Genomic DNA, 72,089 nt, shown 5'->3' with positions numbered 1-72,089 from the left:
TCTTGTCATAAATAACAGTTAATTGATGTTAATTTAACAGTTAATGTAACTCTAACTCAGATGTTCATTGATGCTAATCTATTATTGGTTATCTGATTTGATCAATTGGCTAATTTGATGAGTTGGTTTCATGTCCAACGCTGAATTTTAAGCCATGGATTGATTTTCTGAAAATATTATTTTATCCTAACAATAAAATCTATCAATAATCATATTTAAAAACATGTATATGGAATTGTATTAATTTGTACAATTTTAACTTAATTTTTCTTTCCTTTATGTATATACCCATTTATTTTAAACACACATAAATATTTGTTAGGACATATGAGTTCAATGCTAATTTTGAAAATAGTTATATTTTTATGTTGATTACTTACACATAATAATAACGATACAAATAATAACGCCTAAAATTAATATATTCCCCTTTCATTCTTATTTTCATTTTTTTTTCTACAAAGTTGTTGCCCACACTCTTTAAGGAGTGATTTGCAATTCCTTACAATAATTAAGATAATGTAGAACAAGTAATTATGATATTACTATGAGTAACTATTTGCACAAATGTTTCTTACAATGACCGATTTTTGTTTAAACTTCTAAAAATTAAATCAATAAATTTAATAATTTTTAAAGTCTAAAAAAATATTAATTCAATTACTATTAAAGGTTACAAAAATTAAATTATAAATTTATTGGGAGGTTTTAAATCAAATAGAAATCATTTTATTTATGAGGAGCTTTCAAAATGTTAATTATTTATTATTTCATACATTAATTCATTTCTTAACAATTGTAATACAAATTATTAACACAATTATCATTCATCAATTTAATTATCAATAGTAGAAAAAATGAAATTTAAAATTTAAAGTACAAAAATATTTAAGTTAATTATCGATGGTTATCCAAATTTTACTCATAAGCACTCTGAACATTGGAGTGAAACACAATGTTAAGTGTACTTATAAGTTTATGCATATAAATAGTACTCTATGTTAATAATAATTTTTGTATCAATAAAAATTAAATTGAACATTTGGTAATCTCTTTTAAGTATTTCTATTTTTTTTTTCATATCTTGTTCATTTTGAGATTTCAGATTAAATTTGAATTTATCTTTGAATGTAAACGGTTCGTAAATGGGTTTTTGTTTTTTAATATTACTCAATTCACCTTTTTCATAAGTACTGCCTATCTTAATATCGATTGATTTTTCTAAAAGAGTAATCTAATGATAACTTTTGAGGAGACGGTAGGAAAACATCCTTGTCATCTTGAGAAATCTTTTTGACGAATCTATCGCCGCTGCTAACAGCTGATAAGAGATTGTCTTCAAGCTTTAATATCACTATCAACTTTTGATAAAGAGGAAGGAAATTATTTCTTTCTTGTTGGTGACTTTGGATCTTTTGAACGAGAAGTAACAGTCATTAGGTCAAGATAATGCTCCTTTTCAAGAAGAAATTAGATTTTGTTTTTGTAATAAGTGTTCAAAATCTCTAAATGCTATCTCAAAAGAAAACAAAATTATGCTCGAGATGTTAGAGCATGTTGATAACCCTGAGGTTAAAAATAAATATTTAACGAAATTAAAAGATCAACTAATAAAAGAAGAAAAACCAAAATTTATCATAGAAGACTACAATATTAGGGAAATTATTGATAGATATAAAGGAAAAGAGACTGTTGCAAATAAATCAAATCAACCTACAATACAAGACTTACAATATGAAATTAATCGTACAAAAGAAGAAATTAGGAAAATGAGAAGTTTACAAATAAAAGTTGATTTACTTCATGACAAAGATGAAAAGGAGGAGAAATCTGATAATGAAAAAGAAACAAATGAAGATTTTCAAGTTGATTATGAAAAGGAAGCATTTTTAGGTTATTTATCAAAAGTCAATATTCATAAATGGTATATTGAAGTAAAAATAGTTATTAATAAAAGAATTGTTCTTATTGCTCGTGCTCTATTGGATACAGGAGCAGACATGAATTGTATGCAAGAAGGTTTAATGCCAACTTAATATTATGAAGAAAACAACTACCCAATTGTATGAAGCAAATAGTGCAAGATTATAAATACAATATAAAATTTCAGATGTTCATATTTGCAATAAAGAAATTTGTTTAAAAACAACTTTCATACTTGTTAAAGATACTCAATGGGAAATTATTTTAGGAACTCCATTTTTCGCTTTAATCTACAAGTTTTAAGTAGATGAAGAAGGAATTCATACAAATATTGGAGGTCAAGAAGTTATATTTGAATTTATGGATAAAATGAAAGAAAAAGAAGTCAATACATTAAAAGACTTAGCAGTAAAAAAGATTAATTTAATCAGACATAAGAGAAAGCATATTAAGTAATTATCAAAAGAAATAAATCATAGAAATTTTGAAGAAAGAATTCAGTCTCTTGAGATTAAGACTAAAATTAATCTGTTTAAAGAAAAATTAGAAAAAGAGGTTTGTTCAAATTGACCCAATGCTTTTTGGTCTAGAAAAAAGCATCTTGTCAAATTACCATATACAAAAGAATTTACTGAAGATAAAATACCTACGAAAGCTAGACCAATCCAAATGAATCAAAAATTGTTAGAATATTGTAAAAAATAAATTCAAGATTTGTTAAATAAAAAATTAATAAGAAAGAGCAAATCTCCATGGAGTTGTTTTGCATTTTATGTTAGAAATTAAGTTGAAATAGAAAGAAGAGCCCCAAGATTAGTTATTAATTACAAACCTTTAAACAAAGCATTACAATGGATTAAGTATCCAATCCCAAATAAAAAATACTTACTAAGTAGATTATTTAATGCTTCAATATTTTTAAATTTTGATATGAAATCTGGATTTTGGCAAATTCAAATTGCTGAACAAGATAGACACAAGACTGCCTTCATAGTACTGTTTGGATATTACGAATGGAATGTAATGTCCTTTGGACTCAAAAATGCACCATCATAGTTTCAAAATATTATGAATGATATATGTATTCCTTATACCAAATTTACAATATTCTACATTGATAATGTTCTGATTTTTTTTGAATCAATTGAACAACATTTCCAACATTTAAATATATTTTTTGAAGTGTTAAAATAAATGGTTTAGTTGCGTCTCAGCCAAAGATCAAACTATTTCAAATTAAGGTTAGGTTACTAGGTCACAATATTTACCAAAATACCATGATTCCAATCCAAAGAGCATTAGAATTTGCAGACAAAATTTCAAATGAAATTAAAGATAAAAATCAATTACAAAGATTTTTAGGATGTCTTAATTATGTAATGGACTTCATTCCTAACCTTAGGATTATTCTCAAACCTTTTTTCAAAAGACTTAAGAAAAACCCACTTGCATGATCATACCCAGGTAGTCATAAAGGTCAAATCTTTAGTCAAGACCCTTCCATGCCTTAGTTTACCCGATCCAAAAGCTCTCATGATTGTTGAAACCGATGCCTCTGATATTGGATACAAAGGTATTCTCAAATAGAGGTCTAATTCAAGAGAAGTCCTAGTTAGGTATCACTTCGGTGCATGGTCTGATCCTTAATCCAAGTATTCAACTATCAAAAAAGAAATCTTATCAATTGTTCTTTGTATTAAAAAATTCTAAGATGAACTTTTTAACAAAGAATTTTTACTTCGCATCGATTGCAAAAGTGCAAAACAAGTTTTAGAAAAAGACATTAAAAATTTGGTTTCAAAACAGCTTTTTGCCATATGGCAAGCCATCCTTTTCGTTTTCGATTTTCAAATTGAATTTATTAAAGGATCTTCAAACTCTTTGCCAGATTTCTTAACAAGAGATTTCTTACAGGGGACACATGCCACGACAAAAGTCGAATGACTATTACTCTAAAGAGAGTTCTTCAAAAGAGGTTACCCCTGTGAGACTTTGCCTTCAAAACCGTTTCCAACCCCTCATTAGACCTCCACCTTCATTTAGAGAAGTTTTAGAAGAACAAAGTTCTTCTCCAAAGAAGACTTCAACCAGCTACATTGACAAACCAATTTTTCAAGATCTGTTTCCAGTTGAACCAAAGTGGGATTTTGCCACTCCCTTTGACATAATTCAAAAGTATTTTTTCTAGGGAATGTCACTTTGACACTCCTGACCCTCTAAAGAATAAAAAGTTTTATGAACTTGTTTTGATCGAAACAAATTTTGTTTTCATCGATCATAACTACGATTTAAAAGATGTCTTAAGAATTATTTTTTGAAAAATTAAAATTTTGAAAGTTATTACTCCTTTTGTGTGGGGTCAGCACCCAAGTGTCTTAAAAAGGTTTTGAGCCGTTGTCAGTCCTCAAACCTATGATTACAAAGATTACATCCTTACTTGGTCCAATACTTTATTCATAAGGAATTTCAGTCATTCTTGGTTGATTCATTTTGATCAAAAGATTTTAAAGAATTTCCCAAAAAGGCTTTTATATTGGCTCCAATTCTTTGGACACGAGAAACACATATTTCCCGAAAATATTCAAAATGATTTTGATCTATTTCAAAAGAGTTTTGCTACTCCTCATAATCCGTCCGATCAATCCTCAAAGATGCTACTATTTTGTTCATACTTCATGATCACCTGGATTTTTTGTTGGGATTATTGTATTGTTCCTCCAGAAGCAAGTACCATCTGTTATTCAAAAACTATTAAAAGAATTTACAGAGTACGTTGGTGGGACAAGTTCATTTTGCTAGAAGGAAAAGTGCGAGCATGACTTGCACATAGTTTTGGGCAAAGTCTGCCTGCCTTTCATGAAGGTCCTTATCCAAAATCAAAAGATAAAAAGAAGGTATTTGAAGATGATACTATTTCATGTTCTTCAAGAGTTTCTAAGTCCAAAAGTATGAAGGCCAAGATGCTTCAAATGATCGCTCAACTTGAATCAGATGACCTTGACTATTAACTTTAGATATCTTTTAACTACTCGTTTCAAATAGATGAAGAAGGAATTCATACAAATATTGGAGGTCACGAAGTTATATTTGAATTTATTGATAAAATGAAAGACAAGTGGTAACGGCATATGGGAGTCTGCCTTTGGGTGGATGAACCACTACCACATACTTTAATAATAAATTCGAATAAAATTACAATGTTGGCACCAAATGGTGGACAGTCACAAAACACACACTCACCAATACTCAAATTTGAAATCCAGAAATTAAAACTCAAATTGATTTATTCAAAGAGAAACTTGAAAAAGAAGTTTGTTCAAATCTTCCAAATGCCTTTTGGAATAGGAAGAAACATTTTGTTAAGTTACCTTATATCAAAGACTTTACAGAAGACAAAATACCCACTAAAGCAAGACCTATTCAAATGAACAAAGAATTACCTGACTACTGTAAAAAAGAAATTCAAGAATTACTTGACAAAAAATTAATCCGAAAAAGTAAATCTCCTTGGAGTTGTGCAGCCTTCTATGTTCAAAATCAAGCTGAAATAGAAAAAGGTGCTCCAAGGCTTGTTATAAACTACAAACCATTAAATAAAGCATTACAATAGATTAGGTATCCGATACCTAATAAAAGAGACTTACTCAATAGAATGAATACGACTTCAATATACTCAAAGTTTGACATGAAATCAGGATTCTGGCAAATTCAAATTGCAGAAGAAGATAAATACAAAACAACTTTTACGGTACCGTTCGGACATTACGAATGGAACGTAATGTCATTTGGTATAAAAAATGCACCCTCGGAATTTCAAAATATTATGAATGAAATTTTTAATGATTATACAAAATTCACTATTGTATACATTGATGATGTTCTTGTATACTCTAAATCAATAAGTCAACATTTCAAACATCTCAACATTTTTTACAATATTGTTAAAAGAAATGAGTTGGTAGTCTCTCAACCAAAGATTAAATTATTTCAAATCAATATTTGATTTCTTGGTCATCAAATTTATCAAAATAAAATCACCCTAATTCAAAGGTCATTAGAGTTCGCAGATAAATTTCCAAATGAGATTAGAAATAAAAATCACCTACAAAGATTTTTAGGATGTCTCAATTATGTTGCTGATTTTATTCCAAATATTAGGATTATAATTAAACCATTATTCAAAAGACTTAGAAAAAATTCTCCAAATTGGACAAACGAATGTACTCAAATAGTCATCAAAGTTAAAACCCTTGTTAAAACTCTCCCTTGCCTTAGTCTTCCAGACCCTAAGGCTTTTATAATAGTTGAAACTGATGCCTCTGATGTTGGATTTGGAGGTATTCTCAAACAGAAGGTTGATTCCAAAGAAACCTTAGTAAGGTTTCATTCAGGAGCCTGGTCAGGACCTCAAGTCAACTATTCAACCATTAAAAAGGAATTTTTATCCAATGTGTTATGCATTCAAAAATTTCAAGATGATTTATTCAATAAGGAATTTCTACTTAGAATTGATTGTGCAAGTGCCAAGAACATTATTGAAAAGGATGTAAAGAATTTGGTGTCAAGGCAAATATTTGCAAGATGGCAAGCGATTTTGTCAGTTTTTGATTTTCAAATAGAATTTATCAAAGGAACCTCAAACTCTATTCCAGATTTTCTAACAAGAGACTTTTTGACAGGACAAAATGGCAAGGATTACAGCTAAAGACCTTTATTCAAAACCCCAAGACTCAAAACCTCAAACCCAACCATCAAGCTCAAAGGCCCATCAAACTCAAAAGGAAATCCCTATTCACAATAGGTTTAACCCGCTGTTAAGGCCTCAAACTATTCAAGCTCTTTCGTTCAAAGAAGTTATGGAAAGTTAGACCCAAACATCTGCGGCCCAAAACAAAAGGTTATTATTCAAAGGGCTTCGAAGATCTCTTACCCATTGAACCCGAATGGGAAAATTCCACTCCCTTCGATGAAATAGTTATAGTTGAATTTGTATTGATTATTGAATTTAAAATTTGAATTATTTTAAATATTTGGTATTTAATATCTTAATATATGCTTTTCAATTTCATCCTTCTTAACTTTAAGAACATAAATTATTGATAAAATTATTTAGCAATTAGATAAGTTAAAGTTTTAAATTTAATATAAATAATTTTTCTTGTTATAGATGTAATTAATAACTATAAATATAAAATAATATAATTTATTATTTTTTATTCTAATCCATTAGGTATTTAAATTTTTTGTTATTTTAATTTTTATAAAAATTGAAAAATATTTTTGGAAACTAATTAGATTTTTTTTTTATGTCAAGTACAATTTATCTATTTTTGATGAAATCTTAGATTAAAAGTCATATTGAGTTTGGAAAAGATAAAAAATAAATTTATATTAAAATTTATTCTAATTTATCTAAATTCAAATGTAATATTTGAAATTGATATTTTAGATCCAAAATTTTCAAATTTCAAATCAGTATTTTTTAAAAGCGTACATTACACTCAGTGTGCACTTCAACCTCTAGAATATTCTTATCTGGACCATAAAAATGTCTGGTATAACACATTTTATTTTCGGAATTTCAATCACTCCTGATTTTTTGATTTTAGAAAAAGATTTTTGAAAAACTGCTCCAAAGTGGTTTTTCGAATGGTGGATCTATTTTGGGGCCACTCCCCAAATTCTTCAATAATTTGTTAAAGACAATTTGCAGATTTTTCAGAAAAAAATATTGATTTCATATCCCGATGTGGCTCTTTACAAGTTCGTAGTTCAGTTCAAAGTCCCATGGATTTTATGTTGGGATTAAATTCAAGTGAAAGAGTTCAACTTTGCCTCATCTCTTGCCAGAAAATTCTGCATCAAATGGTGGGTTAAGCTATCCAATCCTGTTCAACTTAGTCCAACCAATACTCAGAAGTGGTTTCAGGAATCAATTGGCGCCTCTTCAAAAGCAAGATTTTAAATCTTGATACAGGATAATTTAAACAAACTTTGAAATGATTTAAACAAATTTTGAATTAATTTAAACAAACAACAATATATATTGAAATACAAAATATAAATTGAACTACAAAATATTACAATAAAATTATAACTTACAATAAAGAGGGAGAATCTGACTTTTCCCAAACAAAATGTTCTCACTTTCTCACTCTCTTATATTTTTCTGTAACTTCGATACCTTCCTTGGATGGAGTGCTAGGCTATTTATAATAGTTTACAATAACTAATAGGAGTCTAAATTATTACAATCCTTTTGAACTTGCGGTTGGGGTTCCATTGTTGGTTGAATGGATGTCTTGTGGCTTTAAACATGAGCTTCCAAAGTATTTGACCAGTAAGATGGAGATATATACATGTGTTTGTTAGATTTTGATGGGAATCTTTTCTTTTATTCATACGGGCAAAAGATTTTCAAAACCATTTCAACCTCAAGAATATTCTTATCTAGACTATAAAAATGTCTGGTATAACACATTTTATTTTTGGAATTTCAATCACTCCTGATTTTTTGATTTCAGAAAAAGATTTTTGAAAAACTGCTCCAAAGTGGTTTTTCGAATGGTGGATCTATTTTGGGGCCTCCCCAAATTCTTCAATAATTTGTTAAAGACAATTTGCAGATTTTTCAGAAAAAAATTATTGATTTCATATCCCGATGCGGCTCTCTACAAGTTCGTAGTTCAATTTAAAGTCCCATGGATTTTGTGTTGGGATTAAATTCAAGTGAAAGAGTTCAACTTTGCCTCATCTCTTGCCAGAAAATTCCGCATCAAATGGTGGGTTAAGCTACCCAATCCCGTTCAACTTAGTCCAACCAATATTCAGAAGTGGTTTTAGGAATCAATTGGCGCCTCTTCAAAAGCAAGATTTTAAATCTTGATACAGGATAATTTAAACAAACTTTGAAATGATTTAAACAAACTTTGAATTAATTTAAACAAACAACAATATATATTGAAATGCAAAATATAAATTGAACTACAAAATATTACAATAAAATTATAACTTACAATAAAGAGGGAGAATCTGACTTTTCCCAAACAAAATGTTCTCACTTTCTCACTCTCTTATATTTCTCTCTGACTTCGATACCTTCCTTGGATGGAGTGCTAGGCTATTTATAATAGTTTACAATAACTAATAGGAGTCTAAATTATTACAATCCTTTTGAACTTTTTTTATTTTATTTTATCGAAGGGTAAATGTATTGATCAAAATGAGTAATTACATGGTACTCTGGGTATACCCAGATATAGGGGGGGAATGAGCCCCATAAAAAATACAAGTAGTAAGTCATCACTCAGGAGCACAGGAGAACCTAAGCAGTCTAGGGGCCTTTTGACAAATTAAAACAATCCAAAACTCATACAACAAGATCCAAAAAGGGATTAAACTCCTCTATCTATGTGTAGCCCAAATCTGTCATAAACCACTGTGTATATATGCTTCTGAATGGTCACAATTAGCTCATTTGGGGAAATGGATTTTCCTTCAAACCTTTTCCTATTTCTGGCGTTCCATATGAGATAAACAGTAGAAGCCAGGTCAACTCTCTTTCCTACCGAATGAATCCTAGTGCCCCTGACCTCCTTTCGAAGCCATTTCATTGCAGCTCTAAGTGTAGTCATAGCCCTGTTGAGCCCCAACCAACTTCTAATAGTGTTCCAAACCTGAGAGGAGAAACTGCAATTAAAAAATATATGATCAACGGATTCATGTTCCTGGCAGCAAAAGGAACAATACAGGTCTCCTTCAAAGCCAATAAGCCTATCACAAGTAGGAAGTTTCCTTATAATTCCCAGCCAAAGAGTGAAAGCATGTTTAGGGGTGCTTCCACTCTTCCATACCACCTTGGACCAAGGAACCGTAGTTCCTTTAGTTCTCCCAAAGTTATAGCAAATGGAGAAGCTAGAATGGTCGAGGTTCCATTCCTCAAAAAGCTGAAGCACTGCATCCAGGTGATTGGCACATCTTGACATAATCTGGTTCTTAATTCCAATGAGCTTTTTGTAGTGGGGAGTCATCATGTTTTATCCCGGCCTCCCAAAGACTTGAACCTTTCAGGTAGATTTGGTTAACCCATTTGGACCAGAGAGAGTCTTTTTTAGAGTGGATATTCCAAAGGGTTTTTGTGAGCAAGGAAAGATTCCAGGCTTTCAGATCCATCACCCCCAGACCCCCTTCTGATTTTGGCAGACACACATCCTTCCAACCAACCAAAGGCTTCTTCCTCCCACCCCAAAGAAAGGCCCTGCATAGTTTGACAACATGCTCCAAAACTTTATTAGGGATTGGGAAAATAGATAACCAAAAGCATTCAACACCCTGAATGACAGACTTAATTAACTCAAGTTTCCCAGCATAGGATAAAGTGAAGCCAGGCTAGCCCTTGAACAAATCAGTAATCCTATTTATCAGAAAGGAGTAATGACTTGAGTTCAATCTAGTTGTAACCAAGGGGATCCCAAGGTATCAAAAGGGAAAGAACCAACTTTGAAGCCTGTAGCCTGTTTGAAGCATTCAAGGTCATATTCTTTTATACCTGCATGAAATAGGTTAGATTTCATACAGTTAGCAATCAAACCAGAGCACTTAGAGAAACCTTCCAGACAGTCCATAAGGGCATTAACCGAAGCAACATCCACTTTAGAAAAGAGAATCAGGTCATCAGCGAAGGCCAGGTGAGTTGTCTTGAGACTCTTACATCTAGGATGGCATTTAAAATCAGGATTAACCTCCAAGGATTTCAACATCCTTGAAAAATATTCAAAACAAATCACAAATAGTAATGGGGACAAAGGATCACCTTGGCGAAGGCCTTTACCCTCTTTGAAGAAACCGAAAATACTCCCATTAATGGAAATAGAGTATGAGGTGGTGGAGACACATTCCATAATCCAATTTACCATGGTAGGAGGGAAGTTAAGATGGACCAGCATTTCTTTAAGGAATCTCCATGAGATAGAGTCGTAAGCCTTTTTAAGATCAATCTTCAACATACACTTTGGAGAGATCCTTTTCCTTGCATATTTCCTTGCAAGTTCCTGAATAATATATATGTTTTCAACCATGCTTCTTTTCTCAATAAATGCAGATTGTGTTGGGTTTATAATTCCTTCCAGTACAGGCTTGATTCTTGAAGCAATGATTTTAGCAGTTACCTTGTAAAAGATGTTGCAGCAAGCAATTGGTCTATAATCACCCACATGATTAGCATGGTTGGATTTAGGGATCAAGGCAATCACAGTGTGATTCACCTGTTTCAAAAGCTTTCCGATGGTAAAAAATTATTTTACTGCACTTGTGAAATCATTCCCCACAATGTTCCAGGCTCTTTTGAAGAAGCAAGCTGTGAAGCCATCAGGGCCAGGGGATTTGCTATCCCTGATACTGAAAAGGGACATCTTAATCTCCTCCTTCGATATTGGAGCCATCATATTAGCATGTTGAGAGTCTTTAATCAGAGGACCCCTTGTAACTGTGTTCCCATCTATAATTTCAAAATCCCTTTCCTTCCCTAGTAGCTGGCTATAAAAATTCAAGAACTCCTCAGCTACCTGAGCTTGGGAACTGGTCTAGTCCCCATTTAGTTTGGTAACCGCTGAGATGTAATTCCTATTCCTTCGACTTCTCATAAGGCTATGGAAGAAAGCAGTGCCTTTGTCACTTTCCTTTAAGTATCTACATTTGGCAATCTGAGTGATGAACAATCTGTTGGCTTCTGCAAGTCTACCAGCTTCAGATTTTTCTTTCTTTCAGCAGTCATGCAATTTCTGTTGTAGCTCGATCACATCATTGTCATCCTTCTCTGCTCTAGCCAAAATGTGGGAGAAATGGGATGCATTAAGAGCCTTTAGAGGTTTTTTCAGGCCCTGAAGTCTCCCACCAATTTGAATTGCTCAAAGCCCTGGACATGCGCTTCCCATCCTTGTTTAATAATGTCCAAAAAAATTATGGTTTAGAGTCCACATGTTGAAAAATTTAAAAGATCGCCCCCCCAGACACCCCTTTTCAAACAGGGAAATGAGGCATACCGAGTGATCAGAGAGAATTCTAGGGAAAAGGAATTCAACCTTAGCACGCAGGCTCTCCAGAATCCATCTCTGATTAGCAATCACCCTGTTCAATTTGCTCCAAACCGTAACATTTGTCCAAGTAAGGAAACACCCTGATGATCTCAGATCAGAAAGACCAGAGTTGAAGAAACAATCGCCCATATCTTTAGTATCATAATCAGAGTCAGGCCGACCATTCTCCTTCTCAGCAGCTGAAAGAACACAATTGAAATCCCCCAGAAGAAGCCAAGGGGAAGGGAATTTACTAAACTGGTGGATGCTATGCCACAGAGCTCGTCTGGCCATGATGGTATTGAAGCCATACACAAAGCTAACATTGAATTTGTTAGAAGTTACTAAACATTCAATGCAACAGTGGATAACTTGGGGATTCATGTCAATCATCTGGAGAATAACTTTCTGAGGGTTCCACATCACAAGAATTCTCATTGCCTTATGGAGATCGAAGTTGTTGATCTGCTTCCAGCACCTGAATCTTTTCCTCATCATTTCTTTTAAGTTTTCAGTAGACATCTTAGTTTCTAGAATGCCTATGACATCCAACTTATTCCTTCTCATGAGGTTGGAAACCCCATTTTGCTTCAGGGGTTTGTTTAGACCCTTGATATTGTAGCTTGCAATATTCATCAGGCTTTAGAAGGGGCACTCAACCCCTTACCAAAAGCAAGTGGATTATAATGTGGACCTTTCCCTTTCTTCTTTCTTTTGATAGGTTGGAAATCATCAACCTTACCTTTTCCTTTTCCATTGACATTTTGGTTCTGTTGATGCCCAGGGGGATTTAAAACATTCACATTACCATTCTTCTCTTCCATTCTAACCTCCTTTATGGATTTGTCATTGTCAGGAACTGGAGGAATCTCCTCTGCTGCATCAACTGCAGCAAGCTCTGAGGAAGCCTTATGATTATTACCAAACACTTTTGAGGGGACTTCAGGGACAGGAATTGACTTGCCATTGTCTGCATTTTTGTCTTCTTCCACCAACCTCGTAGGACTATGAGTAGCAACCTTTTCATTGTCTGACCCTGCAATTATAGAGGCATCAGTCTCATCCACAGTGTTTGGTAGCCTAGCAATCATCTTGGGTCTGTATTGAGCAACCATAGGTTTTTTTCCTCCACCTCTGGGACCACAAAAAGCTTCAGTGTGACCAATGGACTTGCACTTTTGACAAAACCATGGAAGACTTTCATACACTATTTCTTGGGAGATCTCAACTTCATCTGGTAGGAGAATCTTAACTCTGTGCTTAACTTCTTTTGCTATGTCTACCTCTACCATGGCTCGAGCATAGGAAATTATACCCTTGGTAGTGGTTAGTTTATCCATACATAGAGGTCTGCCAATTGCAGAACAGATCCTACCAATAGCTTCAGGAGACCATAATTCAAAAGGGAGATCCTTTAGTTGAACCCAGACAGGAACAACCGTTCTATGCTCCAAGCCAAATTGAAAGAATTTTGGCATTTTCTTGAGGATTAGAGTTCTACCATATATAGAGTAAGGACCATTCTGTAAGACCTCATTAAGATCTTCATCCCTTTCGAACTTGAGAACAATCCAGCCTTTATCATGTTGAGTAAAAACTACATTGACCTTCCAAGACTTTAACAAGGAATTGAGAGCCATCTTACCAGGGAATTTTCCCGTAAAATACCCAACAAGATGTTTGTTTGTTATCCCCTCTAAATTAATCGCAGAATGAGGGATATGAACAGAATCACCAATATGCTCAAAAGCTGGGAGGGGGCCACAGTTTGAGGGATTTCAGTTATTGGCAAAGAGCTCAGCCCAAGCAACCTTCTTATTATGTCTAAGGATTGTTCTCTCACCGTTAGGACCCTTCTGATCTTGTGTACTCTCTGAGGGGCCATTCTCATCAGCCTCCAAATCATGGCCCATCTCACTGCATAGTGCCACACTATTTTCTCTTTCTTTCGAGTCTTGCTTTTCAGAGACTAGGGGGGTCACACCACAAGTTACAAGGGGGGGAACACTGTTATCCTCAGCAATGTGTGGTAGGCAAGGAGCCCTAATCCCCTTCTGGTTGCAGCCAGGGACCCCTTCATTGGAACATCTGTTGAAGCTCATCTCAGGAATCAGGCCATTCTCCTTCTCAAGGGATGGGACAATGGCCCCCTGAGGGTCCGAGACCCCCAACTGATACTTGATGGCAACCTCCTTTAGACATCCTTCACTCACATTACTTGAAGAGGAATAGGGTTCCTCACTTGGTCTTTGAATCTGCTACAAGGGGTTAGGCGATTCCTGAGTCTTATCCTCAGGTTCTTGGGCTTCCTTCAGTTGCTCCCTAGCAAGCCGAGAGAACTCAACCATTATCTCATGTTTTTTCTTTTTCATCCATAGATCCATATTCCCACCTTTTATTACAATGAATTTCAAGGCCTCCTCAACTTCCTTCTTGGATTCATCCTCTTTACTCTCTCTTCGTTGAGCCCTAAGGGCTTCCTTCTGGCCCATCTGGTTTGTATAGACAGGGGAGAAATTCAAATTTGACTTAGGCGGGAAAACCCCAGTTGTCTTCCAGCACTTGATTTCTTCACAGCTCTTCCAGATGGTTGCCTCTCAAGTTGATAGCCCAGCAGGAAATCAACCTCGAGGAATAGAACCAGCACGATTTCAACAGGGATATCACAGAATCGTCCCAAAGCCATGCGCCTCTCTAGAGAGAGGAGAGTGCTTCTCTCTCTAACATGACCATACCTCTCCGTAAGGCAAATGAATCCTTTTGAACTTGTGGTTGGGGTTCCATTGTTGGTTTAATGGATGTCTTGCGGCTTTAACATGAGCTTCCAAAGTATTTGACAATAAGATGGAAATATATACATGTGTTTGTTAGATTTTGATGGGAATCTTTTATTTTATCTTTACCATGAAATTGTAGCATGTGCTTGCAGGGCAAAAAGCCTTTTGAAAATAGGAAATCTTGAATTATTACAAGCCTACCAATTTTGACTTTGTTGCAAACTTCCAAGATGTCGGGTCTACCAAGCCCACTCATTTTGAATTTCTTGAATACTTCCATATTTGAATTATTGTAAAAATTTAAATGGATCAAAATCTTCCGTAAAATCTGCCGGATCTTTGGAATCTTGAAAATTGATCTGATTATCTTCTAAGAAGGATTCGTCATCACTTCCGAAAGAAGACAAGGATTCTTTGATAATTCCCTTATACTTTTTCTTTTGATGATGCCGCAGCAAGTCTGGCTTGGAAACAACTTTTTGAATTAAAAAAACTTGAATTATTTATTGATGTTTTTGAAAAGACACCAATTAATCCTTGAAACCACTTATGAATATTGGTTGGACTAAGAGGATCAGGATTGGGTAGGTTAGCCCACCATTTGATGCGGAACTGTTAGGTAAAAGATAAGACGAAGTTGAACTCTTTCACTTGAATATAATTATTCAGAAGTGGTTTAAGGAATCAATTGGTGCCTCTTCAAAAGCAGAATCTTAAATCTTGATATAGGATAATTTAAACAAACTTTGAAATAATTTAAACAAACAACAATATATATTGAAATACAAGATATAAATTGAACTACAAAATATTACAATAAAATTATAACTTACAATAAAGAGGGAGAATTAGACTTTTCCCAAACAAGATGTTCTCACTTTCTCACTCTCTTCTATTTCTCTCTAACTTCGATACTTTCCTTCAATGGAGTGCTAGGCTATTTATAATAGTTTACAATAACTGATGGAAGTCTAAATTATTACAATCCTTTTGAACTTGTGGTTGGGGTTCCATTGTCAGTTGAATGGACGTCTTGCGGCTTTAAACCCATGCTTCCAAAATATTTGACTGTAAGATGAAAATATATACATGTGTTTGTCAGATTTTGATGGGAATATTTTCTTTTATCTTTATCATGAAATTGTAGCATGTGCTTGCGGGTGAAAAGCCTTTTGAAAGTAGGAAATCTTGAATTACTACAAGTCCACCAATTTTGACTTTGTTGCAAACATCCAAGACGCCAGGTCTACCAAGCCCACTTATTTTGAATTTCTTGACTACCTCCATATTTAAATTATTGTAAAAATTTAAATGGATAAAAATCTTTAGTAAAATGTGTCGAATCTTGGGAATCTTGAAAATTGATCTGATTATCTTTTAAGGAGGATTCGTTATCACTTTTGAAAGAAAACAAGGATTCTTTGAGAGTTCTCTTATACTTTTTCTTTTGATAATGCCACAACAAGTCTTACTCAAAAGAGAGTTCTTCAAAAGAGGTTACCCCTGAGAGACTTTGCCTTCAAAACCGTTTCCAACCCCTTATTAGACCTCCACCTTCATTTAGAGAAGTTTTAGAAGAACAAAGTTCTTCTCCAAAGAAGACTTCAACCAGCTACATTGACAAACCAATTTTTCAAGATCTGTTTCCAATTGAACCAAAGTGGGATTCTACCACTCCCTTTGACACAATTCAAAAGTATTTTTTTAAGGAATGTCACTTTGACACTCCTACCCCTCTAAAGAATAAAAAGTTTTATGAACTTGTTTTGATCGAAACAAATTTTGTTTTCATCGATCATAACTACGATTTAAAAGATGTCTTAAGAATTATTTTTTGAAAAATTAAAATTTTGAAAGTTACTACTCCTTCTGTGTGGGGTCAGCACCCAAGTGTCTTAAAAAGGTTTTGAGTCGTTTTCAGTCCTCAAACCTATGATTACAAAGATTACATCCTTACTTGGTCCAATACTTTATTCATAAGGAATTTCAGTCATTCTTGGTTGATTCATTTTGATCAAAAGATTTTAAAGAATTTCCCAAAAAGGTTTTTATATTGGCTCCAATTCTTTGGACACGAGAAACACATATTTCCCGAAAATATTCAAAATGATTTTGATCTATTTCAAAAGAATTTTGCTACTCCTCATAATCCGTCCGATCAATCCTCAAAGATGCTACTATTTTGTTCATACTTCATGATCACCTGGATTTTTTGTTGGGATTATTGTATTGTTCCTCCAGAAGCAAGTACCATCTGTTATTCAAAAACTATTAGAAGAATTTACAGTGTACGTTGGTGGGACAAGTTCATTTTGCTAGAAGGAAAAGTGCGGGCATGACTTGCACATAGTTTTGGGCAAAGTCTGCCTGCCTTTCATGAAGGTCCTTATCCAAAATCAAAAGATAAAAAGAAGGTATTTGAAGATTATCTGTTTCATGTTCTTCAAAAGTTTCTAAGTCCAAAAGTATGAAGGCCAAGATGCTTCAAATGATCGCTCAACTTGAATCAGATGCCTCTGACTATTAACTTTAGATATCTTTTAACTGCTCGTTTCAAATAAATGAAGAAGGAATTCATACAAATATTGGAGGTCAAGAAGTTATATTTGAATTTATTGATAAAATGAAAGACAAGTGGTAACAGCACATGGGAGGCTGCCTTTGGGTGGATGAACCACTACCACATACTTAAATAATAAATTCGAACAAAATTACAATGTTGGCCCCAAATGGTGCACAGTCACAAAAAACACACTCACCAATACTCAAATAATTATAGAGCTGGGCCAAAGGGCCGACAACTATAAAATAAAGTAATCTAATGATGACTTTTGAGCAGACGGTAGGAAAACATCCTTGTCATCTTGAGAAATCTTTTGGACGTATCTGTCGGCGCTACTGACAGCTGATAAGAGGTCGTCTTCAAGCTTTAATTTCCTTTTGAAAAATGGGAGACAAATACAAAATATCACTATCAATTTTGACAAAAGAGGAAAGAAATTATTTCTTTCTTGCTAGTGACTTTGGATCTTTTGAACGGGAAGTAATAGTCATTGGATCAAGATGATGCTCCTTTGGAAGAAAATTGTACCAATTGCTGATATTTGAACTAAATTGATTGAGATCAAATGATTTTGGAGAGCCTTGATCAAATGAGTCAGAGTCATCTGATTCAAGTTGAGTGATCATTTGAAGCATCTTGGTCTTCATACTTTTGGACTTCGAAACTCTTGAAGAACATGAAACAATATCATCTTCAAATACCTTCTTTTTATCTTTTGATTTTGGATAAGGACCTTCATGAAAGGCAGGCAGGCTTTTCCCAGAACTATGTGCAAGCCATGCGCGCACTTTTCCTCCCGGAAAAATGAACTTGTCCCACCAGCGTACTCTGTAAATTCTTCTAATAGTTTTTGAATAACAGATGGTACTTGCTTCTGGAGGAACAATACAATAATCCCAACAAAAAATCCAGGTGATCATGAAGTATGAACAGAATAGTAGCATCTTTGAGCATTGATCGGACAGATAATGAGAAGTAGCAAAAATATTTTGAAATAGATCAAAATCATTTTGAATATTTTTAGAAAATATGCGTTTCGCGGGTTCAAAGAATTGGAACCAATATAAAAACCATTTTGGGAAATTCTTTAAAATCTTTTGATCGGAATGAATCAACCAAGAATGACTGAAATTCCTTATGAATAAAGTATTGGACCAAGCAAGGATGTAATCTTTGTAATCATAGGTCTGAGGATTGAAAATGCCTCGAAACCATCTTAAGACACGTGGGCGCTAACCAAACTCATAAGGAGTAATAGCTTTCAAAATTTTAATTTTTGAAAAAATAATTCTTGAGACATCTTTTAAATCGTAGTTATGATCGATGAAAACAAAATTTGTTTCGATCAAAACAAGTTCATAAAACTTTTGATTCTTCAGAGGGCGAGGAGTGTCAAAGTGACATCCCCTAAAGAAATACTTTTGAATTATGTCGAAGGGAGTGGCAGAATCCCACTCTGGTTCAATTGGAAATAGATCTTAAAAATTGGTTTGTCAATGTAGCCGGTTGAAGTCTTCTTTGGAGAAGAACTCTGTTCTTCTAAAACTTCTCTAAATGAAGGTTGAGGTCTAATGAGGGGTTTGAAACGGTTTTGAAGGCAAAGTCTCTCAGTGATAATCTCTTTTGAAGAACTCTTTTGAGTAAAAGTCATTTGGCTTTTATCGTGGCATGTTTTCCCTATAAGAAATCTCTTGTTAAGAAATCTGGCAAAGAGTTTGAAGATCCTTTAATAAATGCAATTTGAAAATCGAGAACGGAAAGGATGGCTTGCCATTAGGAAAAAAGCTATTTTGAAACCAAATTTTTAACGTCTTTCTCTAAAACTTCTTTCGCACTTTTGCAATCGATGCGATGTAAAGATTCTTTGTTAAAAAGATCATCTTGGAATTTTTGAATACAAAGAACAATTGATAAAATTTCTTTTTTGATAGTAGAATACTTGGATTAAGGATCAGACCATGCACCAGAGTGATACCTAACTAGGACTTCTTTTGAATCAGACCTCTGTTTGAGAATACACCATATCCAATATCAGAGGCATCAGTTTCAACAATCATGAGAGCTTTTGGATTGGGTAAACTAAGGCATGGAAGGGTCTTGACTAAAGATTTGACCTTTATGATTACCTAGGTATGATCATCAGACCACGCAGGTGGGTTTTTCTTAAGTCTTTTGAAAAGGGCTTTGAGAATAATCCTAAGGTTAGGAATGAAGTCCGCTACATAATTAAGACATCCTAAAAATCTTTGTAATTGATTTTTATCTTTAATGTCATTTGAAAATTTGTCTACAAATTCTAATGCTCTTTGGATTGGAGTTATGATATTTTGGTAAATATTGTGACCTAGGAACCTAACGTTAATTTGAAATAGTTTGATCTTTGGCTGAGGCACAACCAAACCATTCTTTTTAACTACTTCAAAAAATATATTTAAATGTTTGAAATGTTGTTCAATTGATTCGGAAAAGAGATTGTTGCAAATAAATCAAATCAACCTACAATACAAGACTTACAATATGAAATTAATCGTACAAAAGAAGAATTTAGTAATATAAAAAGAGAAATGAGAAGTTTACAAATAAAAGTTGATTTACTTCATGACAAAGATGAAAAGGACGAAAAATCTGAACAAAATATATTGATATTATATTAGCAAAACATGAAAAGTAAAACAATTGTTATTAGATAATATATATTTTTTGTCAATTCTGAAATATTTAATGCATTTATAAGATGATCAATATAATTTTTTTATTCAGTTTTGAATTGATTATATTTATTTAGTTTAATCATATGAGGTTTATACTTGCTATACTTATGAAATATTTTATATATGAACCAAAAAAAAAAAATCAAGTTATAAATGAATGCATATTAATTCTACAAATATTATAAAATAATAAAATATTATCATATAATATTCACAATTTAATTTTAATTACTAAATTTTAAAATTATTAAAATTAATTCCACGCAGAATAATATACATAACACAACACACACACACACACAAATAATATATACGTGTGCGCAACTATGTATAGCGTCTTGGTTATAGCAAGTGGGGTTCACCTTGACATTTCATCAAACACATAACCTACAAATCTGTCCGCCGTTGTTAACCAAAGCAACAATGCTCCATCAAAGCATCTGTGCTTTGGCCCTTCAACCATTCTTTTCCTTCTCTTTTTCTAGCTAGACCTCAAAAACTAAAACCTTTGTTTCATCTGCTGAGAGCTTCAAGCCATAACAACAGTAGCTTTAGCTTCCTAGAAGAATTTCACAACAAAGCTATTGAGTTTTCGTGCCGTCGCTCGCTCGATGACCACGATAAAACGACACTCTTTGAATCTAAAAAGCATAAAAAAAACAAATAGAATATTTCAATGATCAAACATTGAATTAAACATAAATTAACCTTTTAATCCGGAATCCAAACGAAACAATAATGAAAAGGGTTCAGATGCATATCTTTGAAAGCGTTGCAGGATCTTTTGTAAGAAAATTTTCATAAATATATTGCAGCCAATGATCTTCAATTATCATGAACTTCACATCAATTACTTTATGCAGAAAATGAATAAATCATAAACTGTAAACTTTACATACCGGAATCGGCCATATCGAACCTATCGAGAAGAACACTCGGAGAATCCAAAGAAATCGTTTCTCCCACTTCTCATCTTTCTCTTTCCTCCCTTCACCAGATTTATGAGATCTCCTAATGATTAAAGAAGTAGAGGCAGAGAGAGGACAATTGCTTTCTTCCTATCTTTTCTTTATAGCTAACACCACCATGTAGCTAACCCCTTAGAGCTTAACTTGATGTATAGCATGCCCTTATAGCTACACCCATATTAGTAGCTAATATATATTATATATATATATATATATATATATATATATAATATTTATGTATAGGAATCTCTTCAAACTTCCACAATTAATTTCTTATATTAAATAAACTAACATTTTAGTTAACCCATACAACCATTAATTCATATCCTTATCATATGGGACACATTCCCTATATGCGGGACCCACATCATTCATGTGGGACATATCCTTTGGGATATAAATCCTACATTCTCCCATTTGGCCCATATGAATGATATTAATATGGTTTAACAAATATCCATAATGTGCACAAAATATTAGCTTATTTATACTTTTCAATGAGATTAACATAATATCATAATCAAGCAACCCATTAGTACGAGCCATGGCGGTAAATATCATTAGAGCGACATCTTCCCTTCCATGTACCACAAAACTAATAAACCACTTAACTATGATCTATAATAGGAAGTTACCATATTGTCCCTGTAATGTCTTTGTCAAAGACCATTTTTGTTTAACAGTGAACCATCTCCATTATCATGTGATTTATGGTAAACAGAAATAATGTTCAGAAACACTTTTATTGATATCATTATACATATTATAGAACAAAAACATAAAGATCCACTATTATACATCAAGGATTACAACAAAGACCCATGTGATCAGCATGTTCTTTAAATGCCTTTGGTGTCAATCCTTTCGTTAAAGGATTTGTTATCATGAGCTCAGTCCTTATATGTTCTATAAGTACTGCCTGTTTCCAAACTTCCTCATTAACGGCCAAATACTTGCACTCCATATGCTTAGCGCCATTAGAGTATTTCTCGTTTTTGGAGAAAAAGATTGCTGCGGAATTATCATAATAAATTCTCAACGGCCTGGCTATACTGTTGACAATCCCAAGTCCTAAGATAAAGTTCCACAACCACAAAGCCTGAATCATGGCCTCAAAGCACGCCACGAATTCAGCTTCCATAGTAGATGCTGCTATGATAGTCTGTTTGGCAGTCTTCCATGATATTGCTCCTTCAGCTAACGGGAACAAATAGCCATACGTTGACTTATGACTATCAATGCATCCAGCAAAATCTAAGTTATAGTAGCCAACCACCTCCAACTGATCCGTTCTCCTATATGTGAGCATACAATGTCTGGTTCCTTTTAAGTACCTCAAGACTTTCTTTGCAGCTTTCCAATGCTCCATTCCGGGATTACTTTGGTACCTCCCGAGCATCCCAACTGCAAAACTAATATGTGGTCTCGTACAAGTCTGCACATACATCAAACTCCCAACAACAGATGCAAAAGGAATATTTTCCATACTTTTCTTTTCGAATTCATTCTGTGGACAATCTTTTAGATTGAACTTGTCCCCTTTACAAATAGGAGCAGGAGTTGGTTTACAATCAGCCATATGAAATCTTTATAGAACTTTATTAATATATCCTTTCGGAGACAACCCTAACAGTCCAAGTGATCTGTCCTGGAATATTTCAATTCCAATCACATAAGTTGCCTCACCCATATCTTTCATTTCAAAGTTTATAGAAAGAAATCTCTTGGTATCATTCAATAAGCCAAGATCATTACTGGCAAGTAAAATATCATCAACATATAGAATCAGAAAGATAAACTTGCTCCCACTGACCTTTAGATATATACACCGATCAACAGTGTTTTCTTTAAAACCAAAGATCGTGATGGTATCATGAAATTTAAAATACCATTGCCTGGAAGCTTGTTTAAGTCCATACATTGATTTCTTTAATTTGCAAACCATGTGTTCTTTTCCTTTAATCATTAAACCTTCAGGAAGATGCATATATACCTCTTCATCTAAATTCCCATTTAAAAAAGCAGTTTTCACATCCATTTGGTGTAACTCTAAATCAAAATGAGCCACCAAAGCCATAATGATTCTAAGAGAGTCCTTTTTAGACACAGGAGAAAACGTCTCTTTATAATCAACACCTTCCCTTTGAGTGAAACCCTTTGCTACAAGTTTAGCTTTATATCATTCAATGTTGCCATTACAGTCATGTTTGGTCTTAAAGACCCATTTACAGCCAACTGTTTTAAACCCTTCAGGCAAATCAACGATGTCCCAGACTTTATTCTGTTCCATAGATTTCAACTCATCATTTATGACATTGATCCACTTTTCAGAGTCATCACTTTCAATGGCTTGTGAAAACGTAACCGGATCCTTACTAGTTCCTAAATCATAATCAGCCTCTTACAAATATACTGAATAATCATCAGAAATAGCTGGTTTCCTTATTCTTTGAGATCTCTTTAATGCTATTTCTTGTGATTGTTCTGCAATTGGCTCGATGGTGACATTTTCATTACCAAGTGATACATCATTAGACTGTTGTTCAGTGTTATCATACCTTTCAACAACTAAAGGAATAACAATGTCTATTAAAGGTCTAGATATCGGTATAGGAACCTGAATTTCTTTAATGACCACATTTTGTGATATATCACTCCTGTGACGCCCCGACCCGCCAAGTGGGGCCCGAGTGCCACGTGTTCCAATCACCTGTATCTGATACCATAATTAACATACACGTAGCGGCACATGAATAAATAACCTCAAATAAATACCAGAGTTCTATATAACAACCAAAAACCAACACTACAATATCCAAATATCTGTATCCACAACCAGCATTTAAAACGTAATTCTGTACAAATATATCTATACATATATCAATATCTCACAATACCCCAAAAAGAAACTATCACAAACAGTCCCAGCCTAGGCCTTCAAACCCGGTCTCCAGAAGAACCTGAAAAATTGTTAATCCACTAGGGTGAGACACTTCTCAGTAATGGTGGAATAAATTATAACAGTGTGTAACAAATGAGTTTTAATATTTATATCTCAAAATAAACTGCTTCTCATATAACATCAATAACAACTGAGAAAATGTACCATTAATAACATTCCCGACATCCAATATCACACACATATTCAATATGCCCAAGTACATAATTTTTATGCAAGCGAAAGTCCCCAAGGATAGGGAAGATTACCCACCCATACAAGTAGCTTCGCTCTGCTCTGGTACTAAAAACTACCTACCAGAGCACTCACCTTACTCAGTAAGCCCTTAGGTGAAGTATTACCTCGCCACCAGTACACACATCTTTATTATTTTAAAGGCGAAGATTTCTGAGGATCGAGATGTCTACCCGCCCATACAAGTAGCATCCCTTTGCACTGATACCAAGAAACTACCTAACAGAGCACTCGCCTTTCTCAGTAAGCCCCCGGTGGTATGTTTACCTCGCCGCATGCACACACATGCATTCACAATATGCTATACCATTATTTTTATGCTATAATTAAATTCACATGCACACAACACATCCACACAGGAATCATGCATCTCATACTTCATCTTCCAATGTCCTCAGTACGTGGCCCACACAGAGCAACTGCGTACATGTCAGTACGTGGCCCACACAAGCACCTACGTACTTCTTATCTACACGTGGCCCACACAGGTACCACTAACCACACAGGGTACATAACATGGCCCACACAGGCGCCATTATCCACACAAGATATAACGTGGCCCACACAGGCACCACTACCCACACAGGGTATATAACATGGCTCACACAGACGCCATTATCCACACATGATATAACGTGGCCCACACAGGCACCACTACCCACACAGGGTATATAACATGGCCCACACAGGCCCCATTATTCACCAGTATCCAATCCCTATGACCTACCCGTCATACATTAGTAGAACAAGCTCCTCGACCTGCCAATGTCCTACCCCATATAAATAACAATACGACGAGCTCCTTGACTTGCCAACATCACATCATCATTTATATATAGGCAATATAACAACCTCATCATGCCAACATTATATTGAGATGCATACGAATAACCACACCAGTTAGTTCACACAGACGCATCAAATCATTTCCACACAGGAATCCAACAGATTAATATATTTTCACACAGTAATCCAACAGATCAATACATTTCCACACAGGAGTCAAACATAACAACTCATTCATCATGCCATAATCATTTCAAACACCCCCACATGCAAACCCAAATATCACAGTAATTCATATTCAATTTATTAGGAAAAATTACTCCCATGTCACACGAATTTCATATCATAAACAATTATCCAAAATATAACCTTAAACCAAATAATCATTTTTTTTTTCCAGTAATCAGACTATTCTGAAAATCATATAGATAAATAATAAATTTCGTATGCTCGTAAATAATTAGTTCACTTTAATAAAATACTAATATAATTTTATTCCCCCTTACCTGATTCCCTGAATTACACTTGCAAGGCTCCCAAACTTATACCCGCGATGCTCACCCGAACCCTGATTCAAATGAAATCAACCCGAATAAAATATTATTTTAACATTTCCTAATTTATAATAATTAAATAATAATTAATTTCTAAATAACACATTTATCTTAATTTTGGACTATTTCTACAATAACCCCACTAGAATTTCACTCCGTTAGACTTGTAGAGAATCATCCCTAGATTCTCGTGGTGGTATCCGATCACTCATTTAGCTTAAAATTTAGGAAAAATTGAGATAAGAATGAGAATTTGGCTTACCCCACGAGATATGCCCACGTTACTCCTACGACAAATCCACTTTGGTAGATATGTCGGTGGCGAAGAATGGAGTTCGGTGGTATCTTCGGATTTTCAAATGGACGAGAATCGACCGCGAAATCATAGAAAGTAGAGGAGTGGAGAGAGAGAATATATGTAATTTTTCTTTCTCTTTCTCTCTCTTTTTTTCCTTCTTATTCTATTCTGTGCGCGTGAATTTTTTTCTCTTTCTTTCCTTCTATTTTGTTCCGGCAGAAAACTTAAACATTAAGTTTTTTTTTTTTTTTTTCCTTTATCCTTTCTTTAACCTTATCATATACTTATATATATACTTATATATACTTATACATATTACTTACATATATACTTATATATATATATTTATATATATATATATCCACAATCCTCATATTCTTAATTTAATTAATTTTCTTAATAATAATAATTTTTTGAATTAATAATTTTTTATTATTTATTTATTATTATTATTTTTTGGGTCGTTACAATTCCTACTAATTTCACCATTTTCAAGGAACTTTGCATTGCCGGATTCAACTATTCTCATACTATGATTAGGACAGTAAAACCTATACCCTTTAGAATTTTCTAGGTATCCAATAAAATACCCACTCACAGTCCTTGAATCCAATTTCCTTTCATTTGGATTATAAACTCTAATCTGTGCTGGACAACCCCAAACATGAAAGTGCCTTAAACTCGATTTCCTTCCCGTCCACAGTTCAAAAAGAGTTTTCTGAACTACCTTACTAGGAACCCGATAAAGCACATACACTGCTGTTTTAAGGGCGTCCATCCATAATGAAATGGGTACTGAGGAATTACTCAACATACTCCTAACCATTTCTATAAGAGTATGATTCCACCTTTCAGCCACACCATTCTGCTGAGGCGTACTAGACATTATGTATTGAGCACAAATACCATGTTGTTCTAGGAATTTAGCAAATGGTCCTAGACATTTTTTGATGCCATCATACCTACCATAATACTTACCACCTCTGTCAGATCTAATGATTTTCACTTTCCTATCTAATTGTCGCTCCACTTCAGCAACATATGCCTTTAAAACATCTATTGCTTGAGACTTTTCATGCAACAAATAGATATAGCCATATCATGAAAAATCATCAATAAAGGTGATAAAATACTTTTCTCCACCTAAAGATGGTGAGTCAAAAGGCCTACATACATCAGTATAAACAATTTCTAGTAGATTCTTACTTCTTGTGGCTCCTTTCTTTGTATGTTTAGTTTGTTTTCCTTTAATGCAATTAATATATACATCGAAATCAGTAAAATCAAGGTTCGTGAGAACCCCATCCTTTACCAATCTCTTTATTATTTCCCTGGATATATGACCCAATCTTTTAAGCCACAAGAAAGAGGAATTCTCGTTTATTCTACTATGTTTAGTTCCAATATTATGATGTAGAGTGAGGAGTGTTTCAGCAAACTTTTCATTAAGATTAAATTTATACAACCCCTCATACAAAATACTAGAGCCAACGCATAAGTCACCTTTCATAATATGGAAACCTTTATGTTCAAAATACAAACCATAACCGTCATTATCTAATCTAAACGTGGAAATTAAGTTCCTAGAAATATTTGGAACGTACAAAGTATCAAACAGGTCTAAACAATGACCCGATTCAAGATACAACCGAACCGTTCCAACACCCATAACTGGCACTTGATTTCCATTCCCCAAGACTATCATGTCTTCATTTTCCTTTACGCTCTGGATTGTAAGGTATCCCTACATCGAATTGGAAACATGAACAGTAGAACCAGAGTCAATCCACCAAGTGTTAGAAGGAACTTGTGTCATGTTTGATTCGAAACATATATAAGCTAAAGGCTTACTTTTCTTTTCGAACCATGCTTTACGTTTCGGGTAATTTTTCTTTAAATGCCCATAGCCACGACAAAAGTAACACTTGGGACCATAATGTTCCTTCCTACGAGCCTCACCACCATACGAAGTACTCGCCACCTTCAATGGATCTTTCTTTAAACCTTTCTTTATTTTCTTTCCTTTACTTCCAGCTGCGTGACTCATGACATTTACTGAATGTTGTCCCTGTTGTTTGAGTCTTGCCTCTTCTTGAACTAACATGCTTGCTAATTCATTCACATTCCATTTTTCTTTAATTGTGTTATAGTGAATCTGAAAAGGCCCGTACTGAGGAGGCAAAGAGTTCAAAATAAATTGAACAAGGAAGTTTTCATTAACATTCATTCCTAAAGTATTAAGTCTAGCAGCCAGATTAGACATTTATAGAACATGTTCATTCATTCCTTTGCTGCCATCAAATTTCATTGTGGTTTATTTAAGCCATCAACCTTCCTGCAAGGGACTTATCAGCTAAACGAAATCTATCTTCCACTGCCTTAAGATATTCCTTTGCATTGTCTAGTTGAGGGAGTGTTGATTTAATATTATTTGCTATACACATTCGCATAAACATCATACTTAATCAGTTTGACCTTTCTCATGACTTATACAAAGCTTGCTGTTCTGAACTGCTGGTTTCAGTAATAGCAGCCGGTTTATCCATTCGCAGAGCTAAGTCCAGATCCAGAACACCAAGGTGAAACTGAATTTGTTCATTCCATTTAGAGAAATTTGTCCCATTAAAGATTGGAACAGAAGAAGTTAATGAATGTAATGAAATAAAAACAGACACTTCAATAACACAAAATGCTCACTACATTAATACTTTGAGTTTAGAACATTTCATTAGTAAATTGCGTTCAATCTTTGGATCAACTTATGCAATATACTAATCCTAATTAAATCAATGACTATTTGAAAGTTGGTGCACCTTTGGGCCAGCCATAATATTCAAATAATCATTCTGTAATAATTTTTGCAAGATTATATCTTAATACAATGTTTTTAATTTTTCTTAACGAAATCACTTTGGTGATAACAAGCTAATCGTAATATAAACATTGATTGACTCCATACTCAGCAAAATTAATCCAAGTTTAAAGCAAATAATTAATTTCTCACAATGACAATTTTTCTTGGATTAATATTTTATTTTATTTTATTTTATGTAAAATCTGGCAGCTCATGAATTAAAAACACTGCAGCTCATATATTAAAAAAACTAATAGCCACTGACAGCCCATGATTTAAAAAACCGCAGCCCATGTATTAAAAACAGGTAGCCCATGTATTAAAAAAAAAACTACAGCCTGTACATTTAAAAACTGGTAGCCCATATATTCAAAAAATGGCAGCCGATACATTTAAAAACTGGCAGCCCATATATTCAAAAACTTCACGGTACAATGAAAACTGCAATTAGTTTTTTTTTTTTTATCTATGCCATGTTTCATATTCATCTTAGAGTTCATTTCAAAATACCAATCCATAATATACAACTGATAATCAATTCCCCAATATAAGAATTTTACTAACTTACTTTCATGTAAAATTCTCTAACTTATGCATGTATAACATGTGAGTGTTACATTATTAATAAAATTATTCGCATGCATATTATTAGGGGAAAATTGTCAACGATCCACATGTAAGAAAATTTTCAAACCAACAAAAAACCCCATAAATCCATCAAATATCACATATATTTTCAGGAATCATTTATCATATGAATTCTTCAGTTCGATTCCAGAAAATATCATGAACACAAATTTTCACACGAACCCATAATAAGATTGTAAGGGGTTAAAAGAAACGATCTATATCATGAAAGGAAGATCATGATAATTTCAAACTTGGCTCTGATACCACGTGTAAGAAAATTTTCATAAATATATTGCAGCCAAGGATCTTCAATTATCATGAACTTCACATCAATTACTTTATGTGGAAAATGAATAAATCATAAACTGTAAACTTGACATACCGGAATCGGCCATATCGAACCTATCGAAAAGAACACTCGGAGAATCCGAAGAAATTGTTTCTCCCACTTCTCCTCTTTCTCTTTCCTTCCTTTACCAGATCTATGAGATCTCCTGATGATTAGAGAAGTAGAGGCAGAGAGAGGATAATTCCTTTCTTCTTATCTTTTCTTTACAGCTAACACCACCATGTAACTAACCTCTTAAAACTTAACTTGATGTATAACATGCCCTTATAGCTACACCCATAATAGTAGCTAATATATATATATATTATATATATATATATATATATATATTCTATAATATTTATGTATAGGAATTTCTTCATCTTTTGCAATGTAGAACGGCGCTCTATAGACCATCCTGCTGCTGCAACAGCAAATTATCTCTGCTCGACGATGCCACCGTCGCCCGATTTGCCGCCACTGCCGATCGACTCTTCAGTCTTCCCTGGACGACGGCGATCGGCTATTCCCCTTCAACAGCTGCCAGCTGGTTAGTCTTGATGGCCTACGCGAACACGTGTCCATTCATAAATGGTAAAGACCACCAGTAAGGATGCTGACATGGTCCTCTGCCACCCAATATTTTTTAACCCTTCGCGTCTCCATGCTTTAGCTTCCGGCTCCCAGATCGGGTAATTCAGGGGAGGTTTCGAAATTCGATTTGTACTCTCACGCGACAATGGCTAAGCCGTAGAGGCCTCCACGCAACCGCTGCAAAATCTTATTCCGCCTCAACAACCATCGCTACCAAAGCAGCTCCGGCGTCCCGGTCCTGACGTCGGGCCTTCGCTCAAAGCCATTGACTGGTGCTCCCTCCTTTTCTCTATTATTGGGTCCTCTTTAGCATCAACCACCTCCTCGCTCTTTGGTTGTCTCTCTCTATCGTGCTTTTTCCTTCGATTGGTCCATTGGTCTCAGCTTTGGAAATTTCATTACATCTATTACAACCTTATTGCTACAGGGTAATGAAAATTGAAATTTTCAAAAAGCCAACAACTTCATCCTTTTTATTGAAATTTTAAGGGATGAAACTGAACCCACTAGACAAAGGCAACTTTCCAAATCCGTCAAAATATTATAATCGAGGCTTTCCTTTGCTTTCCAATTGGCTCATAACACTTCAGCTGAATAAAATCGTACTTAAAACTTCACCCCCCCTCCCTATATATTGTAGGAGGCAAATCTATAGACACGAATGAAATATAATCCAAAAGGCAGCACTTATTTGACTACTGGATATTTCAGTTTTTTTCTAGAGAGAAAGAGTGAGAAATGAAAGAAAAAAGAAAAGAAAAGAAAAACCAGAGTGTATTTGCATTTAAACACACTGTGATCCATCCCTTATGGGAAACTCATATATTCGTATTTCAGTAACAGTAAGTAAGACTATATCCCTTGTTAGGATGTGTGGCTCGTATGGGTATCAACAGCCGCACCACCTAGCAGGAAATGTTGAACTGGAGATGGACGGCCACCAAATCTGCTCACCTATTGTGACTTTGCAGCAGCCTTTGTTTGACTTCTTCCCCCTCACCTTGTGTATATATATGTAATGTATGTGTGTGTGGATGTAGTAGTGAATTGCAGCAGTGTGTGTGGTGAGTTGCAGAAGTGTAACTGTGTGGTGCTTTGTTGTGAGGTGCAGAGTGCAGAGAGTTGTGTGTGCAGAGGGCTGTGTGTAAGGAAGAGTAAATCCTTGTGAGAGTGAGAGAGGAGTTGAGGGCAGTAGCCTCCTCCTTCTCCTTGTGTAAATCTCCCCATATTTTTAGTGGATTTGAGCTCTCCCGTGGACGTAGGTCACAGTGGACCGAACCACGTAAATCTGGTTTCATTTTTGGTTGCTAAAATTTTGCTTGTATGATTGTTGCTTGGTCGATCATTTCACAACAAATGGTATCAGAGAGAGGTTGGAGCAAAATCGTTGGATCGAAGCAAAATTCCCAGATTTGAGCCTCTGCCCAGTAGCTCAAAACTCGATTTTGAGACCACTACAACATTCCTCTCGTCAAGACGAAGCGAACAGCGGTAACCGCAACTCAAACAGAGCTAGGAAGAAGACGCACGTGCTCCCACGCGCCACCGGCGGAAGGACCGTGTTGCCACACGCACGCACGCGCTCTTACGCACCGGCAACTCATCGGGAAGTAGGTTCACGTGCGCCCACGCGCCGGCGAACATCCGGCGCACATTCGAAGGTAGACGATGCTGACGTCAGTGGCCACGTAACTCTGAGTCAGCGCCGCGTCAGCAAGTGTCAGGCCGAGTCAGCACGCCACGTCAGCGCTGAGTCAGCTGCACAGGCAGCAGCCACGTCAGCGGGGGCCAGTGCCACATCAGCAGTTGGTCCCAGTCCACGTCAGCAAGGGACCGCACAGGAGGTGGGTCCCATCCCACTTCAGCAGGTGGGGACCACGCGCCACGTCAGCAGACGGCGTCAGTAACGGCGTTGGTGGCCGTTAAAGCCGTTACGAATATTCCGTTAATGGAGGAATATTCCGTTAAAGTTAACGGATAGTTGACTTTTTCTTGTCCAATTTGACCTAAAGTTTGACCGGACTTTTCGGAGCCATTTTGGGTCGGTTTTTCGAGCGGCCTGAACCATTTCTAAGGTTTTCGGCCGTTTCGGAGCCATTGGCGGTGTCTGTTTATTGAGATTTGGAGCAAAATGGTAGGTATTGGCACTTCAATGTTTGAGGTGGAGAAGTTCGATGGGCGGAACAACTTCAGTTTATGGCAGAGCACGGTGAAGGACATTTTGGTTCAACAAGGCTTGATCAAGCCGTTGATCGGGAAGAAGCCAGATAATTTCAAAGATGATGATTGGACCGAATTAGAGATGAAGACGGTCAGCACAATCCGATTGTGTTTGGCAAATGAAGTTAAGTATTCGGTGTTAGACGAAACCTCACCAATGGAGCTCTAGAAGAAATTGGAGCAAAGCTATATGGCGAAATCCCTTACCAATAAATTGTTTCTGAAGAAGAAATTGTATCAACTTTGAATGAACGAGGGAAGCAGCCTTTTTGATCACATAAATGATTATAACAAGATTTTGACCCAGTTGTTGAGCCTCGGAGTAAAGATTGATGAAGAAGATAAGGCAATTCTACTTTTGTCGTCTCTACCAGCTTCATTTGATGGACTGGTAACTGCATTGCTCGTAGGGAAGGAAACCTTGAAGTTGGATGATGTAATGGCTTCACTTCAAGATTCTGAGACGTTAAGAAAGCTGATTGTGACGTCTCAAGAGCAAGCTTTGGTAGCTAATAGTGAGAGACAAGGAAGAAGCAAAGATCGAAAGTTTGGAGGTAAGCAATGGCGTTCAAAATCAAGAGGACGAGATACGAGCGAAGTCGTATGTTACTGGTGTGATAAAAAGGGACACTTCAAGAGGGACTGTGAAGATAGAAAACGATACGAAGAAGAAAAGAAGATACGAGACGGTATCAATGTATCGGAGAATGTCTCATGGTATGCCAATGATGAGGCCCTTGTAACGGTGAGCAGCTCACGACAACAAATCAGTCGAAGAAACGTGCAGTGTCGATACTGCAAAAGGCACGGCTATATGAAGAGAGAGTGCCGAAAATTGATGAAGAAGAACATGAATGCTCATGGCAGTCCAAACGATGATGGATGGATTTTGGACTCTGGGAGTTCAGTTCATGTTTGTTTTAAGAAAGAATTTTTCCATTCTTTCAAAGAGGTTCACCGTACGGTATCACTCGGTGATGGGTCTTCATGCGATGTCAGAGGGATTGGATCTGTGAAGCTGAAGACGCCTGTTAGAGCAATCCGTATTTTGGATGATGTAAGCTTTGTACCAATGATGTGAAGAAATTTGATCTCCCTTAGTCGATTGGATTCTAAGGGCTGTCAAATCTCTGTCGCAGGTGGAGCTATGGAGGTGACACGATACGACTCAAAGATATTCACTGGGAAGGAGTCTCATGGGCTATATCAGTTAATGGGAACCACAGTTGTTGGTGGTTTGACCTCGGATGATGATAGCGGTACTTCATCAGAAACGAATAGATGAGTTCGGTTTGCTGATGAAGAAGGCGGTACTCTTTGCATGGTTTAGATGTTTCAACCAAACTATGAAGACTTGCATTGATCGAATTCGTGTCAAGGTGGAGCTATGGACTTGGGAGTTGATACTCGCCAAGGTGGAGATTGTTAGGATGTGTGGCTCGTATGGGTATCAACAGCCGCACCACCCAGCAGGAAATGTTGAACTGGAGAAGGACGGCCACCAAATCTGCTCACCTCTTGTGACTTTGCAGCAGCCTTTGTTTGACTTCTTCCCCCTCACCTTGTGTATATATATGTAATGTATGTGTGTGTGGATGTAGTAGTGAATTGCAGCAGTGTGTGTGGTGAGTTGCAGAAGTGTAACTGTGTGGTGCTGTGTTGTGAGGTGCAGAGTGCAGAGAGTTGTATGTGCAGAGGGCTGTGTGTGAGGAAGAGTAAATCCTTGTGAGAGTGAGAGAGGAGTTGAGGGCAGTAGCCTCCTCCTTCTCCTTGTGTAAATCTCCCCATATTTTTAGTGGATTTGAGCTCTCCCGTGGACGTAGGTCACAGTGGACCGAACCACGTAAATCTGGTCTCATTTTTGGTTGCTAAAATTTTGCTTGTATGATTGTTGCTCGGTCGATCATTTCACAACATCCCTCACCTGTTTCATCTTACCCTGGAATCTCGGATTTGAATTTGAGTCGATTTGGGTAAAAATATAGTATAAGATTTGACTTTCTTCCAAATACACGCGACTATCTTAAGAATAATATCAGCGTCCAAACAGTCCTCATTCCTTGCAAGAATAATAAACACAGAGGTAGAAGATAATTTTAGGGGAAGCAATGACAAATAAGACATCTCAAGGAAAGGTTTGCAAATAAGAAATTCAGCCCTTTTTTTGGGGGGGGGGGGGGGGGGTGTTTAACGGTACTGGCCAAGCAGAGATTGTCGACGTATATCTTGGATATAAATGATAAACAATTAATGTTGGAAAAACAAACGAGCAAACAAGCCCAACCTTCCCTACAAGACCCAAATTGGTTTAGGGCTGTAGAATTGGAGCCAGGTCAGGAACCATTTATTACCCCAAATGGGCCATCTCATATATCTATATAATTTTTTTTCTTCATTTATATTTTTATCTTTACTTGAATGACGATAGAAGGAGAATCTGTATATTTTTTTTCAAAGGCCTCTATGCACCAACTGATGCAGGATAGTTATAGAAACAGTAACAGAAAGGGAATTAAAGGAGAGGACGGCAGAGGAAAAATCAGTTCTTAATTCAAAACACATTAACTGTCCCATATGCTACAACTACTACAACCACCAAAGTATTTATATGCTGCAATTAACTAAAACACATAATTACTAAATAGCCCAAATAGCAGAAAATTACACAACATAAACTAAGAACTTATGCAAGCATATTGTCCTAAATCTATGCTGAAAATAATTATGCCGAATAGGCTGCGTAAATGATGAAGGTGGTCCTTCGTCATACTCCTTTGGCTGAAAGGGACTAGGCTTTGGAGAGTGTAGTTGTAGCTGTTACTCTAATAGCTTGTAAGGACTCTCACAAACAAAATCCTTAGTAAGCCAGGTAGCATTTGAAATGGGGTGATCTCTCCACTGAATATTGTCAAAGATTACCCTGAGGAGAAGTCACAAACTCATCATCCAAAATTGACTCCAGTGTGATATGGGGCTGAGAAGTGGAAGGAGCCCAGGGAACTATTGACCCTGCATGAGTACTAGATGAAAAAGTAGGAAGTCAAAGTTTTCTTGGTAAGGTGTTAAATCCTCCACATTAAAAATTGAAAATCGTCATATGATCAAGCAAATGAATTAGATTAATGCACCAGGTTCAAGTTTCTTAAGGATGGAGACGAGGCATTGAGCTTTTCAAAGGAAATTTTGAGTAGCCTTCAGGTTTAACATAAATCATGACAATATCCACCACATTAAATTCTTTGGCCCTACGGTGCACAGTAGCAAGTTTGCAACCCATATTACTCATGGCAAGTTTTTGATTACCCTTACAATGCAACTCATGGATATGTTGAACAAAATACTACACGCATCTTGTGGTGAAGGAACAAGATCAATGGTGGACGAGGTTTCTAACTGAGTACAAAATGCTTTTACATGTGGACCTCTTCATAGAGTGATTATAAGTAGATTTAGCAGACCATAACACATTTCAGATCTTGTTTGGTAGCACTTAAACAAAAGTGCTTATAACATTTATCACCTAAAATAAGTGCTTGTGCAAAAAAGTGCTATTTGGCATGTTCCTAGAGAAGTGGATTTTGAGAAGAAAAAAAAAAAAAATGGCCTTTTGCCACTTAAAGTGGGCATTATTCTTGCACATTGGCACTTCTGTTATTTTTGATGACTTTCCTCTCACTGTCTCTCTCTATTTCTCTCCTCGTCTCTCTTGTCTTCCTCCCTCCTCCTAAGCCTAGAGAGATCCATGAGCCTTCTCCTCCTCGTGTTGCCTTTGTTGCTAGAAAATTGTTTCCTTGCACTGCCATTGCTGCTGGTTATAGAGCCCATCTGATTATTGATATTTTGTGTGCTTGAATGTGTTGGATGAAAAAGAGTCACGATGTGGAATGGAGTTATTAGGGTTTGTTGAGCTCGTAGGTTCTTCTGTTTTAAGATGAAAGGAGAACTATGAGGCAAGGTGACCTTGTAGGTTCTTTTAGTTCCTCTTGTACCGCCTAAGTGCCATTGTCATTGGGAAGGAATATGCTTGAAATGCCCTCTCTAGCTCCTTTATTTGCTTGAATCTTGATTTCAGTAATAATACTATTGTTAACATAATAATCTAGCTATATTAATTGAAAAATATAAATTTAATTAATAGTAATATTACTATTAACATAAATAATAATTATATATTACTTTATTATGTATTATAATATGTGATTATATGTTGAAATATAATATTGTATTCATGAACTTATTTTTAGACACAACCAAACTGCACTTTTGAATTTAAGCACCTAACTACAACACTTAAATATCAATACCTACCAATTTCAACACAAACTATCTTTAAGTGGATCACCTAGACTATGGTTGAAAACCTCAACCTAACCATCAACCTAGGGGTTGCAAGTGGAAGAAAACATTAAGTGAGTCCCACACATTTAGGAGCCGTTTCATTGTCAAAAATTATGATAACGAATAGAAACTAAAACTAAAAACCAAAAATAGAAACTAAAAACAGGAAACCAATATCTTGTTTGGTTAATATTTATAGAACTAAAAAAAATTAAAAACTTTATTAAACAAATGCTCATTTTCTAAATGAAATAACAATTATAAAATATGATTAAAATAATAAAGGTACAAAATAATATAAATTAAAAACACTATATAAAAATAAAGATTATGATTATTTTACTTTAATTATTATATTCAAAAGTGACTTTAAAAGAAAAATCTTATTGTGTATGACAATTGAAATATGTAAAAATATTTTGTAAATGGCTTGTATTTTTTTTAAAATTTTTTTTGAAGTTTTATTAGCATATATTATTTTAATTAATTTTAAATTCATATGATCATTTTATTTTAATTTTAGTTAAAAAGTATAGATAAAATGAATGATTTAGTCCAAAAAAGTTAATTCTGGAAACTAAGGGCCTCTTTGGTGTTGTTGCTGTTTTCTGTTTCTATTTCTCCACAATGAAGAAAGAAATTATAAAAATGCTTTTGTTTATGTTATCAGTTTTCTGTTTCTATTGCCAGTTTTTTGTTGTTTGTCAAAAAGTTGAAAACTAGATTTTATGGTTTTTAGTGGCAACCTGTTGCCTAAAATTTTGATATTCAGAAATAATTTTTTTTAGATTAAATTATTCATTTTATACACTTTTAAATTAAAATCAAAACTAAATGATTATATGAATTTAAATATAATTAAAAGAAAAAAGATACATAAATTTCAAAAAATAATAATAATACCAATTACAAAATATTTTTACTATTTTTCAGTTGCAATATCCAATAAAATTTTTATTGTAAAGTAAAATTTGAAAGTAGAACAATTAAGTACAATAATTGTAACAAATTTTATTTTTATTATAGTAAATTTTTTAATGTATATTATTTGTAATTTTATTATTTTAATCATATTTTTATAATATTTCTTGTTTTAGAGATGAAAATGAATATTTTTTAATTAAGTTTTTAATTTGTATTAGTTTTATAAATGTTAACCAAATAGGTTGCTGGTTTCTACTTTTTAGTTTATGTTTCTGGTTTTTGGTTTTCATTTCTGGTTTTCGTTTCTCTAATTTTTGACAATGATACTAAACGACCTCTGAAATATTCTGGCAACAAGGTTGCGAAAACAACTAAAAATCATAAAATCTGGTTTTCAATTTTTTTGCAAACAGTTAAAAACTGTTAACTTAAACAAAAAACCAACAACGTAAACAAACTTGTTTTCATAATCTATTTTTTTACTGCACAGAAACAAAAACAGAAAATGGGAAACAAAAACAATACCAAACAAGCCCTTAGCAATTGTCTTCCAAAAGTAACTAGCAAATTTGATATCCCTATTAAGGCTTGATGTACATTGTTGCCCATAACCAAATAGCTTAAGCTTTTAGGCAAGGTGGTTTTTTAACATGGTATTAGAGCCATGGTTGTCAGGATGTCCTTCGCGTTTACTTTTTGTTTGTTAAAAATTATATTATTCCTTGTAATGGGTGTTGTTCATCATTTGTTATCTCTTTATGCGCAATTAGGCTACACGTGCAGAGGAGTGTTAAGGCTTGACGTATATTGTTGGCCCACAACCTAATAGCTTAAACTTTTAGGCAAAGTGATTTTTTAACAATCCCTATCGGACAATATGAATGAAAGTCGACAAACGATGTAATTTGACTGCCTCCTTAAGAACAATTTAGCTGTAGGAGAGGTATAAGAGATCTTACTTCATGGGATAAATTACTCTATCTTAGAAAACTTATCAACTACTTCAAACATGGAACATGCCCTTGTGTCGGGTGCTACTTTAGGGAGTCCAAGAACAAAATCTACACCCAAGCCTCCTATGATGGTTTAAATAGCATAGCATAATGGTGATGGATATAGTGGAAGCAAGAGTAGCTAGTGTAACAACTGTGAATTTTTTGGCAAGCATACACAAAGTTATGTGTAATGGTGTATTTGCATATTTTAATCTCTTAATCTTTCTCAAAAAGTTTTTTTTTAGTGTATTTTGGATCGTCCAATTCAACTTACTAATATCTTAAGCTTTTGGGCAAAGTGGTTGTTTAATAATCCCTATTGGACACTATGAATGGAAGTCGACAAACCATGCAATTTGACTGCCTCCTTAAGAACAATTTATCCGTAGGAGAGGAATAAGAGGTCTTCATGAGGGATAAATTGCTTTATCTTGGAAAACTTATCAACTACTTCAAACATGGAACATGCCCTTGTGCCGGGTGCTACTTTTGGGAGTCCAAGAACAAAATCTACACCCAAGCCGCACTTAGGATGGTTTTAAATAGCGTAGCATAACGGTGATGGATATAGTGGAAGCAAGAGTAGCTAGTGTAACAATTGTGAATTTTTGTCAAGCATACACAACATTATGTGTAATGGTGTATTTGCATATTTCAATCTCTTAATCTTTTGCAAAAAGATTTTTTAGTGTATTTTAGATCGTCCAATTCAACTTACTAATACTAATATTGTTTACTAAGAGTATTGTTTTTAAACTGCTAGTGACTGAAAAATTATATATTTTTTTAGTTTTCTTTAATCATATATGTGATAAATTAATTAATTAATTAAACAACATTGTGCACTCCATTAGTCTATTAGGAACATAATACATACAATAATGCAATTTTGTCAACTTATTTAATATTATCCATTAAATAAAGCATTTAAAATTACAATTTTCCTCTCTTGTGAAATGGGAAGGGCTCTCTTTTTTTTTTTTTTGGAAAAAACTTTCATCTTTCTCTCTCTCTCTCTCTCTTGGCCATGAAGGATTGAATTGTTTTTTCGATAGAAGGAGGTGGTGCAAAATCCTTCGACTTGGATTGAAGGAAAGGCCTTTGATCTAAACATTGGACAAGGTAGGGGAGACTCTTTATTTGTTAGTGTTCGAGAACGATATTTCCTACAATAGGTGGAGTGAGATTCTCTTAAGAGGTTGTCATTTGGTTTGCTAAATGATTTGTCAATTTTTAGTTGGTTGGAAAAGGGTTCTTGAAGTGCTCTAGAAACATGGTGGATGTCGATTAGGTGGACAAATGTGGGGAATTTTGTGGATCTAGAATTGGAGTGGAAAGCTAAGACATTTTTGGTGTTTGCCCATGGTGGCACTAAAGGTGATGGAAGGCGAAGCTTTGCGAATTTCAACTTGAATCTAGAGGCAAAGGTCAAGCAAGTCTTTTGGCTCCCTTATCATGTAGTTAGGTGGTGATGAAGGGAAGAATGTCAGTGGTGAAGGTTCTAAAAAAGGTGTTTTTTAGACACAGAGTCAAGGCATGGTGGGGGTGAATTGCAAATGAAGGAACTTGGGAATCCATTCAATTGCTTGGGAGGGTACTTTGAGTGGAGGGTACCTTGTAGGACCTCGACCCGACTACTTGGGTCTTGTATGGATATGTTGGAAGGGGTGCTCCTAGGTGTGTCTAGGGATTGAGACTAACTTCTATACATTCAATGTGAGTAGGGTTATTGAAGGGGTTGTGAAGTTGGCTGAGGTGGCTAGGGTTGTTCTTGGGGAGAATAAGGCAAAGAATATTGGGTTGAGGTGTTAGGTTCTCACTTTGGACTTGGGTATGGTAATTGAGAAATAATGAGCTTCTTTCTTGACTAAATTGGGCTAGTTAATTGAACAGGCCCATAGTCACAATAAACATTATTTGGGCCCTTCTTTGGAAACAAAACGACATTTCTCTTTCTTCTCACATGGGCCATTCTTTTCAACAAGCCCATAAATCTGATGAGGCTTGAGAAACTGGTGCAAAAGCTCACAGAGCTTACAAGGGATGTTCGATTGGAGTGATGTATTAAGAGGAGAACATTTAGGAGAAGATGTAATGGGATGAATTTCTCAAGAGCAGCAGCTAATATTAGTTGGAAGCCAAATTAAGGGATTTCAAGAGACATTTGTAATTGATCAAGCCCATAATTCTCCCAGTTCTCACTAGGTATTTTGTCTTCCGAGTAGATTCTAGGCACAAACCCTACCTTGCAATGCTCATTTTGAAAGTAGATTCATGATGACCAAGAGGGTATTCCATATATCCATCTTCTTTAGAAAGAAGTAATAGTATCAAAATGATTGGAGGGAAAGCGGCAAACATGATAGTCTTGTATCGACCAATTCTATAAGTATGATTGATGATTCTTTTCTTTTAGTGGGACGAGATTCTAGTAGTAGAAAGGAACTTTAGGCTTTTGAAAGTGGTTGAAAAAGGAGGTGGTTTTGTAAAGAAGCAAAATTTTTGTGAGGTTGAGAGTGAGGGGAATAATGTTGTTTTAGCCTTTCGGGTGGAAAATCATGGTAAATAAGAAATTTTTGACAAGCTCAAAGGTTAAAAGGTTTACACTTGTCAAAAGATAGTGTAGATGGGTGTCAAAATGAGGAAAATGCTTGAAGAAAATTGAGTTACTTCTAATTAGATGACAAGAAAAGTTCTGAGGTGAGATAAGGAGGTAATTTAAGTATATTAGAAAAATCAATGGTTGAGGATGATGTTACTAGAGAGAGTGTTAGTAGTTGTAAAGAGGAAAAGAATTGGGGGATATTTTTGATACTGACAATTGATAGTGAAGACCTCGGTGATTTTGATTGTGATGGGGGTTTGCTCTTGAATGAGATTTGGAGCCACTATGGTTATGTTTTTGATTTATCTAATATTCTTGGCAACTTAAATGTATGTGTCGCCTCCACCAATGGAAGGATGAGAGAGAATTTGCATTTTTGAAAATCATTGTATGGATAAAAAGAAATTGGGCAAGGATGGAATTCAAGTTCGGCATTTGTTTGACGAATTGGGTTTACACATGTATATGGTGGAAACAAAATTCCATTAGATGGTAAAAGCAAGGCTAAAAAGGGTGAGGGGGAACTAGCAAATTTTTAGTGTTCAGTGAATTATGGTGGGAGGGATTTAAAGAGGGAATTTCTTGGTTATTTTGTGTAGTTTTATATATATATATATATATATATATATATATATATATATATTTGAAGATTTTGTATCCTTGCCTAGGCTGTAATTTTTTTCTCTATTAATATATAGATTAAAGAAAAAAAGATTTACAACTTGAATTTGACAAAAATTAGAAAGAAAAGAAGGTTGAAATTGAACAATATTGCAAAGAATATCAAATTACTATTACTATCAAAATGAATAGTAGTATTTATATCGAATTGTTAGTTAATGCATATATTATGAATATTGTAGAAAATAAATGATTTAGTATCATTATCACCCTCATTATAATCTTCTCCTCCCTTTGTTCACGGGCTTTTCATGACCTACATCAAACCCCCACATCGATTGTAGACCTTGTTGCTTCTCATCATTACCACCTTCACCGCAAGTGGTTAGTGGTTTGTGTTCTCCTCATCATTAACAGGAACCATCGCACCAATTTCCTCAGCTGTTGCACAAAACTTCTACACAAATCCAACCCTAGCTCAAAGAACTTCCCTATTGTTGTCGATTGAATCACCAACCAATCCTTGAGGCTACCAATTTGAAATACTCCGGTAACCCCTATCCAACCTTCCAAACTGTTGAGTTATGACTCATATTCAAAGGAGTTACCCACTTGAAGTTTGTAACAAGTTGGAGGTTTCATAGAGAGGGCGAAGGGGCCCATAGGGTTCCTAAGCACTCCATGGCGAAACCCCCCTGTCTACTTAAACCTAGTCTAGAGAGGGTGCGTATAGTACATTTAAGCCAAGCGTAGTATAATTGTATTATCATGTAAGGGTATTTTGGGATTTTCATATAGAACTATATATACATATCATAATCGAGGGTTAAAGCTCAAAGGCAGTTTTTGTTTGATGATATGTTGAAATTGAGCAGAGACTCTGTGGACGTAGGCATACTGTCGAATCATGTAAATTCATTGTTTGTATTTTCTCTTTTGATCTTATTTATTTTTTATATTTATTTTGTGTGTGTGTGCGTGTGCATAACCTTATGGCATGATTTCACAACAATTGGTATCAGAGCACTAGATTCGTGCTAGGCTTTCTAAGGTTTGCATCTTGATTGCAGCAAAGCTGAGCAAGGTGAAGACTAGATTCAAAAAGTTTGATGGAAAGGAAACTTTAGCTTATGGCAGATGTGGGTAATCGATCTATTAGTTCAATAGAAGGTTTACAAGGCTTTGGCAGGAGAGAAATAAGAGAAGATGGATGAAGATATGATTGAATGGAACTATAATAGAATAATAGATCACTTTCAGTACTATGAGATCTTGTTTGATAGATTTTGTGTATTCGATGTGATGGAGGAGAAAATTGCCAAGGGTTTATGGATGAAATTGGAGAGCTTGTATATGTTGAAGAGCAATACTAACAAAATGCTCTTGAAGAAGTCATTTTTATTTCTTTGTATACTCGAGGGTGGGGATATGAATCAACATATGAATTAGTTCAATCAGATTCTTAGCGATTTGCTCAAAGTGGATGTGAGAATTGAAGATGAAGATAACACGTTGGTGTTGTTATCTTCTCTTCCTTTTCATTTGAATACTTGGTTTTGACACTACTTTATGGAAATTCACTTTTTGGGGTTCTTAGGTCAAATGAGACTAGAAGGAGGCCTAACAAAGAGGACTATGAACTAAAGGGCTTGGTTGCCAAGATCGAATATAGGAGAGGGAGATCTAGGGAGAATTATAAGCAAAGGGACAGATTGATGTCTAGATCAAGAACCAAGGATGTTGAGTTCTTCAAGTGCAAACAAAAGGGGCACTATAAGTGGGATTGTGCTCTTTGGAAGAAAAAGGAAGACAAGAAAGACTGACCATCAAGCTTTGCAAGTGTGGTGGCAGATAGTTCAAATGATGAAGAGTTCTTGCTGGTTGCTACAGGTAACAATTCTTTTTAGGATGCTTAGAATCTGGATTTTGGTTGCTCCTTTCATTATTGTCCGTATAGGGAGTGGTTTGATACTTACAGGGAAAGTGATGGTGGGTCAACAGTTCTTGGGGATAATTATCCTTGTCCTATAATTGGTGTTGGTATTGTGAAAGTTAGAATGTCTGTTGACATTTTGAGAACATTACAAAATGTTAGACATGTTCTAGAATTGAAGAACCTGCTTTCTTTAGGTTACTTAGAAAAGACTTTGTATGGACTTTTAGTAACTTCGAGAAGTGGAATCCTAAAGGTGTCAAATGGTTTTATGATTGTTATAAAGGGTAAACGAGTTGATAACAATTTGTATAAGCTAATAGGCAATACAATTGCAAGTAGTTCAACAATCACTTCTTCGGATATTGACATAGTTGACACTATGCTTTGGCATATGCGCTTGGGACATATAAGTGAGCGGAGTATGATGGATCTCCATAAAAGAAAATTGCTGAAAGGGTTGAAGGAGTGCAAAGTTGATTTTTGCAGGTATTTTGCTTTAGGTAAATAGTGCAGAGTGAAATTCAAGTTGTCTTCCTAGAAGAGCAAGGACATTTTAGATTATGTTCATAGTGATGTTGGGGTGTGTAGAGGTACAAGTTAGGAATGGAGCTCAATTTTTGTTAGCTTCATCGGTGATTACTCTAGGAAGCTTTGGGTTTACTTCATGAAGGAAAGCCAGAGGTATTCTCCAAATTTAAGTAATGGAAGGCAGAGGTTAAAAAATAAATGGGAATGTTAGTAAAGTGTCTTAGGTCAGATAATGGGCTGGAGTACAAGTTTGATGAGTTTTTGAACTTCTGTAGGTTTGAGGGAATTGTTAGATATTTTATAGTTTGTTGGACTTTCCAACAAAATGAAGTGGCTGAAAGGATGAACATGACCCTGCTTGAGAAAGCTAGGAGTATGAGACTACATGCAGAATTGGCCAAGACTTTCTAGGTAGATGCAGTCAGTGCAGTTTGTTATATTATTAGCATGTCACTTTCTATAAAGCTGGATAGTAAAGTGCCTGAGGAAGTTTTGATAGGTCAAAAGGTCTCTACATTGATGATCTTTAGTTGTCCAAGTAGGTCACATTCCTAGTGAGTTTTGATCCAAACTAGACCCTAGTCCAAGAGGTGCATTTTCAATTAACTATGAAAAGTGGCTTAAATGGTTCAAGTTGTGGGATCTAGAGGATAAGAAGGTATTTATGAGTAGAGATGTGGTGTTTGATTAGACATTCATGCTAAGGTACAAAGAAGATGGACAAGACAACAAAGTTGACAGGATGGAGCCAAAGGTGTAGGTGGAGCTTGGGAAACTACAAGACCAACAACCAAAGGTGCCTTCAGTTGAATAGTAAGATCAGTGGCAATTGGATGACCACGGTGTAGCTATAAATAGATGTAGATGTGCATAAATATGGTTTAGAGCATATGGTCTCCTTTGCTTTAGTTAGTGGCATTGGAGATCCATATTCATTGTAGGATGCAGTTTTTAGTTCAGAGAAAAATAGGTGGATGGAAGCTATGATGGAAGAGGTGGAGTCTTTGCTTAAAAATTGGACTTGGGTGTTGGTGGAACTTCCTCAAGGAAACTAGTGGGGTGCAAATGGTTTTTTAGGAAGAAAGATGATATTTCAGAAAGAGATGATAATCAAGGCTAGACTAGTGGCAAAAAGGGAAGGATAGACTATGATAGGATATTTTCTCCTGTTGTCTAACATACCTCCATTTAGATTGTACTTGCCATAGTAGCTTAGTTTGACTTTGTGTTAGAGCAGCTAGATGTTAAAACAACATTTCTTCATGGTGACTTAGAAGAGCAAATCTATATGGAGTTGTCGGAAGGTTTCAAGGAACTTGGGAAGAAAAATTATGTTTGCAGATTAAGGAAATCATTGTATGGTTGAAGCAATTGCCAAGGTAGTGGTACAAGCGCTTTGATTCATTCATGATGAGTATTGGATGTTGTAAGTATGATTGTTGTGTTTACTTTAGAAATCTATCTAATGGTTCATTTATCTTTCTACTATTATATCTTGATGATATGTTGATTGCTGCAAAGAATATCTGTCATGTCAATGGTTTAAAATCCTTATTAAGGAATTTGAGACGAAGGATCTTGGTGCTGCAAAGAAGATCCATGGAAATATGGAGAGACAAGAAAGATTGCAAGCTTTGGGTCTCTCAAAATGCTTACATAGAGGTGTTGGAGAGATTTAGCATGAACAATGCTAAGCTATTGCCTAACCTATTGAAAAAATCATTTCAAGCTATTGTCAACTCAATGTCCACAATCAGATGAGGATGTGGAGGAGATGTTGCATATGGAGTTAGTATAGTGAATAAGTTTACAAAAATCTAGACAAGGAGCATTAGAGTGCTTTGAAGTGGGTCCTCGGGTACTTGATAGACAATGCAGATTTTGGCATCGAGTTTGAATAATGATAGGTTTTAGCTTTAGTATAGGGATTCATAGGAGAATTGGATGACAAGAGGTCCACCACAGGTTATGTTTACACTATGGCAAGCGGACCTATTTGTTGGAAATCCATGTTACAAGTGGTTGTTGCATTATCTACCAATGAGGCAGAGTATATGACAGTGATAGAGGCTGCAAAGAAGGCTATGTGGTTGAAGGGATTGGTAACTAAACTTTGCATAGAGTAGCAGATTATTCATTTGCAATGTGATAGTTAAAGTGCAATTTACTTAACAATGTATTAAGTATATTACGTCAGAACAAAGCATGTTGTAGTCAAATATAATAGGATATAAGAGTTGATTGGCACTAATGAGCATGGTTCGAAATCGCGGTAGTGGGTAACGTCGCGTAACGGTCGTGGGTGTCGCGGGACGCGGGTGTTACTTAATGGGAAGCGGGCGTAATGGCTGTGAATTTTTTTCACGCATGCACAACCATGCCAAAATCGAAAAATAAGCATGAAATCCATTAATGCATGATTTTTGATGAATTTTGACAACCTTCATTCAACCTACAAATGCTTTTTAATAGGCATTATGATTTTTATATTAATTTTAGTGCGCTGCTTACAAAAAAAGGCATATTTTTTTAAAGTTTGCATTAGTTTAATGGGTAAAAAAATGTAGAAATGTAATTAAAATGAAGAATCAATTGATTAAAGACATAAAGTTACTTAAAATGAGTCAATAGACCTAATAATTTAAATTACAATACAATAATTTATATTACAATTTACAATTTTAAAAAATAAATATGGAATTGTAAATCTTACAATTTAATTATTTAAATGGTAGTGTACTTGAGTCACTTGAGACTTGACTAATTGTGTAGAAATTAGGATTTATTATAAATTTTAGATCAAATATTAAATTATTAATAATCAAGGTATTTTAAAAATAATTATGTAGAATATTAATTAATAATTTTTTACTAAATTTGTACTCTAACTCTCTAAGTAACTTTATAAATTTTATGTTTTAATAATTTTATACTAATTTTTTTATTTTAATTAATAAATTCTACTTATATAATCATTTATAAATTTGCATACTAATTAAATAATAAATATAAACTGAAATTATAAAATAAACTAAATTATTAATTTAGAATAAATTGGTAATTTACAATTACATTAACCAATGAAGTAGAAGAATTGAAGAAACATACCCACTCCCGAGTCCTGAGTCCCCACTGAAGCTGCGAGAGAGTTGCAACCTGCAAGCCCCCAAAATTTGGGGGAATCGAAGGCTTCAAAACTTATTTTTGGAGTTGCGACTACGAGCCTGCAAATGGAGGCGACCTACAGAGCACAGCTCCTTCAAGCGACAAATCGAAGACTGGAAGTTGATTTTTGGGTTCTTACACTGGACAAAGGAGACGAACTGACGAAGAGGGAAAAATCGAAACACCTTCAAGGGAAAAATCAAACACCTTCAAGACGAACTGCCAGTCAGCTGACCTGTGATGGCTGCAAACTGCGAAGAACATCTTCAAGGCAAAAATCGAAGCTGATTTTGGGGATTTTGAAGCTTCAGATCAGTAGATTGAAGCCGTACGAAAGAGACGAAGAGTGAAAGAGGGAACAACACAACAAATCGAAGCTTCGAAGCTGCTTTCGTATCTTTGGAGGCTTCAAATGAGGAGATCTAAGCTAGATGATGGAGAGAAACACACAAAATGGAGCAGATTTGAGGAGATAAGGAAGGTACGCAGTAGTGTAAGGGGCTGTCGGCTGTAATGTGTCATAACGTTAGTGTAACGGCCGTTACGGTTCTGTAATGGCCATTATGCATGTGAATTTTATGCTCACCACTAATGCGGGCTGTAACGGTATCCGAGAGATGATTTTCCGTTACGTAACGGCCGTTATTTAATACCATGCTAATGAGATTCAGTTGATTAAGGTGGTTACACAAGAAATGCAGTTGACATGTTGACGAAGGTTGCTCCTAATAAAGAGTTCTTGCATTGCTTGAACTTACTTTATATTGCTAGTTGATGAATTAGTGATGTGCAACTTCAAGTGGAGGTATAGGTTTGAAAGATCCAAGGGGGTGAATCAAGGTGGAGATTATTGAGTTATGACTCATATTCAGAGGGGTTATCCACTTGAAGTTTGTTACAAGTAGGGGAGGTTTTGCGCAAGGGCAGGGCCTCCTCACCCTTCATGTGCGAAATCTTTCTAACTACTTAAAACCAAGTCCAGTGGGGGTGCATTGGGGGGTGAGGGTGGGGGAGGTGCCTCCCCATGGTACAATATAGTACGTTTGAGTCATGACTAGGTATAATTGTATTGTCATATAAGGATAGTTTGGGGTTTTCATATGGGGCTATATATACATATTGCAGTCGAGGATTAAAGCCCTATGACAGTTTTCATTTTATGATATAGTAGAATTGCGCAGGGGTTCCTTGGACGTAGGCACACTACTGAACCACGTAAATTTGTTGTTGTTGTTCTTCTCTCTTTTAATTTTCTCTATTTTTCATATTTTCTCTATATGTGCTCATAACCTTAAGGTGTGATTTCACAACACAAACATTGATGACAAACCCTCCCGGAACCACTTCACTGATGACAAAGATAACCTCACCCATTGATTGCATTTAGGGTTCTACTCTAGCACAAAGAGAAACTTGCCCTTTTCCCATTCCATCCATAGTAGTCAGAGGCGCGAGGCGAGCCGAGGTGCAAAGGGTCTTTGAAGCCGAGGCGCGAGGCGAAGGCGTGCGCCTCATGAGGGTGAGGCGCACAATTATTAAAATTGTGTAAAATATCTATTTGGGGTAATTTATATATGAACATATGAATATCAAGTGATATTAGAACTTAAAATGCCAAAAAATTCAATAACAAAATTAGAAATTTAATAAAATTGCCAAGACAAAGCCCAAAAGCATCAACAATTCAACATAGTTCAACATCAAAAGAAAAGAGTACAATAAAAAATTTCAAAATATAAAATCTAAAAATCCTCCTCAATCATCACTCATCACTCATCATCAACTAAGTCGGCAAAGATATCATCATCTTCCTCTTCATCATCAGAACTGTTTTCTCCAACATCTTTTTCCTCTTCCGTCTCCTTTGCACTATCAACTTGGATTTCATCCTTATCTACAAGTTCCAACATTGTGGTCTGACCCCTAGCACTGGTTGCACTACTAGATGAAGCCCTTCCTCTTCCTCTAGACGATGATGGCATATTTGTACTTATTCTTGATCTAGTGTGATGCGGGGGGTTATTTAGTCCAGCAGCTCTAGCAACAGAATCCCAAGTCAAATTATCATCTTCAAACACAAGTTCATCATCCTCATCAGAATCACCATCCATCCTACCAATCAACCACTCATTACTATCATCAATGTCCTTTAGGAGGATGGGATCAATGGTGTCACGTTTGTCGTATCGACGCCTCAGAGTTCGATTATATTTCACAAATACCAAATCATTCAAGTATTGCTGGGATAACCTATTTCTCCTTTTGCTATGAAGCTGCAAAAAGTTTAAAGTAATATGGTTAATAATGATTCTAAAAAGTAGTAGATTGGTAGTTCTTGTTCTTTAATAATTAATCCATGATGTACTAATGACTTACATGTTGGAATATGCTCCAATTTCTTTCACAGCCGGTAGCACTACATGTGAGGCTAAGAATTTTCACAGCAAACTTTTGCAAGTTTGGAGTTGTTGATCCATATGCCATACACCATTGCGCTGTTATAAAATAAATTTTAAATGAATACCTACTAGGTAAATAATTTCAAAAATAAAGAGGTAGTACAAATGCCACTTTACCTGGTGCTTTTGTCTTCCTTTATCTCACTGCCAAACTAATTCCAAAGACGCCACTAGCGGCATTGTATTTTTCCAACTCATGTGAAACTTTATCTTGCATTTCAATAGTTGGCAGTAGCCTTGCAATACATTTGTACAAATCCGTCATAATTTCTTCATCTTGCAAAATGTTAGGGTTTGAATAGAAAAATTCTGGATTCAAGTAGTGTGCAGCTGCATGCAACGGTTGATGGAGTTGGCATCCCCACCTCGTATCAATAATTTCAAATGCCTCCTTGAATTTATCCTCTCTCTCACCAAAAGCCTTAGCTATGGCTTCCTTAGCCCTATCCATTGCTTCATAAATGTATCCCATTGCAGGCTTCTTTTCCCCATCAACCAAACGGAGTACACGAACAAGTGGACCTGTTAACTTAAGAGCATAGACGATGGTACTCCAAAAAGTAGGCATCAAAACAATAGTAGCTGCTCTTTTGCCAGCCGCCTCCTTTGCCCATTTAGTAGTATTCCAATCTTCAGAAGTAAACATTTTCCTCAAGTTGTTCTTTTGAAGATGGATTGAACGACGGGTGATGAAGGCAGTTGCAAATCTTGTAACTGCAGGTCTAAGTAACTCCTTACCTCCAGTGAACTGTCTCATCAAGTTGACAACGCCAACACGATTATAGATATAGCCATTCAAAAAAATTGCCCTTTTCAAAGTTGCATGAATTGAAGGCATCTTCCCAATATCCTCCAAAATTAAATCAATGCAATGAGCAGCACACGGTGTCCAGTATAAATGTGGCATCTTTGCTTCCAACAATCTCCCTGTTCAAAAATCAAGGAATGAAGCCATTAAAATATTAAAATAAACAATATATACACTATAGAAAGTAGTTCTAAAAATAAGTTGTTACCTGCTGCAACATAGTTTGATGCATTGTCAGTTACCACTTGAATCACATTTGATTCTCCAATTTCCTCCACAATCTCATCAAGTAATCTATATATTCTATCTACATTCTTGAAAATATTAGAAGCATTAATAGACTTGATGAATACTGATCCCTTTGGAGAGTTCACTAAAAAGTTGATTATGTCCTTATTAGCAACCGAATCTCTCCAACCATCAGACATAATTGAGCAGCCATATTTTGTCCATTCCTCCTTATGGACCTTCAACAACTCTTTCATTCGACTAACTTCCTCCTTTAGGTAAGGAACTCTTACTTCATGATAGTTAAGTGGCTTTATTCCAGAACCATATTGTCCAATCGATTCAAGTGCCACTGCAAAGCTGTTCAAATGTACAGCATTAAATGGTATCCCAGCATCATACATCCACCTAGAAAAATCTCCCATTGCCTTTTTTTCTTAGTTCTTTCTTGCACGCTTCATTTATTGATGTTTGCTTCATCTTCCCTTCTTTCCTAGCTTGGACAGCTTTCTTTGGATCGGGAGTGAAAAACAAGTCTATAGGCCCCTTCTGTTTTGGTTTCTTCAAGTTGGATTGGTATGATCTTTTACTTCCATCACTAGTAAGCACTCTCTTGCCACGAATGTCAATTTCTTGAACTTCATCTTCTTCATCTTCACCGTAATGATCTATATCATCAAAGTCGGGCAATAACTCATTTTCCTCCTTTTCCAAATCTTTCTTCAACATATACTCTTTAATCTCCTCACCTACATGAGTAGGGCACTTAGAGCATTCTTTCACATTTCGAAATCCTCCAACAATGTGTTGTTTTGTCCGAAATATTCCTCCCCTTGTGACTTTATCACAAAAATTGCAAGTTAAATTATTTCTATTTTTTTGATCCTCCAAATGTGCATACTTTCATGTGGGATCTTTCTTTGCCGAGGCCTCACATCCAGAACGAGAATCCATTTAAGATTTTAGACTTGGTATCCCGTATCCTAACTGAAAAAACAATGCATCATATATTTAAAATTTAAGACTTACATAATGCATTTCCAAACAAATTAAAAAATAGTAGTTAATTTCAATAAAAAGAATAAATATTATGTATTAGTTATAATTTATAAACTTACATTAATTAAACTAAATATTATAAATTAAAAAACAGTAGCTAAATTTCTGTAAAATAAATAAATATTATGTATTAGTTATAATTTATAAGCTTACATTAATTAAACTTAATATTATAAATTAAAAAACAGTAGCTAAATTTCTGTAAAAAAAATAAATATTATGTATTAGCTTAGATTAATTAACCAAATATTTAATTTATAAGCTTACATATAAAGAAGAAGAAGAAGAAGAAGAAGAAAAAGAGCAGGCAGCAGTCAGCAGTCAGCAGCACGCAGCAAGCATGCAGCAGGAAGAAGAAGAAGAAGAAGAAGAAGAAGAGAAGCAGCAGGCAGCAGGACGCAAGCAGCAGCAGAACAAGAAGAAGAAGAAGAAGAAGAGAAACAGCAAGCAACAGGATGCAAGCAGAAGAAGAAGAAGATGAAGACTTACAAAGGTTCGAAGGCTTAAAGACGATCTCCAGCTGGTTCGAAATGTTGAAGGCGACTTGACGAACTCACGTCGTGCTCGAAGGCAGTCAGAGGAACTCACGACTGCTTTGAAGGCAGGCAGACGAACTCACGAGGGCTCCGACTAGTTCGAAACGAAGTCGCGCAGGTCGTGCTTCTTCAAAATGTCGAAGATGAACTCACGATCCTGGTCGAAGCTCGAAGACGAAGTCGCGAAGGCCTCCGGCTGGTTCAAAGGCTCGCAAAAAAGGCTTCGAAGGGTCGAAAGGGGCTAGGGCTTTGTTCGTGTGAGGGATACGAGTCTGGCGGGCCATTTCTCTCCTTTAAATGGCTTAAAAATACACAAGGCGCGCCTCACTGCGCCTCGTCTCGCCTAGGGTCGCCTCTTGCAGGTCGCCTCGCCCCACCTGGTATGAGGCGGCAGCCTCTTCGCCTCACTGCGCCTTGCGCCCGAGGCGCGCTTTTAACTAGTATGATTCCATCCAGCCTTAGATCAAAGGTTTTCCCTCCGGTCTGGACTGATCATCTGCAAATCTCTTTTTTCATGCCCTACAGCTGCCACAGCGACATACTAAACCTGGGAGAAGAGGGGGAGAGAGGTTGCGAGGGGGAAAGGACTTTTGTTTTAATCAATAGGTTTGCCTTTTCTGGGGTGCAATCAATAGATTCAATTGGAAATTCCTTTTCTTTATAACTGATAATAGCGATGGTAATGCTACTTTTCAAAGTAGTGTCATTAATTTGGTACTCCATAATGTCATATAAATCCTATTGAGGACTTCTTTACAAAATATGCTAGTATTTTTTTTGATGGTTACTTTTTTAGTTTGTGAACTTGTTTGATTTATTAAAATTTGATATTTTCCAATTTTATGGACTCTCCAGGATCCTATTTAAAAAAGCAAAATTGAAAATCTGATGTTTACTGATATAGAAATATTCCTGCACCTTTTTGATTATTTGACAAATCATGTTGGAAGCTGTATGTTGCATTCCGAGTATTGTATATATATTTTGCATGTTGATGTATTTAGAATATTGTGGAATAAATGTTGATGTTGCTTTTCTATTTTCACTTGTAGCGACTTTTGAGTCTTTAGCCCAAGTTATGCAATGGCGGACTCAGGGGATCATCAATGCTCTGATCTAGTGGACTCAGGGGATCAGCAACACTCTGAGCAAGCAAACACAGAGCGTGGTTTAACTCCTTTCCCTGCATGATGTTCTTTTGTTTTGTTTTGTTTTGTTTTGCCTTTTGTCTTCCATTTGCAATTTTTTTTCATTTACTTTTGCTTTATTTATTTTTTTATTTTTACCATTCTACTAATATTTATTGTTCTTTTACAGTTTGCAAGTTTTTTAGAAACTAGTTAAGAGCAAGAACATTAGAAAACGAACATTTAATGAAAATGAAGATTTAAAAAATGAGTCCTCGGTCGTTCATAATTTGAAAAAACCTGTAAAACCTGACAGTGTGCTGCACTTTTCAACTGGGCCCTCCAAGCAATCAATGGCCACAGTATCAAATGTGGAGTCGCAGAATTCAATATTTCAGTTTGAATCATCCAAAGAGATTCAGGTTCAGCATGATAGCAGAGCAGCAGCAACTCTAGAAACTGAGACTGAGACTGAGTTTTCAAAAGATGCTCGGGCGATCCGAGAGAGTGCGCTTAAGCAAGCAGAGGAGGCTTTGAAGGGAAAGAACAATGGCTCTGGAGGTGAAAAATTGTATAAAGGCATCCATGGGTATACTGATTACAAGGCTGGGTTTCGAAGAGAACAAACAGTCTCTGGTGAGAAAGCTGGTGGGGCACATGGGCCTCTCAGGGCTTCTGCTCACATCAGAGTTTCAGCAAGGTTTGATTATCAGCCAGACATATGTAAGGATTACAAAGAGACTGGTTACTGTGGGTATGGAGATGCATGCAAATTTATGCATGATCAAGGGGATTATAAGTTTGGGTGGCAATTGGAGGAGGAGTGGGAGGAAGCAGAGAAGGCGAAGAAGAGAATTTTAGCTTTAGGAGGGGATGACATAAGCGAAGGGGGAGATGACCAGAGTGAGGAAGATGAGGATGACTCATTGCCCTTTGCATGTTTTATTTGCAGACAGCCATTTGTAGATCCTGTTGTAACCAAGTGCAAGCACTACTTCTGTGAGCATTGTGCATTGAAGGCATGCCTTCTTCTCCCTTATATTTTTGGATTTAATCATCAGTTATTGTTGTTGGTGTTTATAGCATTGATGTTCCCATTGGATGAATTGTGTGAGAAGCTGGTTGTTAAAACAGTTATATAATTGCCTTATTGCTGTTAGGGGGAAAACATGGTTGACAGATGTCTAATATCTTGCTCTCTTAAAAGTTTCTTATAATGTATTTGAGTGCTTTTGGTTTTAATGATTATTAACTTACATAGTCGTGATTTACTGTCTGGTGGCTCTGATTAAACAACAACCTTCTTTATAAGTTCAAGACTGACAATTGATCTGGACACCCTTTAATTGGTAAAAGCCTAGAGGAAAATGTATTGTATAACTACAGGACTAGCCCTTTGGATTTATTTGAAAAAATAAAATCTTTTAATTTTTTTCTGGCACACAGACAGCCTTGTGAGCTTTCATGTCTATAAGAGTTCTTGGGAAGAGACCCATCAAGTGCCAAATGGGTTCCCTAGTCTCAAATATGCCACATATGATGTTTGCTGTTTGTTTTTAAATTTTGAATGATTGATCATGTCATGCATTAATTTTTATGATTGACTTGTGCATTAAGTGAGGTTCTTTAGTGCTGTCTCCTAACCCTGTTGCATGCTATTCATTAGGAGATTAATTTGACTGTATGTTCTTCTGTTTCACAGCATCATTCGAGGAACAAAAAGTGCTTTGTTTGCAACCAGCCTACCCTTGGCATATTCAACACAGCTCATGAGATTTGCAAAAAGATGGCTGCAGAGAGAAAATAACTGGTCTGTCAAATTTTTTCCCAATAAATTTTCTCTCTGAATCATGTGGATTTGATGTTCTCATAGTATTTTAGTGGAATTTTGATTTAAAGTTGTTGGAGTGTCAAGCTTGATCTGGGACAGATCTGAGCCGTCCACGCTGCTGCAGATCCAACGGCTGCTGTGGTGTTTTATTTGTTAAAGGGGGCATTGTTGTAATTTGCTTTTAATTCTTCCCTTTACTTCTGAAATTAAAACAGCAGGGAGCAGCGCGCGAGATAGAGCTGCGCTGGATCTGGGAGAGGCATCTTCGCAGCTTCAAGAAAAACAGCAGCAGGGGGGGTTCTTGAGATTTCTGTTTGCAGGTTTAGAGGGTAGCCGCACCCAAGTGCAAGAGAGGGTTTTCAGCGGCCGTGAGCGAGAGCACTTGCAGCAGGAGGGTTCTTCAGCCGCGCAGGAGAGGAGGCCGCACCAGAGAAGGATTTCGGCAGGAGGTGGGTGCGTCTTCCCTTGCAGAGCCGTGTGGCTTCTTCCTCCACCAACCGCGTGAGAGAGACCTGTGACCCGAGGAGGCCATCACCGCCAAGAGAGAGCACCTGCAGCCGAGAGAGATCCTTCGCCTGCGCACGGGAGTGAAGGAGACGGCAGGAGGGCGGTCGGCGTTGGGTATCTCCAACGGATGTGTACGCAAGGGTAAGTGAAGGTAAAGACATAGATTTGATTTCTTGGGAGGGGTTTCTTGCAGGGAAATTAGGGAGAACAATAGGAAGAAACCTAGGGTTATTCGCAGGTGCAAAGGGTAGATTTCTTGGGTTGTTCTTGGGCTGATTTCCAGAAGAAATCGGTAAGACAAGAAAGGGTAAATCAGTGTGTACTTGTATTTATTTTCACCGGTTTAATATAGTGTCTCTGGAGGTGAGTTTCTGCCGTGGATGTAGGCCAAGTTTTGGGCCGAACCACGTAAATGTGTTCTTGTGGATTGTGCTTGTGACATGTTTATGCTTTGCTGAATATTGTTTGGTAAACATATATTTTTCTTGATCAGACTTAGCACATGTACACACATCAAAATAAACAGGTTTAAGTTTAGGTGTTATTGGGGCTGATTTGGAATTAATTAAAATCTGAAAATAGAATTAGCAATCAGCTGGAATTACACGCAACAAAAGTGTATTACCATGAATTTTATGATCAATGAAAGTAATTTATAGAATTTAGCACTTAAATCAATATGGATATTTTATTTGGTGGTAGTTCTGCTATAAGCTTGTATCCTTTTCCCTCCCCTCCCTCTTTGATACAAAAAAATCATGAGTGACAGCCTCACGCTTGAGAAGTCTTATGATTTATATGTCAGTTACAATGTTAAATTATTTTAATCTCCATACTGACAAATCTTCTCAAGATTCACAACCTTGAGTTGGATTTGTATTGCAACGTCTCTTCAATCCTTTCCATGAGAAAAATTATTTATTATTTTTTTCTGTGTATGCTTTTCTTCCTTTTTTCTATTTTTTTCTCTAGTTTTGGCTTCCTTTTTGAAATTTTTAGAGTTTAGAGTTTTGTTTAGATATTTTCATTCTTCTATTTTCATTTTTTGTTGTTTTATTTTGTTTTCTGATTTTATATTTATTTTCGATTTTCTGTTTTCCAGTTTTTGTTTTATTTTCTTGTTTTCTGCTTTCTTGAGTGTCATATTATTATTATTATTATTTAAAATTTAAATTTTCCCATATTTTGGATTTTTTATTTCTATTCTGAATTCTCTCTCTCTCTCTCTCTCTCTCTCACACACACACACACACACACACACACACACACACACACACACACACACACACAGAGGCATGCGCGTGTGCGCACAGGTAGACACGCGCACACACAACTTTAAAATAGTAATAATCATAAGTAAATTTTTTTCTTTATTTTCTGTTTTTCTTTCCTGTTTCTGCTTTTGTCTAATCTTTTGTTTTTTTTTGTTTATATATATATATATATATATATATATGTGTGTGTGTGTGTGTATTACTTGGATTTTTTGAGGTAATAAATAATAAATTGATTTTTGTTATATCTGTTGAAGATTAAACTTGAGAACAGTGGGACGGTGGCAGCAAAAATTTGACTGCAGCAGTTTCATCAACCGGCAGCCCACCTCCATTGAAGTTAAGCAAGATTTGGCCACCAACCTTACCAAACCAGCCACAATCGTTGAAGTTTAAATTCCCACCATTGTTGATTATTTGGTTTCTGTAATTGCTATAAATAGGTGAGTGTGTGTGCATTGTAAGTGTGGTGTGTTGAGAGTGTAAAGCCAGTGAGAGAGAAAGAGAGAGAGTTGCTTCCTCTGTGTATTGTTTCTGATTGAAATAAATTGTTCTTGAATTTATCCTCATTGAGTTTCAGTCACAACCAACAGAGGAGAAATTCAATTTTCTTCTCATTTTTGAAGTTGCTCCAAATCCCAAATTGAGCCTGCCATTGTGCAATTAGACTCGAGACGATTCCAACGGTGGAAACTACGTCTCAAAAGGACACCCGGAGAGTCTACACGCGCTCCCACGCGCCTCCCACGAAGACAGCGTTTTCCCACGCGTCGCACGCGCCGACGAAGACTCCGGCAGCCGGTGACACGCGCCTCACGCTCCCGCACGCGTCTTCTTCGCCCGATTGGCAAGATCCGACCCGGACATCGACCCGTAACCCGGATCTGTGCCCGAGACTTGACCAGCATCCGACCCGCTTCCAGAAGCGACACGCGGCACGCGCAGAGAACGCCACGTGGTGTAACGGGATCATTAACGCCGTTAAACGGCCGTTAAGTTAAACCGGTTAGTTAAAAATTCACCAGAATTGCCTATAGCCGGTTCAGTGATTTTTAGACCGGTTCTTTGCAAACCAAAACCGGTTCCTAAGGTTTTTCAATCTTTTGAATTTATTGGTGGCATTAGATTTACCAAAATCAGTCCCCATCTCTCTGTTTTTTATATATTAAATTCGATGGCTAACGGTACTATCCAATCAGTCATTCCAAAATTGACCCGAGAGAATTATGACAACTGGTCGATTCAAATGAGAACCCTTTTAGGTTCTCAGGATGTCATGGACATCGTTGAAGATGGGTACAGAGAAAGCCTATCAAAAGAAGTCGAAACAGCTATGCCCGAAGCTCAAAGAACGACCTTGCGAGCCGATCGAAAGAAAGATTGCAAGGCAAAATCCATAATCTACCAAGGCCTTGATGAGGCCACGTTCGAAATCATCGCCTCCGCAAAGACATCTAAAGAAGTTTGGGACTCTCTCCATCGAACACACAAAGGTGCAGATAAAGTAAAAAAGATTCGTCTTCAGACATTGCGAGGTGAGTTCGAATCTCTCAAAATGAAGTCTACTGAATCCATCACAGACTACTATACACGAGTAATGGTAGTATCAAATCAATTAAGAAGAAATGGAGAAATTCTCAATGACGAGAGAATTTGTGAAAAAATTTTGCGATCTTTAGATCCAAAATATGATTATATAGCTGTGACCCTAGAAGAAACAAAAGACTTGGAAACAATGTCTGTAGAAGAACTTGTGGGCTCACTCCAAGCCCATGAGCAAAAAGTCAATAGAAGAAGTGATGATAAAGCACTGGAGCAAGCTCTCCAAACGAAGTTGTCCCTCACTACAGATAGATACGACAAAGGGGGGACGTCACAACAAGGAAGAGGACAAGACCGAGGATCTCGTGGAAGAAATTCTGAAAATTTTAATTCTAGAGAAGGTGGCAGAGGCAGAAGAGGTCCCACTAGAGGAGGACGAAATCAAGAGCTATGTCCCACAAGGCAGAGGACAAGGAAGAAGAGGAAGATATAATAATTGCTCGAATGTAGACAAAAGAAACATTCAATGCTACAATTGTCACAAGTATGGACACTATAGCAATGAATGTTGGAGGCAACAATAAGAAAAGGTTAGCGAGGAGGTCAACCTTGCCGAAACTGATCATGCAGATGGAGAGTCGTTGATGCTGATGGCACACAATGCAACTCCTCAGGACCAGAGTGTTTGGTACCTTGATTCTGGAGCCAGCAACCATATGACTGGCAGAAAGAACCTATTCTTTGAACTTGATGAGAAAGTTCAGGGGGAGATATCTTTCGGCGATAATTCTAAAATCCCAGTCCAAGGGAGAGGAGATGTTTTGATCAAACAGAAGTCTGGAGATCATGCTTACATCTCCAACGTCTACTATGTGCCAGCCATGAAGACTAATATACTTAGTCTCGGACAGCTCGTGGAGAGAGGCTATCGAATTAGCCTCAGTGATAAGCAGATGGTGATAATAGATGCTCGAGGAAAGCTTGTTACTCGAGTTCAAATGGCAAAGAATCGAATGTTTCCGCTTGCCATTCAACATGATACGCCAAGGTGTTTGAGCGCTATCATCAAAGACAAAGACTGGCTATGGCATCTAAGGTATGGGCATCTAAACTTTGAAAGTTTGAAACAATTGGGAAGCAAGAAGATGGTGAAGGGCTTACCCAATATCCATCATCCAAATGTGATATGTGAAAGCTGTATTTTGAGCAAGCAACATAGAAACAGATTTGGAAAGCAAACCGACTGGAGATCAACTATGCCGCTCCAACTAATACACACAGATGTGTGTGGTCCACTAAGACCATTTTCAAATGGACATAATCGATACTTCCTCACCTTCATCGATGACTACAGCAGGAAGACCTGGGTCTACTTCTTGAAAAGGAAGTCAGAGGTGTTTGACAAGTTCAAAGAGTTCAAAACTCTTGTGGAGAAACAGAGTGGCTTCCGCATCAAGTCACTCCGGTCAGATCAAGGAGGAGAGTACAAAGACGAAGCTTTCCTAGAATTCCTTAGACAACAAGGGATTCAGAAACAGTTCACACCATCATACACTCCCCAGTTGAATGGTGTAGCCGAAAGGAAGAACCGCACAATCCTTAACATGGCTAGAAGCATGTTAAAGGATAAAAATGTGCCCAAGAGTTTTTGGGCAGAAGCAGTGTTATGTGCAGTCTATCTACTCAATAGGTGTCCGACGAAGAGTCTTGATACAAAGATACCATATGAAGCCTGGAGTACTCACAAGCCCAGTGTGAGTCATCTTAGGGTGTTTGGCTCCATAACCTACGCCAAGATCCCAGAAGCAAGAAGGACAAAGCTGGATGATAAAGGAGAGAAGTGTATCCTTGTAGGATACGGTGACAGCACCATGGGATATCGACTTTACAATCCCATCAACAAGAAAGTCTTTCACAGTCGGGATGTCATCTTTGAAGAAAATGAATCCTGGAAATGGGACCAGGGTGAATGTTCCAAAGATGCGGAATTGACACTTGAAGGAGAAGAACCTACATAGACAAGAGAAGTGGCTATCGAGCCACAAATTCCTGAGCTGCAGACACCTCCACATGGTTCACCACAGACAAATGAAGCTCCATCACCAATAGAGCGTGAAATCTCAGACATGAGACCTAGAGGAGCTCGAAATCTAGCCGACCTGTATGAAACTACAGAACCAATTGAAGAGTATGTTACTCTTTACTGTCTATTGTTAACCAGCGACCCGGTTAGCTTTAAGGAAGCTAACGAAGAAGACAAATGGAGAAAAGCGATGGATGAGGAGATTCAATCCATCGAGAAGAACAAAACTTGGGAGTTGACAAATCTCCCGAAGGGCCGCAAAACCATTGGTGTGAAATGGGTCTACAAGACCAAAAAGAATGCTCAAGGAGAAGTTCAGAGATATAAAGCAAGACTTGTCGCCAAAGGCTACAAGAAAAAAGAAGGGATTGATTATGGAGAAATCTTTGCCCCGGTTGCCAGACTTGAAACCATCAGATTACTTATTTCACTTTCAGCACAAAATGGATGGAAGATTTACCAGCTGGATGTGAAATCAGCTTTTCTGAATGGTTTTCTGGAAGAAGAGATTTATATCGATCAACCACCTGGATATGTAAAGAAGGGCAAAGAAGATAGAGTGTACAAGTTGAAGAAAGCACTCTATGGCTTGAAGCAGGCATCTCGTGCGTGGAACATGAGGATTGACGACTACTTCCAGAAGAATGGATTTGAGAAGTGTCCCTACGAGCATGCGCTATACATAAAGATGGAGACAGATGGAAGCATGCTGATAGCTTGCCTATATGTTGATGATCTGATCTTCACCGGCAACAATCCAGAGATGTTTGCCGCTTTCAAGAGGAGCATGGTCAAAGAATTTGAAATGACGGATATTGGTTAGATGACTCACTTCCTTGGCATAGAAGTCGTGCAAAGCGAGAAAGGAATTTTCATCTCCCAGAGCCACTATGCAAAAGAAGTATTGAAGAAGTTTGGGATGGACAAATGCAACCCAGTGACAACTCCAGTTGAAACAGGATTGGAGTTGAGAAAGAATGAGCAAGGAGATGTTGACCCCACATATTTTAAGACTCTAGTTGGAAGTTTGAGGTTTTTGACGTGTACCAGACCAGATATACTCTATGGAGTTGGACTTGTTAGCAGGTACATGGAGACTCCTGACCAGTCCCACCTGAATGCAGCGAAAATGATACTCCGATATGTCAAGGGTACCATCACCGATGGTATGTTTTATTCATCAAGAGGTGATTGCAAACTTATCGGCTATTCAGATAGCGATTGGGGAAGAGATCTTGATGAAAGAAAAAGTACGACGGGATTCACATTTTTTATGGGAGATACATCGTTTACATGGTCTTCGAAGAAGCAACCCATCGTAACCCTATCATCATGTGAAGCTGAGTATGTTGCTGCCAGCTCAGCTGTTTGTCATGGTATATGGATTAGGAATGTAATGAAGTATCTGGGATTTCTTCAAGATAACCCCATAGAAGTCTACATCGACAATCGATCAGCGATTGCCCTTGCGAAAAATCCAGTTTATCATGAAAGAAGCAAACATATTGATACTCGGTATCATTTTATCAGGGAGCATGTCAAAAATAAAGAAGTGGAATTGATATCTTGCAGAACGTATGATCAGATTGCTGACATTTTCACAAAACCACTCAGGCATGATATTTTTGTAAGATTGAAGACAATGCTCGGAATGACAAAGTTAGGAGAGTCAAGTTTAAGGGGGGATGTTGAAGATTAAACTTGAGAACAGTGGGACGGTGGCAGCAAAAATTTGACTGCAGCAGCTTCATCAACCGGCAGCCCACCTCCATTGAAGTTAAGCAAGATTTGGCCACCAACCTTACCAAACCAGCCACAATCGTTGAAGTTTAAATTCCCACCATTGTTGATTATTTGGTTTCTGTAATTGCTATAAATAGGTGAGTGTGTGTGCATTGTAAGTGTGGTGTGTTGAGAGTGTAAAGCCAGTGAGAGAGAAAGAGAGAGAGTTGCTTCCTCTGTGTATTGTTTCTGATTGAAATAAATTGTTCTTGAATTTATCCTCATTGAGTTTCAGTCACAACCAGTGACTGAGTGTTCCTCTTCACCCATCAATATCAGTCATAATAATAGTAAAGTTATAATAATTATAAAAATAATATGATGAGATAATGATGAAAAAATCAAAATATAGTAAATAAAAAAAAAAAATAACAGAAACTTATTATTTATTTATTTATTTGGGGTGGGGCAAAAATGGGTGTCTACCATGCATTGCATCTACAGCTAGCAATGCTTGGGAAGTTGGGATGAAGGGTAGTTAAAATTTATTGGAAAATTGGAAACTGGGCCAAAATAGAATAACTTTCTTTTTGAGTTTATTTATTTTTGGTTCGATTTTGGTTCCTAATTTTTTACTAAACTAGTTTTCAATTTCACTTTTCATTTTAAGGTAATTGGAACTGAAAAGCCAAAAACCTTGTATTTATTTACATGTTAGAATTTGGTTTTGGGGGGGGGGTTAGGTTGTTTGATGTGATGCACCACATGAGTCCTCGGTCATTATTAGTTAGCTTTATGCTTAAATTTACTAGTCATAGATAACATATAAGATTATAGATGAAAAACCATAGATGTGGTGCATAGGCTGTTGGATCACTTAACGTTTCAAGTGGATGGCGTGGACTTGTTTAGTTGAATACTTTCTGTGAGTGTTAGCCTAATATATGTTGTTGGTCCATGCCTAATGGCTTGAGATTTTATTAACTATCAAAGTTCTGATTTATGAGATTTTTAGGTTTGATTTTTGTTGCTATATTGGTTATTTTTTTTCTATCTATTTTCCTGCATCTTCACGTGTGACAATCAACTTAAGGTTTTGTGAAAGATGTTCCATTTATTTATTTATTTTTGATAACAAGAGAAACTTATTAAGAAAAGAAACTGCAAATGTGAAGTAAAAAAGAACCGTAGGAAAGGAACATATAAGATTTTCATTTCAGGAGGATGAAAGTTTTACTGAATTAAAATAATTAAAAATATTTATTTAATTATCTCTGCATAGAACTGAGTGCCTAAAGAAAAATAAATCAAAAGATTTACTTTCAGATCGGAAGACCACAGATGAAATAGAAACTAGTGTGTTTGGGGGTCGAAATTTAGCTGCAGTGCTTAGTATGGCTGATAAAAGACACTGTAGCACCCATGCTTCTTGTTTTACCCTTTCCATCCGTCCTAATAGGAATTGTAGGAAGTTCAAAATATTTTTGAAATGTTGCACTTGTTTTTCTTGTCATTGTTTTTCTACTGATAAAGGTCCCAATCTTTCTGGTTTTTCGCCCAAATAAGTTAACCAATATGAACTCCAAGGGGCGCTGCTTCGGGGAGTGGTTTGAATCCTCCCTCGCTTACTCTCTGGGCCACTATCTATCTTATATACCAATAATTATATATATATATATATATATTTCATTCCATTAATTCATTCCACTTCCAATTCATTACATTCCAGCATACCAAACAGTCGGTCTTTCTGTATCCTGAGAGGAGCAAAGAATTATATGACCCCCCTCAGTGCTTTTATAATTTGTATTAGAGTTCTGAAGAGTGCCATCCAGGAAACTGCAAATAAATTTTAGACTCCAGTTCAGTTTTTGAACATTTATACTGGCATATGGCATGTGCTGTGCAACTTGACCTGTCAATGGTACGTTATCAATGGTACGTTACTGGGAATCTTCTTTGCGTGCTTTTACCTTTTCTGTGGATTTGGTTATCATAGATCTTGAAGTTTATCACTGTAACTTACTATCCCAGCTTGATCTTTTGCTTGAAGTTATACTTCTGGGACTCACTATTCCAGATCAGTGTTTGATCAGCTTGCTCTCTTCCTTTGTTTATGGCTATTAAAATCTCTCACATGGTTAACATTATGTCAAATTTTTGGTGGTATTTTGAGCCCTTAGGGAATTAGGGCCAGTTGGGCACAAGAAACATTATGTAAAAATTTTGATGGTATTTATGGACACAGTCTATTTTGCAAAGGTATGAATACAGAGCCTTCTGTACCTGCAGTGAGGGATGCATCAGGATGAGGTAGTCAGTACGCGTGGACTGAAATTAACATTTTGTTTACTGCCAAAATGGTATATTAAGATATGACAGCCAAGGAGTTGGAAGCAAATGCACTTGAAATGTATACGAACCAACCCCAGATTCAGTGTTGGGTGTGGAACATTATATGTGTTTTAGGAAAGCCCCAAAATTTCAGACACTGGTCATGATTTCTTTAGTCACCGACCTTGCGTTCTCCAAATTGCTACCGTCTCTCCATGCATGCGGAGATGGCGAAGTTAGTAGCGGCCACAGAAGGTTCCTCTGTTTTCTGACTTTCCGAACAACCTCCTTTGAATGTAACCTTATAATCCCATTCACTGCCTTCATGTAGTTGCTTGAGTCATGGTCTCTGAGGATTGTTCCTTCTGAGCCATAGGCTGTTGGATCACTTAACGTTTCAAGTGGATGGGGACAATTGAGGAAGGCCTTGAGGGCGGATGCAGGAGATCTGCCTTGGAGCTTGTCCAAGGCATAGAGTGCATTCCCTGGCGGTAGTAAAGGGTGGGGGGGAGATGACTTCTCATCTGGTTGGAGAATGAATACTTTTCCCAATGGATCATACAACAGTTTCTGCATAAAGGCCCATAAACAAGAAATGAATGAGAGAAACCAACAAGAAGCTTGAAAGTGAAAAGATATATATATTTCAAAATGAATTTTTTTTGTGTTTTATTCTTCTGAATATTGACATATGATATAAATATATACATGTTAACTAGGCTGAAGAGATGGTTTTCTATATTCTTGTACATGCCCACTGTCCTCAACATTATACAGAACAAACATGGATGACAAGCAACTTAAATAGTCATGATGCTTCAGAAAACTGATGAAGAAAATATTTTTTACCTTTTTATTTAGGCAAGGATGCGATCGGAAAGAGCTATTCAATTTTTTGAGGACTTGTGCGATGTGGTTAGGGTAGTTGCAGGAGAATGCTCTTGGGACGATATCTCTATGCATCATCACGCAATGGACACAATTTTCATGTAGCCCTAGCTTCTCAAGGATCTTTCGCCCTCCACAGAACACATTTGGTGAACCAAAGGTCACAACAGGAAGAAGACTGGAGGGGTTGACAACTTTCCTGGCTAGCAGCATCAAGTTCACCAAAAGGGAAAGACTACCCCCTAGGGAGTGGCCGGTGAATTGAAGCTTTGCTCGTTCCCCATATCTATTCAAATGATCCATAATTTCTGGCATGAATTGCTCATATATACCTTTAGCAGCTTCATAAATTCCTCTATGAACATGCATTTCCATCCCCTACAGATCAAACAAAATATTCTGAATTTTTCTCTGGTGTTTCTCGCCTCCCTTGGTTACTTGAATGTTTTCCCATGGGAGGTGATTCATTTAATTTCTGAGAATTATGCGTTTAGCGTTACCTCAAATTTGGTGGGTTCAAATAGTAGATTTGCCTGCCAAGATGCCAGTGAATCTGATCCCTGCAGCTCACAAACATATAGCCACCATAATTAATTCTATATTATAAAAATCCTCTGTTACGTTAATTGGCTTGTCTGGACTGGTAGAAGTTACCTGGATGACGAAGCAGCGGGTGCATGTTCCTAGATCATCGCAAACAAACCATTCACAAGGTGAAGAGTGGAGCGATTGGAGGTCTTTTGCTGTCTCCTGCTTTTCCTTCTCCCCTGCAGCTACCACTGCCGTCATTGTTGATGCAGTCACACATGCAGCTACCTTTGAGGTACTTGCTTGCAAAGTAGAGCTCCCTCTCCCCTCTTGTGGGCAGTCCTCGCCACCATGTGAATCCGAATTCTCACTCTCTTTCTGTGGTTCAGACCCGAGGTATAAGAAGTCCTTGGCACAGGACTTGACATAACATGCAGCAGAAGCAGCAATTTCATAAGCCACGGGATGGAACGGGCGTTTTTTCTTCTCCGTGCTCATGCAATTCTCCAAACTGGAAGCAGGAGCTGCTACGGGTAACTGGGTGGAGTTACAATTGAGTTTTGCTTTTACAGCGGCCACTGCTTTCTTCTCAATGGAAGAAGTTACGAACCGCAGGCCGTAGTATCTTCTTAAATCCTTATCCTGCATGAGAAAGGAAATGAATTTACTTATTATTATTTTTCTTCCTTTCAATGTACAGTAGTGAAAAATACCAGGAAGGGCTTTGGGCAGAAATTAATCTTAACATGCCTCAGTTTTTATTAACAGAAAACCAGGATGAGAACCTCCGAGGGGCAAATCCTTAAATGTTCTATTTGAATGTGGAAAATATTTGGGAGAAGACATGAATATGTCATTTCTTCATCTTACAAATGGGTGGGTGGTCTATTGTAGGAATTGAGGGCCATTGATCACATGCATGAAACAAAACATACCTTGATCTCCGGGATTACATAAGCCATGTTGCACAGGAAAGCCAGTTTAGCGAAAACCTTGGTATCGGTCCAAGGTACTTGAACCAAGAATCTTGAAAACGATTCGTGGTCAAAACTCACCCCTCCCCTTCCTCCATCACCATCTTCTTCTTCAGAACCATAATCCACTTTGCAACCTCCATCGCGACCATCGTCTTCATTCTCTATGTTCTCAGCCCGCTGTCTGTTGCTCCATTGTCTCCTAATTTCCACAATCCTCTCAACCCAGTTTGCTTGCTTCCCCTTCTCCATCACTGCTGGTTCATTCCTAGTCTTCACCAAGTTCTCCACTAACTCCATTTCCTTGCTTGCATCAGGATCGGACAGAAATGATCGAAGTGAGCTCGGGAGGACTGAACCAGACAAGTGGAATGGCAAGATCCCAGTCGAGCGGCTGCTCTTCAATTTTGGCTGTGCTGATGCAGCACGAATTCGAGTGGTGTGCAGGGAAAGGTTGTGATCTGAACACGACCTTCGAAGACCAGTTTGTTTGCTAAGGTCCTTTGCAGAGTGCGAGCGGGAAAGACCCTTTCCCTTTCCTTCTTGTAATGCATCTTTTACAGCTGCAGCTACTTGGGAGCTTGAAATGCTGACTGAAGTGCAAGTCATGGTTTGGTATCAGATGTTGTATCTCTCACAATGCTTCACAGAACCTGAAAATGACCCAGTCTCTTTTAAAAAGATTATATTGCTTATTATACAGGTTTCCAATCTTCACAGTATTGGCATGATTATATATAGGAAGGGAAAATCAAAGAACCCCACAATGGCTCTTCAGGACAATAAAATTGTTTGCACTCAAAGTTAGATATAAAAATTTATATTTTGTTCAAAATTATATAAAATACAAAAATAAATGATATTATCTTGATACTGCATATACACGAACTTTAAAATATAGAACATAGTACGATAGGAATGTAATTATGTAAACTATTTCATTTTTATATAACATTTTCATAATAAGTTGTTATTCCAATTTCTAAATAGTGGTTTATTACTTGAACTCTTTATAATTTTATTTTTTGTCTTCATAAATTGTAATGAGTTCGAAAAATTCAAAGATATTAAAAATTATTATTGGAGTGCAGCTCAAGGTCTATAATATTATTAATTTCTAATATTTATATTTTAAAAGTTTTATATTAGGAACTTCACAATTATAACTTTAGAAAATCTAAGCAGTATTTAACTATTTTAGGTTCGACTCTTAATCTTCTAAACAAATGGATTGAGTGTCTTAATTTTAATTTGGTTTAAATTATCTAGAATATTTTTTTTCTAAATATAATTTTATCTAATATTAATTGAATTTATTTTCATTTAGGAATATTCTGTCATATTTTAAATTTTTGTCACAAAATAATTTACCTAATTTGTAGTTTTATTATTCATAACATGGATGTGTGTGTGCGCGTGCGTGCGTGCGTGTGTATATATATATATATATATGGGGAAACCTAACCTAAGGGGAGTGTAATTTGGACAAACTTGGATGATACATTACCATTCATGCATGCTCATTAATTCGTACGTGGGTGATATATTAGCATCAGCATGCATGCACGTTCATTGACTATATATACTTCTTGCGACTCATTCAAGGCACCCACTTGCACGTGCGTCCCCCATGTGGCCCCAAATCAGACAATTAATTAATGATGCAAATTCATATTGCCACTAATATGTAGCACTTTTTACTTATAATACGATAAACACTTACGTAAAAAAGTATCTTTTTCAAAATCGCTTTTTGAAAACTATTTACGTGAATTTTGAGAAACAATTTAAGATAATTTTTTGGCCAATTATAAATGATACTGTTCATAGGAAGGGTCAATTTTATAAATATAAAAAAAATTTAGTGACTATTTTATAATTTTAAAAATACATTAGAAGATAATCATATATTATTTTTACTATTTATTATAATATATTAAGTATTAATGAAACATGATTCAATTTTGAAATGAAGAAGAAAAACCATCAACTAATTTAGAATAATATTTAAAATTAAAAATACTAATTTAATTAACAATATTATCTTAACATAAATTAATATGAAAATGATATGTTATAAATATAAATTAAGAACAAGATTATTGTTAATCAAAAAATAATGTTGTATTATTTTTACTCAATAAAAAATTTGAATATTAATTAAAAATAACGATTAACAATATTATTAATTAAAAATTAAATAAATATTTTTTTACACATTATAACCTATTAATTATTAATAAAATTATAATTAAACTATGAAATAAATAAAAAGAACCACCTATAAATTTTCATTAACATTAAATAAACTAAAAATTTTGATTTAGTTATCAATACTATTTTTAACATAAATTAATGTGATGATCATATGTTATAACTATAAATTAATAATAAGATTATTGTTAATTAATAAATAGCATTATATTATTTTAGTTAATATAAAATATTTAAATTTTGTTTAGAAAATTGATACAATTATCATTTAAATTTTAAATTATAAAAATATAAATAATTTTTTTGTCTAAAAAATATTTAAAAATACATCTTAGTTATTATAATTCAATTTCGGATTGAAAAGAACTATTCATTAATTCAAATTAACATTAAGTAAACTAAAAAGTTAAATTTAATTAATATTTAAATTTTAATTATAAATAATTAAAATAGTTATTCATGAAATTATTAATTAAATATTAATATTTATAATTTAAAATATGTTTAAAAATAATTATGTAGTATTGTATAATAAAAATATCTAAATACCACTTATTTAAAAGACAACCAAATATCACCTATAACTATCATCAATTTTTTAGTTCAGAATATATTATAAGCACTCATTAAATTCAACACTTTTTTTTTGTAATACTTTTAAGGTTTCAAATAATTTCTTAGAATCCACTAATCTTAATATACTTGCTATACTAGTGGGTTAAATTATGCATGTGAATCTAATGCATTATTTGGTTTGCAAAATCTAATGGAGATCAGGAAAATAGTAAAATGAAAATTTAAATGAATAGAGTGACCAAGTCCAGTGATAAAATTTAATTAATTACATTCTGGCCTCCCAATTCTATTTCATTCTCCTCATGTGAATTGAACGTGTACCTAATATTAACATAATATCTTGTGTTTGGTGGGCTGCAAATCATGTCTTACAAGTATTTCTAGTTTATGTTATAAGTTTCGAGTTGAATCTTAAGAACATCAGAGTGAAAATTAAGCGGTGTAGGTTGACAGAGAGCTATTTCTTTCTGCTGTGTGGCCCAAACCCACAGGACTTCTAATGCAATAATCCAAAATCCAAGAAACGGGAAAGAGATAACCAAGAAATAATTGAGCTACAAGTTGAGGAACAGAAATAAGAGAGCATGGACATGGACAGCATTACCTGTAAACCGGTGGAACTTGCCGGACTACTCTCTCTGCAATTCCCGCCGGTAGTGGGTGGGGGTTGAGGGCGAGGGATCGAGGGGGCTTATATATATATATATATATATATATATATATATATATATATATATATATAAGGGGTGGAAAATAAGGAAAGCAAATTAAGAACCACAGAGATCGCAGAAAAAGGTCCCAAGAGAATCTGATTGGGTAGATTTTTTGACTGCCATGTCATCGCAATTCATGGACGGCAGCTCCTCGATTGAGTGGCACGACCTCCACTAGGCTCAGGCCGGGGCGAGGCCCACGAAGGGTGTTCGAGCGCGAGGGCCAAATGTGCGGCTGCATGCGGGGAGGGTTGGCAGCGGCCTCCACCTGTGTGCGTCCAGACAGCCTGCATGCGCATGCACCCTTCCTGTCCTCTCCCCTCTTCCTCCCATTTCCAAACAAACCCACCCCCCCCCCCCCCCCCCCCCCCAAGCTAATTTGTATTTCATACCTACTAATTTCATTTTAACTTATTCTGGTTCTATTTTTTTTTTAAAAAAATTATGCTGTAATTTAAAATTATATCTGCTTAATTTGAATTTATTTTAGGTAGCCATTTTTATTTTATAAATTAGTTAACGTTTGTTAATGTTGTGATATGTTTATTCCCTATGTTGGAATAATAGAATCCAAAAAATTAAATGGTAATATGTAAAATTATAAAGATGGATTCTACTTCATTTTATTTTACTTAATTCTTTTTTTAACAAATACTAAATTCTTGACTGGTACGAAACGGTACTAAATTGAGGTTGCACTTTAGTCAACTTAATTGTCTGATTACCTCATCTTTCATCTTAGTTTTACTCAAGTTTCTTCCTGATCATGATATATCACCCAGGTTCGAGAGTGACAATTGTCCTATGAAGACTTGCTTTCGTTATGGCTCCAGTGGACTTCATTTTATTCTACTTAATTCTTTTTTTAGCAAATACTTAATTCGGTACACGATACTAAATTGAGGTTGCACTTTAATCAACTTAATTGTCTGATTACCCCATCTTTCATTTTGAATCCTAACCCCCAACCACCATCACCAATTGCACCCGGAGCACTTCTTCTAGTCGCAACAATCCAACACTAGCAGCTACAATCCAACACTAGCAGCTAATGCCCTTCTAATTAATGCCATCTCTTGGCCCCCTCTCCCAATCCCTAAAT

At 36.0% G+C, this 72,089-nt stretch overlaps 2 protein-coding genes and 1 long non-coding RNA gene across 3 annotated transcripts; 2 read left to right on the top strand and 1 right to left on the bottom strand.

Annotated features, from left to right (window-relative positions):
* The first annotated feature begins 46,398 nt into the window (after positions 1 to 46,398).
* LOC131166691 (zinc finger CCCH domain-containing protein 1) lies at positions 46,399 to 55,608 on the top strand. The gene is made up of 3 exons (XM_058125268.1): positions 46,399 to 46,521; positions 54,008 to 54,820; positions 55,504 to 55,608. The coding sequence occupies exons 1-3, from the start codon at positions 46,399 to 46,401 to the stop codon at positions 55,606 to 55,608; spliced, it is 1,041 nt and encodes a 346-aa protein (XP_057981251.1).
* An 8,751-nt stretch (positions 55,609 to 64,359) lies between these two features.
* LOC131166844 (uncharacterized) lies at positions 64,360 to 68,192 on the top strand. The gene is made up of 2 exons (XR_009139878.1): positions 64,360 to 64,698; positions 67,802 to 68,192. It is a non-coding gene; the product is annotated as an uncharacterized LOC131166844 (long non-coding RNA).
* On the bottom strand, positions 65,090 to 71,043 carry LOC131166842 (phospholipase A1 PLIP1, chloroplastic). Its single transcript, XM_058125437.1, has 6 exons — positions 70,879 to 71,043; positions 67,446 to 68,137; positions 66,637 to 67,152; positions 66,483 to 66,542; positions 65,944 to 66,360; positions 65,090 to 65,664 (listed from the first exon to the last, which is right to left on the bottom strand). Exons 2-6 carry the CDS (start codon positions 68,091 to 68,093, stop codon positions 65,245 to 65,247), a joined length of 2,061 nt encoding a protein of 686 aa, XP_057981420.1. The 5' UTR covers positions 68,094 to 68,137; positions 70,879 to 71,043; the 3' UTR covers positions 65,090 to 65,244.
* Between the last annotated feature and the right edge of the window lie 1,046 nt (positions 71,044 to 72,089).

The sequence above is a fragment of the Malania oleifera genome, chromosome 10, assembly GCF_029873635.1.
Source record: "Malania oleifera isolate guangnan ecotype guangnan chromosome 10, ASM2987363v1, whole genome shotgun sequence".
Classification (NCBI taxonomy): Eukaryota; Viridiplantae; Streptophyta; class Magnoliopsida; order Santalales; family Ximeniaceae; genus Malania; species Malania oleifera.
Note: the sequence above shows the minus strand (reverse complement) of the source record. Positions and strands in the feature narration are given on the sequence as shown.

Bases quoted from the DNA above. Each gene is read 5' to 3' on its own strand.
- LOC131166691 (XM_058125268.1), top strand. From the start codon at position 46,399: ATGGCAAGCGGACCTATTTGTTGGAAATCCATGTTACAAGTGGTTGTT. The intron at 46,522-54,007 runs GTAACTAAACTT...CAAGTTTTTTAG, and splicing joins CTATGTGGTTGAAGGGATTG to AAACTAGTTAAGAGCAAGAA. The intron at 54,821-55,503 runs GCATGCCTTCTT...TCTGTTTCACAG, and splicing joins GTGAGCATTGTGCATTGAAG to CATCATTCGAGGAACAAAAA.
- LOC131166842 (XM_058125437.1), bottom strand. From the start codon at position 68,093: ATGACTTGCACTTCAGTCAGCATTTCAAGCTCCCAAGTAGCTGCAGCT. The intron at 66,361-66,482 runs GTAACGCTAAAC...TTTGATCTGTAG, and splicing joins TTGAACCCACCAAATTTGAG to GGGATGGAAATGCATGTTCA. The intron at 65,665-65,943 runs GTAAAAAATATT...GCCTTTATGCAG, and splicing joins ATCCTTGCCTAAATAAAAAG to AAACTGTTGTATGATCCATT.